The 72,089-nt window shown below is 46.4% G+C and overlaps 1 protein-coding gene and 1 long non-coding RNA gene across 2 annotated transcripts; both read right to left on the reverse strand.

Annotated features, from left to right (window-relative positions):
- Positions 1 to 18,529: 18,529 nt before the first annotated feature.
- Positions 18,530 to 56,443, reverse strand: LOC136620508 (saccharopine dehydrogenase-like oxidoreductase). The gene is made up of 12 exons (XM_066595319.1): positions 56,165 to 56,443; positions 53,774 to 53,883; positions 47,190 to 47,270; positions 44,787 to 44,916; positions 37,532 to 37,581; positions 34,845 to 34,975; positions 31,221 to 31,335; positions 30,011 to 30,130; positions 27,618 to 27,674; positions 26,850 to 26,961; positions 25,135 to 25,216; positions 18,530 to 18,822 (listed from the first exon to the last, which is right to left on the reverse strand). Exons 1-12 carry the CDS (start codon positions 56,361 to 56,363, stop codon positions 18,717 to 18,719), a joined length of 1,293 nt encoding a protein of 430 aa, XP_066451416.1. The 5' UTR covers positions 56,364 to 56,443; the 3' UTR covers positions 18,530 to 18,716.
- On the reverse strand, positions 40,521 to 43,252 carry LOC136619708 (uncharacterized). Its single transcript, XR_010791002.1, has 3 exons — positions 42,520 to 43,252; positions 42,283 to 42,416; positions 40,521 to 41,537 (listed from the first exon to the last, which is right to left on the reverse strand). It is a non-coding gene; the product is annotated as an uncharacterized lncRNA (long non-coding RNA).
- Positions 56,444 to 72,089: the final 15,646 nt, after the last annotated feature.

Consider the following 72,089-nt stretch of genomic DNA (forward strand, 5'->3'; position numbering starts at 1 on the left):
CAGAATACACCGCAGATAAGTGATATAATAACTGATCCCCCGCCATACTCACCGGAATACGTCGTAGATAAGTGATATAATAACTGATATCCCTCAATACTCACCAGAATACACTGCAGATAAGTGATATAATAACTGATCCCCTCCATACTCCCCAGAATGCACCGCAGATAACTGATATAATAACTAATTCTCTCCATACTCAGCGGAATACGTCACAGACAAGTGATAGAATAACTGATTCCCCTCCAAACTGACCAGAATACAGTGCAGATAAGTGATATAATAACTGATCCTGCTCCATACTGACCAGAATACACTGCAGATAAGTGATATAATAACTGATCCTGCTCCATACTGACCAGAATACACTGCAGATAAGTGTAATAACTGATCCTGCTCCATAATGACCAGAATACACTGCAGATAAGTGATATAATAACTGATCACCTCCATACTACACAGAATACACTACAGATAAGTGATACAATAACTTATCCCCTCCATACTACCCAGAATACACTACAGATAAGTGATACAATAAATCATCCCCTCCATACTACCCAGAATACACTGCAGATATGTGATATAATAACTGATACCCTCCATACTCCCCAGAATACACTGCAGATAAGTGATATAACTGATCTTCTCCATACTACTCAGAATACACTGCAGACAAGTGATATAACAATTGATCCCCCTCCATAGTATCCAGAATACACTGCAGATAAGTGATATAATAACTGATTCCCCTCCATACTACCCAGAATACACTGCAGATAAGTGATATAATAACTGATCCCCACCATACTACCCAGAATACACTGCAGATAAGTGATATAATAACTGTTCCCCTCCATACTCCCCAGAATACACTGCAGATAAGTGATATCAGAACTGATCCCCCTTCATACTCCCAGAATACACCACAGATAAGTGATATAATAACTGACCCCCTCCATACTCCCCAGAATACACTGCAGATAAGTGATATAATAGCTGATCCCCTCCATACTCACCAGAATACACTGCAGATAAGTTATATAATACCTGATCCCCTCCATACTCACCAGAAAACACTGCAGATAAGTGATATAACTGATCCTCCTCCATACTACCCAGAATACTCTACAGATAAGTGATATAATAACTAACCCTCCCCCATAGTCCCCAGAATACACTGCAGATATGTGATATAATAACTGATACCCTCCATACTTCCCAGAATACACTGCAGATATGTGATATAATAACTGACCCCCTCCATACTCCCCAGAATACACTGCAGATACGTGATATAATAACTGACCCCCTCCATACTCCCCAGAATACACTGCAGATACGTGATATAATAACTGACCCCCTCCATACTCCCCAGAATACACTGCAGATACGTGATATAATAACTGACCCCCACCATACTACCCAGAATACACCGCAGATAAGTGATATAATAACTGATCATCATTCCCCTTTATCATCGGGCAGATATCGCTAGTTGTCACTGGATGGAACAGCGGAGATCGCCGCGCCATTCTGTCCTCCAAAGAGCAATGAGAAGCCCCCCAGAATACACTGCAGATAAGTGATATGATAACTGATCCCCCCCATACTACCCAGAATACACTGCAGATAAGTGATATGATAACTGATCCCTCCCATACTCCCCAGAATACACTGCAGATAAGTGATATGATAACTGATCCCCCCATACTACCCAGAATACACCACAGATAAGTGATATAATAACTAATCCCCTCCATACTACCCAGAATACACTGCAGATAAGTGATATAATAACTGACCCCCTCCATACTACCCAGAATACACCACAGATAAGTGATATAATAACTGATATCCTCCATACTCCCCAGAATACACTGCTGATAACTGATAGAATAACTGATCCCCGTCCATACTCACCAAAACACACTGCAGATGAGTGATATGATAACTGATCCCCTCTATACTACCCAGAATACACTGCAGATAAGTGATATAATAACTGATCCCCTCCATACTACCCAGAATACACTGCAGATAAGTGATATAATAACTGATCCCCTCCATACTCCCCAGAATACACTGCAGATAAGTGATATAATAACTGATCCTCCTCCATACTACCCAGAATACACTGCAGATAAGTGATATAATAACTGATCCCCTCCATACTCACCAGAATACACTGCAGATAAGTGAAGGAGAAGCACAATGAGGGGGAACATCTTCATCATCCTGATACATTGGAGACCCCGAGTGACGAGAACATAAAGAACTTCTCCTACAAACAACTGGAGCCGTCAGTCAGTGACTCCGCAGACTGGAGGCGGAGCTCAGCTCTGATTGGAGGGAAGGTATCCTCTCCACCAATAGTAAAATAAATCTGCGGCTGGTCATCAGTTGCCGGGTAGAGTGAGGCCGGAGAGGTTAGACGGCGGAGAAAGTGAAAGTAAGATGTTGGGATTTTCCAGAAATAATGGAGATTTCTACAGAAGTGTGAGGAGCTGATAATGAGGAGTAAGCCGGGCAGGGAGGTCTGCTGGGGCTGTGGGGGCCGCTGTGATCACCATGGTGATGTGTAATAATAACGCCTCTGTCCACCATTGTGTCGCTCTCCTCATCAGCTTCTCATTGCTCTGTGGAGGACAGAATGGCGCGGCGAGCTCCGCGGTTCCATCCGGTGACAACAAGCGATATCTGACCGATGATAAAGGGGAATGATGATGAATGTGACGTATCTGTGAGGACAGAAGCCTGACAGCGGTGTGACCAGAGCCGGACGGACACCGCCGTCACCACGGAGATATATTCATCGCTGGAGACGCCATTTACTGTATAATCACCGCTTACATCTATGTAATGTCCTGTACAGAGAGCAGCGGTCGTAGGAGGAGATGTCACCGCACCGCAGTACCCAAGTACTGCAGCTAACTGCTGCTATAGAGACGGACATTATAGCAGAGCGTGTAAGAACTGCAGAATGGCGCCCTCCTCAGGGAGCGTCCATACAGGGCGGGATACACAGAATATCCCCCAGAAATCTGCAGCAGCGGGAAAACAAATCACTAAATCAGGCTTTCAGAACAGACATTTTGCTTGAAGGCGATTTAGGCCTGTAGCGCATGTTGCTAATATGAAAGGGACATACTAAAATATGAACAGCACCTGGCAATCTCACTCCGATCGGAGAATGTAACTGCCACTGCTGGAATTAGTGGTGGCATTTAAAGAGTTCTCAGCTTTGAGCAGCAGCAGTGTCGATCACAGCTGTTGTGGGCGGGTGTCAGCTGCACGAAACAGCAGGCATCTGCATTTTATGGAGCAAGATCCCCCCCAATCTCTCTCCATACAAACCCTAAACCTCTATGACATAACTATGTCATGAAGCGTTAAGGGGTTAAGTCATTCTTAAGTGGGACAGCAAATTTCCGATCTGAAATCCTTGGATGTCTCTATATATCGACATTAAAGGGGTTCTGTTATTAACCCCTTCCCTCTCCATGACGTACCGGTACATCATGGGAGCAGGGTACTTCCCGTAACATGACGTAGCGGTACGTCATGTCATTAAAGTGTCGCCGCAGTGACCATTGTGGTGACACAGCAGTGATGTCTGCTGACATTGTCAGCAGACAAGCGCTGCGTGTGGGCTGGGCACCAATCACAACGGTCCCTCCCCCACGATCGCTGTGGGGGAAAAACTCCCTGACCAATCACAGCGCAGCAGCAGAGTTCGCGCTGTTTACGGTAGGGGCTCTGTCTGCAAGCACCTCAGTATGTTTCCGGTGCTTTTAGACAGAGCACCTACTGTGTTGTATGTGAATATAAAGAGCGATTATAGTGTAGAAGAGGCAGGGAGTGAGTGATTAGTAGTGTAGTGATTAGTAGTGTAGTGTAGTGATTGGCAGCGTAGTGTAGTGTAGTGATTAGTAGTGTAGTGTAGTGATACACCACATAAGTGTGAATACACCACATAAGTTTCTTTTGTCTTCTGACCCCCGTCCCGCGGTCACCCCATCCCACACTGTACTATCCAATAAAACTTTTTCCCCGTGTGCCCAATTCTATATTACTAGAGCCCGCAGGAGGTTCACTGCAGAGGAAGCGTATGCAATCATTGCATCAGAATCAGACTCTGATAGTGGTGATGACCCCACTTTTTTGGCATTTTCCAACTCCTTATCATCATCATTATCAAGCGAGTCTGAGCTCCCTGCACCCCCGAGAAGGCGCCCAAGGACCGCCACTGACCCCAATGAATCTGATACTCACTGGAGTACCCCTGAAGATTTCAGACCCCGGATCCCTGACTTTATTGGGAACCCAGGGATTCAATTTGATACAGAAGGGCTCAGAGGGAAGGACTTCTTCAAGTTTTTTTTCAGAAGACTTTATTGCCCACATTGTCACCCAGACTAATTTGTACGCCCAGAATTTTATAGAAGAAAATCCCAATTCCAGCTACGCTAGACCTGATAGATGGACTCCAGTTGATGCACTAGAGATAAAAAAAAATTGGGGGGCTTATACTAACTATGGGGCTAGTAAAGAAACCAACAATCAGGGCATACTGGAGTACCGATATTTTGTACCATACCCCCAATGTTCCGCATGACAATGTCGAGGACGTGCTTTGAAAGTATTTTAAAATTCCTGCACTATAATGACAACCAGCAGTGCCCCCCAGCGATCACCCCAATTACGATCGGTTGTATAAAATCAGGCCCGTAATAGACCATTTTAACTCTAAGTTTGCCCAGGCATATACCCCAGAGATAAATATTGCAGTAGACGAGTCCCTGGTACACTTCAAGGGGAGGCTAAAATTCTGTCAGTACCTACCCAGTAAGCGGGCACGGTATGGCATGAAATTGTACAAGCTGTGCGAAAGTACATCAGGGTACACCCACAAGTTCTGCATTTATGAGGGGAAGGACACTAAAATTGAGCCCCCAGAATGCCCCCCTGTGCTGGGAGTAACAGGAAAAATAGTGTGGGAACTGGTGCACCCACTATTAGACCAGGGTTACCATCTGTACCTGGATAAATTTTATACCAGTGTCCCCCTGTGTCAGTGCCTCACTTCCAGAGGACCAGTGGCATGTGGCACTGTTCGAAAAAAAATCAGAAAAGCCTCCCTAAGATGCTGCTTGGGCAACTGCTCAGAAGGGGTGAGAGCCGGGCCCAATGCAGCGACAATGTATTGTGCGTCAAATATAAGGACAAGAGGGATGTCCTTATGTTGACGACAATACACGGCCACAGCAGTACCCCCTGCCCAGTATGAGGTACCAGTGCAGAGACCCCCAAACCAGACTGCATCCTCGACTATAATAAGTACATGGGAGGGGTAGATCTATCAGACCAGGTACTGGAGTCGTATAATGCCATGAGGAAAACACGGGTGTGGTACAAAAACTGGCCGTGCACCTTGTACAGATGGCACTGTAAGGAAGGACCCAAAAGAGGTGCAGAGTCAGCTATAAACAGGGGATAAGAAAAGACACCATATACCACTGTGAAACGTGCCCCACACAACCCGCCCTGTGTATAAATAATTGTTTTAAGATCTACCACACGTTCCTGAAATTTTAATTTTATTATTGCCCTGACGTTTTACCCCGATGTACTTTGCACAGCTTGTACATAAAGCCACATGCTAAGTCCTTCCCTTCTGAGCCCTGCGCCCTAACAACAGTTTACATCCATATATGGGGCATTTCCCTGTTGGGTAACGCATCATAGGGTACTTTATCTCCTTCTGCCCCGGGTAAAAAATATAAATCTGGGCCTAAAGCTAAATATTATTGGAAAAATTAAAATTTTTCGTTCTCAACTCAAATTGTAAAAACAAAATCCTCAAACACTTGTGGGTTCAAACCGCTCACTACACCCCTTAAAAAATTCCTTAAAGGGGTTGTCCCGCGGCAGCAAGTGGGTCTATACACTTCTGTATGGCCATATTAATGCACTTTGTAATGTACATTGTGCATTAATTATGAGCCATACAGAAGTTATAAAAAGTTTTTCACTTACCTGCTCCGTTGCTGGCGTCCTCGTCTCCATGGTTGCACGAGGTTGCCGTCTAATTTTCGCCGTCTAATGGCCAAATTAGACGCGCTTGCGCAGTCCGGGTCTTCTTCTCTTCTCAATGGGGCTCGGTGTAGCTCCGTGTAGCTCCGCCCCGTCACGTGCCGATTCCAGCCAATCAGGAGGCTGGAATCGGCAATGGACCGCACAGAAGAGCTGCGGTCCACGGAGGTAGAAGATCCCGGCGGCCATCTTCACCGGGTAAGTAAGAAGTCACCGGAGCGCGGGGATTAAGGTAAGCGCTCTCCGGTGTACTTTTTTAACCCCTGCATCGGTCTAGTTTCCAAAATGGGGTCAGTTGTTGGGGGTTTCAAATGTACTGGCACCTCAGGGACACTGCTATCACTACATGGGGTCTGAAAATTATTCCAGCAAAATTTGCATTTAAAAAAAAAGAAAAATCGCTCCTTTCCTTCTGAGTCCTGCCATGTGCCCATACAACAAGGTACGTCCACATATGGAGCATTTCCATGCTCAAGAGCAACTGGGTAAGACATCATGGGGTACATTTTTTCTTTCTGCCCCTGGTAAAAAATAAAAATCTGGGCCAAACTAAACATTATGTGAAAAATTTTGATTTTTCTGTATTGAACTCAAACTGTTAAAAAAATTCCTCAAACATCTGTAGGTTCAAACCGCTCACTACACCCCTTAGAAAATTCCCTGAGGGGTGTAGTTTCCAAAATGTTGTCAGTTGTTGGGGGCTTCAAATGTACTGGCACCTCAGGGGCACTGCAAACACTACATGGGCTCGGAAAATTATTCCAGCAAAATCTGCATTCAAAAAGCCAAGAAGCGCTCCTTTCCTTCTGAGTCCTGCCATGTGCCCATACAACAGGTTATGTCCACATATGGGGCATTTCTAAAAACTGCAGAATCTGGGTAATACATTCCAAATTTTGTTTCTTTGCTAACTCCTGCTGTTTTATAGAAAAAAAGGTGATTATACCTACCCGATAATTGGCGTTCCAGGAGTCTCCACGACAGCACCACCTGAGATAGCCTCCTCCTGATTGGACAGGAATACACCGAGAGGTTAAAAAGCTCCCCCCTTCCCCACCTTCCTCAGTGGGTTCTAATGAATTGCCAGGGTAGGAGCTTAACCCAAATCTTTTACCTAACTGGTATTTTAAACCTATATTTTTCTTAAGGGAATTGTATCCCGAAATTTTTTTTTTTTTAGGGGGGGAATGTACGGGTGCTGTCGTGGAGACTCCTGCAAACCTGATTATCGGGTAGATATAATCACCTTTTTCCCAGGTCGTCTCCACGACAGCACCATCTGAGACATGCCAACTAAAAGGTTATTTAGGGTGGGATTGCTGCCGAGAGGACCTTGCGGTCAAAGGTCATGTCCTCATCCAGCTGCACCTTTACCCTATAATGTTTAACAAAAGTGTGCGGCTTCTTCCAAACTGCGGCCTTGCATATTTGTTCAACGGACGCCACTGCCCATGTGGAGTGGGCTTTAAGAACCGAGGGGACTTCTTTCCCCAAGGCCCTATAAGATTCTGTAATGACCAAACGAGCTTTTAGCTACTTTGTTCCCTTTGTTTGGGCCCGAGAACTGGACGAACAAGTTGTCGTCCTGCCTCCAGTGACTTGTAGTGTCAATATAACTCAGGACCGCTCATTTGACGTCTAAGCAGTTTAGGGTTCTTTCTCTCTCGTCTTTGGGTTTATTGAAGAATGAGAGGATTATTACATTCTGAGCCCTATGGAATGGTGACACCACCTTTGGCATGAAGGCTGGGTCTGTTTTGAAGACCAACTTTGTGTCAGTAATTTTAAGGAACGGGTGGCGGATAGATAGGGCCTGTAGTTCACTAACCCGTCTTGCTGAGGTGATGGCTACCAGAAAAATTGTTTTAATTTTGAGCATTCTTATTGAGATCCCTTCGATTGGTTCGAAGCGTTCTGCTAACATAGCCCTCAGGACCCAATTTAGATTCCAGTCTGGACATATATTTGTGGGTCTAGGTCGTAGCCTATCCGCCACTGTCAGGAATCTACTGATCCACTTGTTCTCTGATAGCTTGGTGTCAAATAGAGTACTAAGGGCTGCAACTTGAACTCTTAGGGTGCTTGGGGAGAGGCCTATGTCCAGGCCTTCCTGTAAGAACTCCAAGATTAAGGGGATTTCTGTGCCGGAGCTCAAGGAATATTTCCCCTGTCTCCAAGAGATAAACCTCTTCCAGACCTTTTGATAGATAAGGTTGGTTGTTTTCTTTCTACTTGACATTAGTGTCCTGATTACTCCCTCAGAGAACCCCCTTCCTCTCAGTGTGGATTCTTCAAGATCCAGGCTGTTAAGTGGAGCCTGCCTATATTTGGGTAGCTCAGAGGCCCCTGTGTCAGTAGATCTGCTTGAACAGGGAGGATGATTGGGTCCTGGATGCTCAGGATTTTCAGAAGGCCGAACCAGCTTCTCCTTGGCCAGAAGGGAGCAACTAGGATCAGTGTGCATGTCTGTGACCTGAAGTGTTGGAACACTCTTGGGATTAACGGAATTGGAGGAAAGGCGTACACTAGTCTTCTTCCCCAATCCTGGCTCAGGGCTTCCACCGCTGTTGGCCGGTCCTCCGGTCTGAGGGAAAAGTTCTTCACCTTGGTGTTTTCTTCGGTTGCAAACTGGTATAGCTGTGGGAGTCCCCACCTGTCTGTCAGGATTCGGAATGCCTCTTGGGATAGAGACCATTCCCCTCGGTCTATACATTTCCGGCTGAGAAAGTCTGCCCTCTGGTTCAGGGATCCTTTCAGATGTGTTGCTGAGATTGAGAGGACGCGGCCCTCTGCCCAGCAGAATATCTGTGGCAAGATGCTCTGCAGGGTTGGCGAACTCGTGCCCCCTTGGCGCCAAATGGGGCCGACTGCCGTGGTGTTGACAGACAGGATTTTTATGTGCTGATCTTTTACTGAGTCCCCCAGGTGTTGGAGGGCCTTCCAAACCTCCTGGAGTTCTCTGTAGTTTGAGGATTGGCCCCTTATCTCCTGCGGCCAGGGATCCTGTAGGAGTTGGTCTCCCACGTGTGCCCCCACCCCCAGGCACTCGCGTCTGTCGTGACGTGTGTGGCTGGGTTCTGTATCCAGTGGACTCTCCTTCGCAGGTTCCCTGGGAATGTTCACCAGCGGAGAAATATCTTCACTGAATTTTTGATGCGCATCTTTGTTCTTAATGAGGACTGTTTTCTGTCCCAGGTAGAAAGGACTGCGAACTGCAGGGGTCTGGTATGCACTTGGGCCCATGCTACCCCCGAGATGCATGATGTCAGACTTCCTAGGAGGGACATGACTTCCCGGATTGTGCATGACTGTCTCTGCAGAAAGGATCTGACTAGCTGGCGGATCCTCTGAATTTTTACCTCGGGAAGGAAGGAGCATTGAGCCTCCAAGTCGAGCGTTATGCCCAGGAATATCTTTTCTCTGCTGGGATCTAAGCTGGACTTCTCCCAGTTTACTATCCATCTTAGGAATTGGAGCAGATTGAGCACTGTCGCCTGGTGTTCTACTAGGAGCTCTCTGGACCCCGCTATAATGAGAATGTCGTCCAGATAAGGAATTATCAGGATTGATCTTGCCTTAGGTAGGCTGCTACCTCTGCCATGATTTTTGTAAAAATTCGAGGTGCTGAGGAAATCCCGAAGGGAAGGCATTTGAATTGAAGATGACTCGTTCCTCCACCCATATCTAGTGCGAACCTCGGGTATTTCTGAGAATCCCTGTGGATCGGCACATGAAAGTATGTGTCTTTTAGATCTATAGACGACATATAGGCTCCCTTGGGTATTAGCCTTACTGTTGCAGAGATGGACTCCATCTTGAACTTCCGATATCTGATAAAGGCATTCAGGGGTTTTAAGTTTATTATCATGCGCGACTTCCCGCATGGTTTATTTATCAGGAAGAGTCTGGAGTAGTGACCCCGGGTCTCTTCGCTTTGAAGCACAAAGGATACTGCGTTTAAATGTAGTAGATCTTGAACACTTTGTTGGAGTAGGCGCCGTTGTTGCGCTGACCCCCCTGTTGTAGCGAATCTCCTCCCAGGAGGGACACCAGTTCTATCTCGTATCCCTGCTGTAGGATCTCTGGGATCCATGAGTTCTCGCAGATTGCAGCCCATCGATCCGCAAAGCTCCCCAGCCTTGTCCCTTCTGGGATGGCGTCAGGGTTTCTGTTTGGTTGGATCCCCCTGGTGGGGGTTGAAGAGGAAATTCCTCCCTCTACCCCCCTTGGGGTAACTCCAACTGCCTGTCTTGCCCTTGCCCCTATACGGCTCTGGCTGCTGCTCTGGGGGCCGAAAGAAGGTCTTCCCCTTCTGCTGTTTCTCCTCTGGGAATCCCTTCTTCCAGTCGGATACTTTCTCGAGAATTCTGTCGAGATCTGGGCCGAAGAGAAACTGGCTGTGGAATGGGAGCAAGCACAGTTTGTTTTTTGAGGCTTAATCGCCCGACCAGGACTTTAGCCATAGAACTCTTTTTTTTTTTTTTTTTTTTTTTTCAAACATCTTTTTTATTTTTAATTTTTGCAAATATTTTCCATTACCATTCAATAAAAAAGAAAGAATCTTAATAAAATAATACAGAAACAAATCATCTTGGAAAAATACAATGCTATATCAAACATATTGATCTCCTGTGCCTCTTTCCTGCCAAAGTTTATTCGATATTTTAAATCCTCCCATTATTTTGTATAAATCTGAGTTTCAAATTAAACAAAAATAGGACATAATAAAATGTAAAAGAAAAGGAAATAACCAGAAGGGGGTACTTTCAATATTTTTGTCCTCCTCTCCTCCTGCTGACCCCGTCCAGACCCTATACTATGCCTCATGTTCGGTTTCGGTCCGTCCCGTTATCCTGCCTTCTGCATCAGTCTTCCCAGAGACTCTCTAGCCTCCTCTATTAGGTACCAGGTTGTATACTGAAAGGGCGTCACTATCTTACTAATTTTTTGGTCGGTGTAGCGTGACTGGAGGAAGATCTGCCATTTTTTTGAAAAATGTTTTTGCTGCCTTCTCTGTGTGTCTCTCTGTCTCCACTCGTTCCATGCTTAATAAGAATTTAAGTTGGGCTACCAGCTCTGTTATTCCTGGGATTGTTTGCAGAAGCCAATGTTTGAGCAGAAGTCTTTTCGCTACTAGAAGAACTATGTGGATGAATCTAGGGAATTGTAGAGGAGTAGATCCGTCCATCCCTGTTCTTTTGTCATTGTGGAATATTATAGTTTGTATCTCCCTGGGTATTACTATTCTCCATTGATCCTGTATATATTTTGTAATTTCCTTCCAGAAATCCTGCACCTGAGCACAACTCCATATGCCATGAAGTAGATCTGTGGCTGGTGTTCCACATTTTGGGCACTGTGTGATGCGCTCTGGGAATGAAGGAGATGCTGGAATATCAAAGCCATATACGGCATGATGCATAATTTTGAAGAAGGTTTCCCTCCAGGTCTCACTGATCAAGCAGGCTCTGATTTTGGACCAAACTTTCAGGATCTTTTCTCCCATATCCATGTCTTGTGTTGCCATAGAACTCTTCTGGCGGAATTGGACAAAGCCGTCGCTTTTGCCGAGAGTTTCACCGTCTCCGCCGATGCGTCCGCCAGAAAATTTGTGGTCATCTTTAGGATAGGAAGGGAGTTTATGTTCTGCTCCCTCGGTGTTTTATTAGTTATATGGAGCTCCAGCTGCTCCAGCCACACTCCTAGGGTCCTGGTGACACACGTAGCTGTGACCCCCGGTCTGAGCGTACTAACTGCCGCTTTCCAGGATCTTCTTAGGAGGCCCTCCGCCTTCCGATCCATCTGGTCTCTTAGCTGCGTGGCGTCCTCAAAGGGCAGAGTGGTTCTTTTGGCCACCGGGACGTCCACTCTGGGTATTTCCTCCCAGCTTGCACACACCTCTACTTCGAACGGGTATCGCCTCTTAACCCCTCAAGAGGAGAAAGATCCTGCGTCGGGCTTCTTCCATTCTTTCTGAATCATCTTGGAGATGTTGCTATGGACTGGGAAGGTATGTTTGCGTCTCTCCCCTAATCCCCCGAAGACTTTGTCCTGTATAGTGTGTGGCTCTCTGGGTTCTTCCATCTTGAGCGTGGCCCTAACGGACTTAATGAGCTCTGCTAAGTCCTCCTGATGGCATAGGTATTTTTTATAATCCTCCTCCGAGGACTCTTCAGGTGCTGGATCTTCCGGCTCTGTCCCAATCGAGCTCCTTTCCCCCGCCGTAGCTGAAGATTCAGCGATATCTGGTGCTGGAGGACTCATCTGAAAACCAGTGCTGCAGATACCCTGGAGCAATGGAGCCAGCTTAAAGGGGTTGTCCCGCGGCAGCAAGTGGGTCTATACACTTCTGTATGGCCATATTAATGCACTTTGTAATGTACATTGTGCATTAATTATGAGCCATACAGAAGTTATCAAAAGTTATTCACTTACCTGTTCCGTTGCTAGCGTCCTCGTCTCCATGGTTGCCGTCTAATTTTCGCCGTCTAATGGCCAAATTAGACGCGCTTGCGCAGTCCGGGTCTTCTGCTTTTCTCAATGGGGCTCTGTGTAGCTCCGCCCCGTCACGTGCCGATTCCAGCCAATCAGGAGGCTGGAATCGGCAATGGACCGCACAGAAGCCCTGCGGTCCACCGAGGGAGCAGATGCCGGCGGCCATCTTCAGCAGGTAAGTAAGAAGTCCCCGGAGCGCTGGGATTCAGGTAAGCGCTGTGCGGTCTTCTTTTTTAACCCCTGCATCGGGGTTGTCTCGCGCCGAACGGGGGGGGGGGTTGAAAAAAAAAAAAAAACGTTTCGGCGCGGGACAACCCCTTTAATAGCAATAGCTTACCTGTAGTAGATCTTCTCTCAGGTTCCTTTCCTTTTTTTTTTTCCACAAGTAGTGCCTTCCACACCAAGGACCGCCCCCTCGCGCCGGTGACGCCCACTGTGATGTCATCGTGCCGGTCACCTGATGCAGCGTCCCGCCCCCTCCGACGCACGTCAAAGGGAATCTGGAAGCGCCCCGCCCGGTCCTAAGCCGGCGGAGGATGGCTGAAGCCCTGCTTTGCACCCCCCATGGGCCGCTGCGGGAGGAACCTGGCCCGGGGAAACCACTCCATGTGGCGTCCCGGGAGCCGCTCATTGGGAAGGGAGGACAGGCTGGCCCACTGCCCTTCGATCCTGCTGGTAAGATTCTTCAGGCTGGCGTCTCCACCAGCCCCTCTTGGTGATCCTGCCTCCTGGCAGGACTGGAAGTCACTGAGGAAGGTGGGAACTTTTTAACCTCTCGGTGTGTTCCTGTCCAAGCAGAAGGAGGCGATCTCAGATGGTGGTGTCGTGGAAACGACCTGGGAAAAAGGTTTTATATTGAAAATCTGTAGAAAAATTGAACTGTTCTAATTTTTGATGCACTTTCCTTTAATTCCTGTAAAACATCTAAAGGGTTAATAAACTTTCTAAATGCCATTTTAAATACTTTGAAGGGTGCAGATTTTAAAATGGGGCAATTCATGGGGGATTCTGATATACAGGCTCTTCAAAACCATGTCAGACCTGTATTGGTCCTTAAAAAATTCAGATTTTGAAATTTGCTAGTAAATGTGAAAAATTACTGCTAAATTTATATACTTTGTGGAGTCTGCAAAAAGTAAAATAACACTTAAAAAATTATTGCTGTGTAAAGTAGGCCTATGGGAAATGTTAATTAATAACTATGTTGTGGTGTTTGACTTTCTATCTTACAAAGAGAAAAATTCAAAGTTTGAAAATTGTGAATTTGTCCAAATTTTCAGTAAATTTGGATTTTTTTTCCTAATAAGGACAAAATTTATTAATGCAATTTTTACACTAACATAAAGTACAATATGTCACGAAAAAAACTATCTCAGAATCACATCGATAAGTAAAAGGATTTAAAAGTTATTACCACAAAGTGACAGATGTCAGATTTGAAAAATAAGGCTTGGTCCTTAAGCCCAAAATAGGCCATGTCATGAAGGGCTTAAAAAAGAAAAAAAAATGTTATACTTATCTATTCCCCAGACTTTTTACTGTATCTTCTCCTCACCGATCTTCTCCCGACTCCTGCAGTCCCCCAAGGTCACCTCCCCTCCAGCCGGCCGGATCCCCCTTCTCCCAGTGACGAAGCGTCCATTCTCAGCAGTCTCCTTCCTTCAGGTCACTAGTGACGCAGCATTCACTGCCTAGCAGAAAATGCAGAGCTATTGCTGAGACTGCGCATGTGTACTATCTCGCGAAAACACTTGCAGCGAGACAGAGCGCATACGCAGTCTCAGCAATATCTCAGCATTCCATGCTAGATGGTTAACGCCATGTCACTAGTGACATGGCCTAGACTGACCCGCCGGAAGAAGATTGACAAAAATGGACGCTCCAAAACAAGCGGAAGAGGATCCGTCCGGCTTGCGGTGAAGTGACCCTTTAAGAAGTAATGTCTTTCCGAAGTGAAATGAGGGATCCTTGAGACCTGAAAAACAAATATATAACCATATATAACACAACAATAATAACTTGGACATGTGGGCAGGAGTCCAATCAACTGTCCTTGTATAATCCATTGGACAACCCATCCAAGGACTGGAGAAGCCGCATGAAGCAAAACTGTCTACTTCCAAACTATAATCCACAGGTGAGCGTTTTGGGCTGTATCCAGGGATGAACATGCCGGGGGACCGAAAGTCCTGAGAGCCTTTTATAGCTTTACAGCAAGTTACTCTTCAGCAGGTAGGAATATGATGGCCTCAGATTTAGGTCTAATGAATGACTTGGAGTCGCCTTGCCCCGTGATTGTTACTCCCACTCCCCGCACCTTGCCGTTTCCTCCAGGGAGGATCTTTGCCATGTGTTCCTTTACACCTTTTGGTCCTTTATAAGAAGATCACCTACTTGCAAGTTTGCTTTGACATGCTGCCATTTTCTCCTGGAAGGGTAACTAGTTCCTCTTTCTTACATCTACTCCAGAAATGCAGCGGAGCTCTACAAGTATAATATGTGTTAAAAAGGTTTTTGCTCACCCACTGCCTAGGTGTCTCCTCCTTTGGAAAGATTATGCATCGGCTTGGGATCTCTTTCAGACAGCTTCAACCGCTCTGTCCAGTTGCGGCATACAGGTAAGTAGATGCGGAAAAATGCTGTGTTCACAGAGATAGTGTCCACAAGCCTTTATTAAATGAAGTGCTACATAAAAACAGTCAGACGTCTACACAGGACGCGTTTCCACTCCGTGAGGAGTCTTGATCACCTGATTATGGGGGTTACATCACTCCCTTAAATATTTGAATAATTAAAACCAATTAAAAACAATACAAAACAGCTGACTTATTTGATTCCATGTGAACTTAAACCCAGATTTTAATACGGCATGTTCTAAACTAATTCTACATATAGTATAAAATGATCTAGTATGATATAGCATAATCCATATAACGTAATAATCAATATATATTCATTAATACATATGCTATAACATTATTTCTTGATGTTAGTTGTGTTCAGATTATCAGTTTAACTCTTTCTTGTCCTCCTTCATTTCTTTTCTTTCCCGATTTAGAGGTTTCTATATTGGCAATAAACAAAACATTTTGTAGACAAGATATAAAATATCGAATCTCCCTAATGAAATTTAATGAGGAAATCTACCTGAGATAACATATGCAATATATTATAAAAAGCAATATACCATGTACATCCATTGATAACTAATGAAATATAAACCTAAATGACGAAATTTTATTTACACATATCATACAATTAACTAAATAATACAATAGCAAAAAAAAAAAAAAATTCTCAAAAAAAATTTTTTTTTCCTTCTTAAATAAATAGAAAAGGCACTCTTTATAGATCCACTATTTAATATATGCATAACGGGTCTGACCTGAAATTGAGACCATTGGGATGTCTCGTACCCAATTTCAGCATCCAAAATGCTTCTCTCTACAATAATGTATTGTGATCTACCTTTAATCTTTTGCCTCGCTTAACTATTTCAATGCTATAGCAAGTCAGTGTATCTATATTCTGATTATGAACCTCTATGAAGTGTCTCGCCGCACCTGAACTTTATCATTATTTTTAATATATCTCATATGTTCCTGAATGCGTACTTTAAATTTCCTTCCTTTACATCCTATATATTTTAAAGGGGTTGTCCCGCGGCAGCAAGTGGGTCTATACACTTCTGTATGGCCATATTAATGCACTTTGTAATGTACATTGTGCATTAATTATGAGCCATACAGAAGTTATAAGAAGTTTTTCACTTACCTGCTCCGTTGCTAGCGTCCTCGTTCCCATGGAGCCGACTAACTTTCGCCGTCTAATGGCCAAATTAGCCGCGCTTGCGCAGTCCCGGTCGTCTTCTTTTTTCAATGGGGCCGCTCGTGCTGGATGCCGGCTCCGTGTAGCTCCGCCCCGTCACGTGCCGATTCCAGCCAATCAGGAGGCTGGAATCGGCAATGGACCGCACAGAAGCCCTGCGGTCCACCGAGTGAGAAGATCCCGGCGGCCATCTTCACCAGGTAAGTAAGAAGTCACCGGAGCGCGGGGATTCAGGTAAGCGCTCTCCGGTGTTCTTTTTTAACCCCTGCTGCGGGGTTGTCTCGCGGTTGAAAAAAAAAAAAAAAACCCGTTTCGGCGCGGGACAACCCCTTTAAGTTGCAGCTGATACATTCAATAATATAGATAACATTTATGCTGTCACCGTTGATGTATTGTCCTATAGAAAAGCTAGAAGCCCCTGAGTAATCACAAAATCCCGTTTGTTTTTAGCTCTAATACACACACTACATTTATGTTTCCCACATCTAAAGAAACCTTTCTGTTCCAGCCATTGTGAATTCATTTTGGTTTCTGACCTAAATGTGTTAGGAGACAATATGCTCCAAGAAATCTAATCTCCTAAAGTACAACGTTGAAAAAAGATGCCAGGAAGCACAAAAACAATCACATTGCAGGTCAAGGTGACATTGTATGCAGCAAAATCTGAGCGAAAACACCCTTGCGTTTTGTGTTTTTTTTGGTCGGTTAGCATTTCTAAACACAAGCAATAGAGTGGAGGCATGTTGTGTAATATACTGGGAGAAAAACTATTACCAGCCACCCAGTCGAATGGCATTCAGGGAATTACATTGTTTGACTTTGATTATCCTGTCCGAATAAAATTATAGCTTCAGTGAAGACTGACACTAGAATATACAAAGACAAAAGGAAAAAACTAAAGAATGCAGATGAATTGACATCCTACTCTGAGCAATTAAATCCTTCTTTCTCACATAAAAACCAAGACTATTGGCAAATTGCGTGAAAAAGTTTGCTGGGTGACTGTAGGGAAATTATTCCATCTGTGGGATCCTTCCTGAACATCATCTATCTGAACATCCATTGGAGAAGCAGGCAGTGGAAAACAGAGCCCCTGGGAACACACCATGAGAGGGCGTCCCCTGCTCATGGGTCCCTGGCTTCTGCCCTCCATGCATCAACTCCAATCTTCCATACACTATAAACCAGCTTAGTCATCTACTATGTCCTAAGCTGCATCTATGCAAAGAACAAAGGTTTGTTTCCCTGAACCCATCACACATCTAATGTGGCCACATCTTGGAGTGTAATAAAGTCTGGTCAAACAAGACCCTACTTCAGACAATGATGATGTTAGCACTGGATACAGTGGTGTTGGACCTCCCGAGTGTAGCAAGATGGCCACCAGAGGAGGAATGTGCGGGGCTTAGGGCTACAGATCTTTCAGGTGAAGCAAGATGGCTGCTGGAGGAAGGGGTGGGGCTTGAGGCTGCAGAGCTTCTGAGTGAAGCAAGATGGCTGCTGGAGGAAGGGGTGGGGCTTAGTTCTGTCCCGGATGGGAGGGGCCGAAAGTGATGTCACACACCCTGGAAGTGAGCTGATGGGAGGAAGTGACTTCAGGATGAGGGCGGGGCTCCTCACATTTGCTGCAGAGTCACACCATGTAGGGTTTTGAACATTGCAAACGTGGCAAGTCCAGCAGAGGCAGCCACCATCATGGGGGATGGGGGCGCAGTGGACCTTGACACAAAGGCATTACATTGTTTATGATACAGGTAATACACATCCCCCACTACCGTCTCACCACCTCCTCCACCCAATCCTACTCGTGAATCCCTTTTGTTACTCTATACCACTCTTCAGCAGCCTGGAATGCACCTCCCTGTCTGCCAGGGCCCCCTTCTTATCTCTCAAAACTTTTCTGTGTTCTCCGTCTACAACTCCTCCCTCCATTATTCTCATTTCCATTTTGGACAGACAAAAATTGGGACCAGTACCGGCAGTTCGACAGCATTGAAGAACAGGTGAAGGTACGGTATAACCACCCCACTGTGACAGACGTTTTGGACCACAACTGGATTGGATGATAAAGCCTTAATGTGCTCTTATTTCAAAGCAAACTACTTAGACTGGTCAATATAAAAACTTTATTATATAAGTTGCTAATGAAAAGCTTGGTAAAAAAAAAAGTCTCATTTTACAGCATTTTTTATTAATGCAATTAATTTTCATTAAAAGAATACAGAATGTAATGCCTTATTTTCCTCAGTGCTGCACCAATTAGTCATGCAGGTAGTTGTAGTGCAGTGTACTAATCAAGCATCTGTCTTGCTAAGAACAGTAAATCGAACGCCCGATTTGTTGAGTCGGTCAATCAGCTTGGTTTTGGAAAACGCTGCTCCTGGTGTGTATACTCCCCCACTGCAAGACAAAATGAAAAGACTAAAGTTCAGCAGCGTTCCATACCTGCAGGTAACCAAGTAATCTATAGAAACACTAGAAAACTGTACATAACTAAAAACTGGTATATGGTTATAGAAGACTGCCATTAGGCCTTATCAATGTGGCATCAACATATTCAACAGAGCAGAACACACACAAAACACAGGATTATGCCAAAAATACAATAAAACTGAACTGCAAGTACAAAAGGGGCAATTTATATATTTTTGCATTAATCATTAGGGCAGGAGAGAGTATCCCTGGATCACTCACAGAGCGGTCAGCAGGGAGGCGAGGCGGGGCGGCTGGAGGACAGTTCCCTCCCCCCGCCCCTCTCCATTCACTGTAAGCAGAGGCCGTTCAGTGGTGAACTGCTGCTGTTTGCACTGAACGATCGTCGTTCAGGGTTTTAAGCTGCTTAAGACTGAATGACTGGATGATTCTCATCCCGTCATTCACTTTCCACATGCTTTTACGTGGGACGATTATCATTCAAGAACCGTAGGAGCGCGGGGTTTTGAACTACCAGAAGGATAATTCGTCCCATGTAAAAGGGCCTTTATTTAGTTAGTTTATCCATCTTGCACACGGTTATTCGTTCAATGACTGGTGGCTGCCATGGATATTTAGCATCTCAGTGGTTAGCCCAAGTATACAGGTAACAGCACCAAGTGCGTTCTACTCCAGTAAGAAGTTGTGAGGTCCACAAAGGAGGAAATCTGTAAAAATATTGCCCCTTTGTACATTTCCTTTGCATGATCAATGGGTTGAACAGCATGACATTAACCCTGGAATGACTAAGGTTTTTGACTCATGTGGACTCCAACACAAGTCCATTAAACTCTGTTAATTCTGAGCTCTGTATCACAGCAAGTGTGGTTTCCAAGGACCCCTTTCTTAACCATTTGTTACTGTTATTTCACAATGAAGTAGTTGAGAATCTCACTAAGGCCGGGCGCTCACATGACCACATGAGCCGGAATGTCATGCGCGAATCTCACTCACGGGCATGCAGCAGGTATACAATTAGAGGCGTACTTGCTGATGCTGCCCATGCACTATTTCGCCGTGTATGCGTACATAATACATGGCAAGATAGCGGATGCTCTGATTTTTTCGCACAAGTAATACACTGTGTGATAAGTACATTGGTATTGTGTCACTCAGCTTTCCGTGTCAACTTGCCATCGTTCTGGACTAGAGGAAAGCTTGGTTGAACGCCTCAATATTTATTCCCCCCTCCCTCATATCTGCAGGGATCTTTGATGCACATTTTTTTCTTAGGAAGTCTGATGGTAATGAAGTCATTCAGTGACAAGGAGATGTTAATTACTCCCCACCAGGCATTTGTCGCAGCTTATATTTTCGAGAGAATCGGTTCAGCACGGTGACTTGCTGGTGTCCTTATCAAAGGAGGATTTTATAATGGGGATTATGGGTCACCCAGAGGCTCCAGCTCAACACCCGCTACATTTTCAGTGCTGTGAGGACACTGCGGACCTGGGGCACTTATGTTTTTTTTTCACGCGTGAAATCTGCAAATCAAATTAAAATCACATCCGCGGGAGTTAGATTTAATTTAATTGACTGCGGACGGCCAATGATTCCCTATGGGCAAATTTGACTGCAGATCTCACATACGGAAAAACGCATGGATTTGCTAATCCTATTTTTCTAGCGGACATGAGGCCTAAGGGTGAATGCCCACTGATGGATTTCCACCGTGTTTCCCTCGGTGGAATATTGCTCATGAATTCCACAGCGATTAGGTTCTGTTGAACTTAATAGCTTTCGGCCTCGCAATGCTCACATGCGGAATTCTACCGAGGATTTCTGCAGCGGGAAATAAATCGCGGCATGTTTTATTTGTCGCGGATTTACGCCCACGGCAGGTCTCCACGAATATAGCATTAATGGAGACCGTGGAAATTCTGCGATCACGCTCAGGCACTTTTGTGTAAATCCGCGGGCGTATCCCGCGACGCTCGTGGGCATGAGCGCTTAATCCACAAAAGTACAATTTATTTATTTTTTTTATAACATAAAATCTGTCATTTTGAAGTGAACTCTTGTTCTGCCGGTAGTTAACCTGAACAATACAGAATCTATACCAGCGCTACGACACAATTACATTCCGGGATCTATACCAGCGCTACGACACAATTACATTCCGGGATCTATACCAGCGCTACGACACAATTACATTCCGGGATCTATACCAGGGCTACGACACAATTACATTCCGGGATCTATACCAGCGCTACGACCCAATTACATTCCGAGATCTATACCAGCGCTACGACACAATTACATTCCGGGATCTATACCAGCGCTACGACACAATTACATTCCGGGATCTATACCAGCGCTGCGACACAATTACATTACGAGATCTATACCAGAGCTACGACACAATTATATTCCGGGATCTATACCAGCACTACGACACAATTACATTCCGGGATCTATACCAGCGCTACGACACAATTACATTCCGGGATCTATACCAGCGCTACGACCCAATTACATTCCGGGATCTATACCAGCGCTACGACCCAATTACATTCCGGGATCTATACCAGCGCTACGACCCAATTACATTCCGGGATCTATACCAGCGCTACGACCCAATTACATTCCGGGATCTATACCAGCTCTACGACCCAATTACATTCCGGGATCTATACCAGCGCTACGACACAATTACATTACAGGATCTATACCAGCGCTACGACACATTTACATTCCGGGATCTATACCAGCGCTACGACCCAATTACATTCCGGGATCTATACCAGCGCTACGACCCAATTACATTCCGGGATCTATACCAGCGCTACGACACAATTACATTCCGGGATCTATACCAGCGCTACGACCCAATTACATTCCGGGATCTATACCAGCGCTACGACCCAATTACATTCCGGGATCTATACCAGCGCTACGACCCAATTACATTCCGGGATCTATACCAGCGCTACGACCCAATTACATTCCGGGATCTATACCAGCGCTACGACACAATTACATTCCGGGATCTATACCAGCGCTACGACACAATTACATTCCGGGATCTATACCAGCGCTACGACACAATTACATTCCGGGATCTATACCAGCGCTACGACACAATTACATTCCGGGATCTATACCAGGGCTACGACACAATTACATTCCGGGATCTATACCAGCGCTGCGACACAATTACATTACGAGATCTATACCAGAGCTACGACACAATTATATTCCGGGATCTATACCAGCACTACGACACAATTACATTCCGGGATCTATACCAGCGCTACGACACAATTACATTCCGGGATCTATACCAGCGCTACGACCCAATTACATTCCGGGATCTATACCAGCGCTACGACCCAATTACATTCCGGGATCTATACCAGCGCTACGACCCAATTACATTCCGGGATCTATACCAGCGCTACGACCCAATTACATTCCGGGATCTATACCAGCTCTACGACCCAATTACATTCCGGGATCTATACCAGCGCTACGACACAATTACATTACAGGATCTATACCAGCGCTACGACACATTTACATTCCGGGATCTATACCAGCGCTACGACCCAATTACATTCCGGGATCTATACCAGCGCTACGACCCAATTACATTCCGGGATCTATACCAGCGCTACGACACAATTACATTCCGGGATCTATACCAGCGCTACGACCCAATTACATTCCGGGATCTATACCAGCGCTACGACCCAATTACATTCCGGGATCTATACCAGCGCTACGACCCAATTACATTCCGGGATCTATACCAGCGCTACGACCCAATTACATTCCGGGATCTATACCAGCGCTACGACCCAATTACATTCCGGGATCTATACCAGCTCTACGACCCAATTACATTCCGGGATCTATACCAGCGCTACGACACAATTACATTACAGGATCTATACCAGCGCTACGACACATTTACATTCCGGGATCTATACCAGCGCTACGACACAATTACATTCTGGGATCTATACCAGCGCTACGACACAATTACATTCCGGGATCTATACCAGCTCTACGACCCAATTACATTCCGGGATCTATACCAGCTCTACGACACAATTACATTCCGGGATCTATACCAGCGCTACGACACAATTACATTCCGGGATCTATACCAGCGCTACGACACAATTACATTCCGGGATCTATACCAGCGCTACGACCCAATTACATTCCGGGATCTATACCAGCGCTACGACCCAATTACATTCCGGGATCTATACCAGCGCTACGACACAATTACATTCCGGGATCTATACCAGCGCTGCGACACAATTACATTCCGGGATCTATACCAGCGCTGCGACACAATTACATTCCGGGATCTATACCAGCGCTGCGACACAATTACATTCCGGGATCTATACCAGCGCTACGACACAATTACATTCCGGGATCTATACCAGCGCTACGACACAATTACATTCCGGGATCTATACCAGCGCTACGACCCAATTACATTCCGGGATCTATACCAGCGCTACGACCCAATTACATTCCGGGATCTATACCAGCGCTACGACACAATTACATTCCGGGATCTATACCAGCGCTGCGACACAATTACATTCCGGGATCTATACCAGCGCTACAACACAATTACATTCCGGGATCTATACCAGCGCTACGACACAATTACATTCCGGGATCTATACCAGCGCTACGACACAATTACATTCCAGGATCTATACCAGCGCTACGACACAATTACATTCCGGGATTTATACCAGCGCTACGACACAATTACATTCCGGGATCTATACCAGCGCTGCGACACAATTACATTCCGGGATCTATACCAGCGCTGCGACACAATTACATTCCGAGATCTATACCAGCGCTACGACACAATTACATTCCGGGATCTATACCAGCGCTACGACACAATTACATTCCGGGATCTATACCAGCGCTACGACACAATTACATTCCGGGATCTATACCAGCGCTACGACACAATTACATTCCGGGATCTATACCAGCGCTACGACACAATTACATTCCGGGATCTATACCAGCGCTACGACACAATTACATTCCGGGATCTATACCAGCGCTACGACACAATTACATTCCGGGATCTATACCAGCGCTACGACACAATTACATTCCGGGATCTATACCAGCGCTGCGACACAATTACATTCCGGGATCTATACCAGCGCTACGACACAATTACATTCCGGGATCTATACCAGCGCTACGACACAATTACATTCCGGGATCTATACCAGCGCTACGACACAATTACATTCCGGGATCTATACCAGCGCTACGACACAATTACATTCCGGGATCTATACCAGCGCTGCGACACAATTACATTCCGGGATCTATACCAGCACTGCGACACAATTACATTCCGGGATCTATACCAGCGCTATGACACAATTACATTCCGGGATCTATACCAGCGCTACGACACAATTACATTCCGGGATCTATACCAGCGCTGCGACACAATTACATTCCGGGATCTATACCAGCGCTACGACACAAATACATTACGGGATCTATACCAGCGCTGGGACACAATTACATTACGAGATCTATACCAGCGCTACGACACAATTACATTCCGGGATCTATACCAGCGCTACGACACAATTACATTCCGGGATCTATACCAGCGCTACGACACAATTACATTCCGGGATCTATACCAGCGCTACGACACAATTACATTACGGGATCTATACCAGCGCTACGACACAATTACATTCCGGGATCTATACCAGCGCTACGACCCAATTACATTCCGGGATCTATACCAGCGCTACAACACAATTACATTCCGGGATCTATACCAGCGCTACGACCCAATTACATTACGGGATCTATACCAGCGCTACGACACAATTACATTCCGGGATCTATACCAGCGCTACGACCCAATTACATTCCGGGATCTATACCAGCGCTACAACACAATTACATTCCGGGATCTATACCAGCGCTACGACACAATTACATTCCGGGATCTATACCAGCGCTACGACACAATTACATTACGGGAGTTTGCCAAAAGTTTAACAGACTTTACTTTGAGTCACGTGTCTTTACTCTATACGCCAGATTAACGAAAACAAACAATCCTTGTCTAACGGACATCAAAGGGGGTTCAGTTTCACTGATGAAGGTAAAAGGTTCCATTTGGGGTTCATTGGGGAACCTTGAAAGAGAATCCCAAAGTCAAGAAGGCTGTGGGAATGCGGCAATTGACTCCTGCAGTTTGGCACATACTTTTTTGGGAGAGATTCTGGCTCCTTTAGAATGGTAATTCCAGCTTGAACCATGAGAATTGATGTAGCGTTATATCCGGGTTCTGTAAAAGCAGAAAAAATGCCATTAAACATATTGATATTTAATAAAACTTAAAACACACTGACTGGGCAGTGAACTTACAAGTTCAGAATGGAAGGGGGAGGAGTTTTTCTTTATGTAAAATCCTGTTTAACCCTTTCCAATCCACTGTCCGACGTCTTCCTATGTTCCGATTGAAGCTTGTACAGCTCCAATGTCAGAAGACGTCCGACAGGGTATTCTTACCATCTATTGCCAGCGACTCCTCTGTTGGAGCCCAGGGGCGTAACTAAAGGCTCAGGGGCCCTGATGCAAAAGGTGAGCAGCCCCCCCCCCCTCTATCTGTATCTGTACCCATACCTAAACCATGCTGCACAGAGGCATAACTTGAAGCTTCTGGGCCCCAATGCAAAACTTGGAACAGGGCCCCCAACTATAATGCTTTATTCATAGTACTCGGCTCCCTATATGGAGAAGAGAGGCCTTATGGGCCCCCTAAGGCTCCTGGACCCGGGTGCAACCGCATCCCCTGCACCCTCTATAGTTACGCCCCTGTCGGAGCCTCTCTGGTGCAGACACACTGGCAAAAGGTTTGTATAAGAAATAGCCTATATACAAGTACATCTAGAGCTAAACAAAAGAGCCATATCTACGGTATGTACATGAACCTACTGACAGTTCTACTCTAAAATTCTACAAACCTTTTTTCAGTCCGGTATACATCAAGATGAGTCATAAAGTCCTACGATAGGAAACCAGATACAATCAAGGACTACGTATTTATTCAGTTGACTTATGGACTGATATCTGCACCGCGGTACTCTGGAGCGAGATGAACCCATCAGCACTATTGTTCTGATAAAATAGCTCTTGCTGACAGAGGAGTCATCTGGGCCTTCCATTTCTTGCCCTAGATGACTCCTGATTGATGGTATACCCTGATTCCAATTCCAATTATAATTGGAGGATATTGGACTAGATATAACACGGTGCATATCAGAATATTTTTTATGCATTTACATGTTTCCTTATGAGGCTTTCCTTATTATTATTTTAGATAAAAGTTACGTTTTAGTTATAAAGCGTTCAGTCTGTGAAGGCACTATTTATACCACTGACCCCCCTGCGACTGTGATACTGGAAAGGGTTAATTAGAACTTAGGTTTAAGCCTCTTCCGCATGGGCGACAGAAAATCGCATCGCTGTCGTTGTCATGCGCTTAAGATTTTCTCGCAAAAATTCTAGCATCCCATCACATGTGGTCCCGATTTTCTGGTGCGATTTTATAGCCTGAGAGAATTAACTATCAGGCAGGTGTGAAGTGAATGATCTTTGCCCCCTTTTTTTTTTTTTTCCTACATAGCTCCCCATAGCAGGCAAAGCTTTCTCGCATAGCATAGCATGCGTGTCGCTAGTGGCTGCTATGCGATGCTAGAAAATTGCAGGCTCCATAGGGAAACATGGGCTACAAAGAATTGCAAATTGAGTCAGTATAGAGCACACTGCGATTTTGTAACCTCGCTATTTCGCACGCTACAAATCATCACATGTGTGGAAGAACCCATAGGAAAGCATGGGCTCTACAAACATGCGATTTCTCGCAATGTGAGGAAATCACCCGTACGGAAGAGGCCTGTTACAAAAGAAACCCTTACCTGGTCCTGAAACTTGTGTGCAGATCTTGACATTAGGTTTTCCCTGCTGTGTGTCGAGGCCCTGACTGTAACCCTCCCCAAAGAAGGTCATTGAAAATGAAGTTTCAGCCATCTGTCAATACAACATTAAGTCATTAATATTCATCGCTCGTCACATCACATGTGGCCACAAGGCCAAAGTGCATAACCACAAAACTGTGGACAAGGTTTTCAAATAGTGCCTTAATTGGCAGCATGGACGTAAAAACGTGGGCAAAGGAGGCTAGATTGTGGGGTTCTGTGTTGCCTGCGAATGGGCAGCTTTGGCGCACCACATCCAAGTAAAGGAGCGGTAAACTGATATTTGATAATAGCCCCGCAAATACAGGAGGCAAATGACTTGTCCAAAAAACAGCAAATGTCACTGGGAGGAAGCTGTAAGCCTACTGAGATACTGAAGAACATCCTAAAATCTTCAACTCCTTCTCAGATACTTTACAGCCTTATTACCACAAAGTGGGATATTAACCATAAAGTCTAAGATCTACAAGAGTAAGGAAAGGTCCGAAGCAAAAGTCACTAAAGATGGTCAACTCCTAGCTGCAGCCTCATCAATTGGTCATTAAACTGCTGGTCGTCGTTCCCCGGGTCGTCTACAGCCGGATCACATTAACAGCCGGATCACATTAACAGCCGCATCACATTAACAGCCGCATCACATTAACAGCCGGCAAACATTATGAATTTGTAATGCATTTTCTTACAGGATAAAAATGGATGGGTGTTTACCTGCCTCTGTGTTGGTCCTTCTTTGGAGAAAAACCCAAAAGAAAAGAATTTGGGGTGCTGTTCAGAAAGATAGAAATCAAAGAGCATGAGAAATCAGAGTCTGTACTAAAAGCTAAATAATCAGCATAAACCTCAAAGTACAAGGAGAACAAAACAAAAAGAGACAAAGTAAACAAGCCTAACAATGGTCCAACGATAATCCTTTTACGGGTCTGAGCGGGGCATGCAGAAGACAGCGGGAGCGTTGTATTCTACATACAGCCGCTGTGTTCTCTGAGCTATCAGCTGGTATCCAGCTGAGAGCTCCAACTGGGATACCAGCTGAAACAATAGAATCAGCTGCATCCTGCTGAGAAATCAGTGTGCGGCACTGATGAGGCTTATAGCTGATTTTTAGCTTGCTAAAAGTTAGCAACGAGCGGATAGTGCACGATTATTGTCATAAGATGGCTTTTGAGCGAATTTTGAGCGATAATCATTGTGTCTAAATGTGCCTTAAGATAGACATAGTGAAAGTGCCAGCTACACAATTAAGAGTTTTGCACAAGTTTCATTCGCAAACTTTTAGAACCAGACAAGATAACACGTTACCCCAAAATTAAGACCTACTCATGTTTTAGGGGGGACTTGAAATATAAACCATCCCCTAAAAAATAAGCCCTAGCAACAAAAAAAAAACACAACATCAATACTCACTTGGCCGGCGGTGTCCAAGTCCCTTGCGATGGCGCCCGGTGCTGCGACAGGCTGCTGTTTCCTCTGAGCTGAGTAATCCTCTTCTTTCTAGTGATGGGGCTTTGAATTCCCCGCCTCCAGCAAAGCTAGCGCTATGATTGGATCGAGCTCCAGTCGATCAGAGCCGGTGCTCGATCATTCACAGCCATTCAGTGAATGACAACACTGAATGGCTGTGATTGACTCATCGAGCGCCAGCTGTGATTGGCTGGCGCTCGATCCAATCACAGAAGTAAAAGCTAGGTTTGAAGTTGGGACTCCGCTCAGTGTACTTCGGGTACATGGATTCCCTGCAGCTGCTTTAGGACACATTCACCTGCATTTCCAACTGTGTGAAGGATGGTGGGAGGCATTGCCCAGCATCCCAAAGGAAAACTGGACTTTGAGGCCTCATGCCCACGGCCATGTCGGACTCTGCCAGCGGAATACTGCAGCAAAGTCCGTCACGGCGCCCCCCCAAAGAACCCATGCTTTACTCTCCGGATCCACTGTGCTGTCCTGTCTGGCAAGCCAGTGCACATTCGCAGTACAGCGCATGATGCACTGGCAGTGAGCAATAATGCAGCTGGTAGTGACGCGTAATCACGCGATACTTCCGCTGTGCTCACAGCGGGAGTATCTTGTGACAGATGACTTCCATTGACTACAATGGAAGCCAGCTGCGCTTTTTCCAGTGGCAATTAAAGCATGCCACGGTTTCTTTCACGCTGCGTAATTCCGCTGTAGAATTCCGCAGGGTCAACATTGAGCTATTAGGTTCAATAGAACCAAATAGCTGCGGGATAACGCTGCGGATTTCCGCCGCAGAAATCAGTCCATGGGGATTAGCCCTTTGTCAGACATGTAAAATGACATGCAGGAACAGCTGCTGCGTTTCAAACAACGAATCTTCTAAAAAAAGAACACTTGTTGCTCGAGACACATCAGAAATTCTTCCATGCGTTTAAGGGTTTGACTGAATAAACCTTCATTTTTATTTGGATCCTGTGCTGTGCCCAATTTTTCTTCCATTCTCCCTGTGTGGCGCCATAATACAGCAGTAAGCTTATCATACAAGATAGCGCACATCACCGGGGCAAGAAGGTTACGGGCGCGCTGCGACGCACTGTGTGTGGACACTGTGCTCATTAAACATGTACTTAATTCCTTCTCACGCCATGAAAACTAACAGGCTAGTAACACAGTCCTTAAGGAGTGTTAGTACCACCCTGTCCATTGTTTGTTTGTTGGGGGGGGGGGGTCACCTCACCTCCTGCTAGCCGATTCCTCTGCTTCCTGTGAGGTTACATACAATCACTGGTAGTCTTCTTCCTGCCAGCCAATGTACGTTAAACGCCACAGCTCACAGGCCAGCAGGGGGAGTGCCGATCTACTGCAGAGACTGCTCATACGAGATCAGCATTCCTTCCCAGCCAGTGAATGCTACAGCAAAGGGACGTGACCTTCACTGACCCGGCCTGAACAAGAATGCGAGGAATGCAGCCTTCATAACAAGCCGCTCAGCGTGCGGTGAGGTGACACGGAGCACTGGAGAAGATGTGGTAAAGAGACTGATGGAAAAAATGCAGTATAGAATTTTTTTTTCTTTATGACAAACCCCTTTAACATTAACAGACAATTTACAGGGGACATTCTAAAAAAAGAAGATCCATACTCACTTTTATTAGAAGTTTCCGACCCCATCTGCATTTGGTTAAGAGCAGAAAAAAGAGTCCTGCAATCATAAACTTGAAAATAGTTTTGATACCGCCCACTATTCCATACGCAGCATATTGCACCTTGTAGAAAAACAGACATCAGAGGTTAATTACTGCAAACTTATACAAATCATACGTACAAATAAACTGATTAGTACTATATATACAATTAACAGGGGAGGAGGGAGCAGCTGCAGAGAAAGAGGCATAGGAACTGTCAGTCATGTGTAAAAATATTGTGGTCAGGATGGGTATCGTTTCCTCCTTAGTAAGAGCAGCTAGGTGTAAGGAGATGTAGGAGGTTGTCCATGCTCCTCTGGGAAATATGCAAATGGAAGATGGAACAATGTCTCTACAGCGCCATCTACTGGAAGGCAGCACTCCTGAAAGTCAATGTCAGACCTTTTAACAGGCCTTGTAGCAATGACTGAGAGTTATGAGTCAAAGTCAGAATTTTCTTCAGAGGGAAAACATAGCATGTGCAGACAGCTGTTTCGGGCGATTCACCCTCATCAGTGTGCCATAGGTTTCTGGTTTTGCTAGTGAGAGGACATGGGTACGGTAAGGAATCGTTTTTCCTTAGGTGGTGTGCAGAATCCCCCTTTAAGCCTTATGCACACGGCTGTGACGGACTCCGCAAGGGGAATACTGCAGCGGAGTCCGTCACGGCGCCCCCCCAAAGACCCCATACTCACCTCCAGATTCACTGCGCGAAGTCCCGCATGACGCTCCTGCGCAGTACAGCGCATGACGCGCCGGCAGTGTCATATGACGCGGCCAGCGGTGGGCGGAGTGCACATTCACGCTATACTTCCGCTGTGCTACAGCGGAAATATAGTGTGACGGGCGGCTTTAACTGACTACAACGGAAGCCGTCCGCACGTATACCCGCAGCAAATAGGACATGCCGTGGGTAATTTCATGTTGCAGAATTCCGCAGCGTGTACATTCAGCTATTCGGTTCAATAGAACCTAATAGCTGCAGTGCAAGGCCGTGGATTTCCCCCGCGTTTTACGCAGCGGAAATCCGGCCGTGTGCATTAGACCTTGAAGAGGTTGAAAATGATACTAGTGATGCATTCGCCTCACTAACTGATACATGTTTAGAACATTAACTGGATGGATACATTTGTATGAAGACAGACAAACAACCTGCAGCCTGTAAACTCACAGGAGTCTCCTGCAGATCCTCATAGAGGTAACGTTGGGTCCTCTTAACGACAGCAGCATCCGACCCGAAAGGAAAGGCGTACTTCTGTACTTTATCACTATAAAATACTGTGTTCCTGCAAAAGGGAAAACAAATAAAAAGACACATTTGTAGGTAATACTTAGGGCTAATGCCCAGGAACGGATTATTGCTGCGAAATTCACGACCAGATGCCCGCCTCAAATTCCGCAGCAATAACTTTCCACAGACATGCTATGGTAAACGATTCTCCCCCGGCCAGAAGCCGAAATCAACAGTGATTTTCCGCTCGCAGGGAAAATCGCTTGCAGTCAATGACGCCATCTATTACGTGAGAATTTGTGTCACATCCCAGCGCGTCACGCTCGTGAGCATAGGGTCTCTGGGGTGAGTATAAGGAGAGTAAAAGGTGAGTATAGGGTCTCTGGGGTACGTATAGGGTGAGTAAAAGGTGAGTATAGGGTCTCTGGGGTGAGTAAAAGGTGAGTATAGGGTCTCTGGGGTGAGTATAGGGAGAGTAAAAGGTGAGTATAGGGTCTCTGGGGTGAGTATAGGGTCTCTGGGGTGAGTATAGGGAGAGTAAAAGGTGAGTATAGGGTCTCTGGGGTGAGTATAGGGTCTCTGGGGGGCGCCGGGTCTAATTCTGCTGCGATATTTCGCAGTCTGAATCCGACCCGGCCGTGGGCATGAGGCCTTAGAGTGGTAATTAATGGGTAAATGTCAATACAAAAAATATTGCGCCAGTGCACTAACTACAAAGTTGTTCTGTCTCAGCAGCATGAAGACTCGGCACCCGGTTTTGTAAGCGCCAAACTGATGAAGAGTTTCTATCTTTGCAGGAATCTGCTGATCTAATACTTTGTATGCCATTTACTGTGTGGACAGTTCTACAGAACCTTATGGAACGCCAACCGTGCCAAACCCCATCTGTGAACAGCGCCAGCGGGACGATTGCAGATGGAATGAATAGATTATTGTTCTACATAAATGGATTATGCGAAAAAAGAAAAAGAAGAGACTGTAGAATTTCTTGTCATTAATATTCAGCTAGCCGGGTACAGAACACGACAATACAAAACGGGGCAGTTTAAGTAAGATTAGTTTGTTCCGGCGGCTTGTCGAGTGCATCCATTATAGAGTCGGGCGTTAGTTTGCTCCGGCGCTGCGGCTACTCGAGCGGCTGCTATTTGAAGTGCGGCTGTTCTCCTTCACTGCTCGGCATCTTATATCTAAAACACAAAATCTGTTTGTTTGTGTCTTATACAAATCCCCAGTTTTGGTCTGATTTGAGTAATTCTTGGCATTTTTGTTGCCAATAGCAACCAATCATACCTCAGCTTTCATTGGTTATTCTGCTGATGTAAAATGAAAGCTGCTCTGTGATTGGTTGCTATGGGCACCAAAAACTGTTATTTACTGTTAGACCGTTTTGATAAATGAGGGCCGGGGCTCATGAATTTCCTCCATGTATTCCAGTCTGGGGATGGATCATTATCCACACGGACATCCAAGGCAGAATTAGGTAGGACAAAATGGACAAATGATTGGTGGCCTCAACCAGTTACATAGTTTGTTAGGCCGAATGAAGACAATATCCATGGAGTTCAGCATGTTTGGTCTGACATGATCGACCCTTCATGAACCCATGCTGATGAGGAGTTATACCATTGTTTTCCTTGAGATATTCCAGGATGGCATCTCTCAGAAACCCTTTGAATACTTTTCCTATTATTGAAGTGAGACTTACTGGCCTGTAGTTACCAGGCTCTCTTTTAGACCCCTTCTTATATATTGGAATCCCATTGGTAATGCGCCAATCCAGTGGTACAACCCAGGTCTCCGATGTGTCCATAAATATTTTAGAAATAGCGGTCTAGCTATCACATGACTTAGTTCCCTTAGAACCCTTGGGTGTATTCCATTTGGGCCCGGCGATTTATCAATTTTGATCCTCTTTAAGCGACTCTGCACTTCCTCCTGTGTTAGGCATGCAATATTTAGCTAGGAGTTCATTTTATTGAAGAATAGTTTAGTGTTGGACTAGACCAGGGTTAGACTGGGGGTAAAAAGCAGTCCTAAAACAAAAATTTTCAACGCTAAGTGTGACTCTTCTAGTGGAAATTACTTGTTAGAAATAACCGAGTACGTAGAATCCATTGGTGAAAGCGAATTTGGAGGTTGCTGTATTAAAATTCAATTAAATGTAAAAAAAACGCAAATAAAGTTGCCAAGACAACAAAATTTCAGATTTTAATTTTAGCCTATAAGCTTCTCCGGGTCGAGGTTATACTGTGTGCAAAGCCTCATGTCAATCGGTCATACAGTTTGTGCGTGACGCTCCAACAGACAGACATTGACAAATAAAGGGAAGCTCTACTTTACACAATCCCTTTTCCATTCAGTAGTCGGGGCACGTGGAGCTCAAACTGGACAACCATTTTCTCTTTTTATAAATCGGGATCTCGTGGTTGGAAAGACTGTGGGGGTCTCAATCAGTAGAAGAATGGGTGTAAATATAAGTTAGCTCCGAAAAATAATTTGCGGTATTAATTATAGATGAGCGAGTATACTCGCTAAAGGCAATTGCTCGAGCGAGCATTGCCTTTAGCGAGTATCTCCCCGCTCGAGACGGAAGGTTCGGGTGCCGGCAGCGGGCACGGAGCTGTGGGGGAGAGCGGGGCGGAATGGAGTGGAGATCTCTCTCTTCCTCTCTCCCCCCCGCTCCCTCCTGCTGACAGCCGCTACTCACCGCTCCCCCGCGCCGGCACCCGAACCTTCTGTCTCGAGCGGGGAGATACTCGCTAAAGGCAATGCTCGCTCGAGCAATTGCATTTAGCTAGTATACTCGCTCATCTCTAGTATTAATATATGCAGAACTTCACTTATGTAGAAGCCAAAAAAGAGCCAGAACTTTAGATCAGGCCATATTAGCACATCCAAGAACGAGCTGCGCCCGAGATTCTCACATCGCCCTTGTGTGGTGCAACGTGCGGAAGCCCTATCCTCACACAAACACACAACATACCCCAATGTTTTATCTTGCCCTTTTGATGTGAGCAAAGATCTCTCATGCACGTTACCCAGGAGAAATAATGGGTTAAACAACATGTTGGTTCTGTGCATCTTAAGGACTAATGCCCAAAGACGGATTCTGACGCATTTCACGTGGCGGAGACCCGCAGCTATTAGGTTATATTGAACCTAATAGCTCAGTGTTCACGCTGCGGAATTCCAACTCGGAATTCAGCAGCGTGAAAGAAAGTGCGGCATACTCTAATTGCCGCGGGAAAACACGTGGCTGGCTTTCATTGTAGTCAATGTAAGCCGTCCATCACGCGATACTTTCGCTATGAGCACAGTGGAAGTATCGCCTGATTACACGTCATAGCCCACTGTACTGCGCATGCGCGCCGGCTCATCAGACAGGACTCGTGCGGTGGATCCGGAGAGAAGAGTATGGTGTCTTTAGGGGGCGCCGTGTCGGACTCTGCTGCTATATTTTGCTGGCGGAGTCAGACATGGCCGTGGGCATGAGGCCTTGCAATCACAGAGAACTCGGGCACAATGCTCAGCTGTGTAAATACAGCCCAAGTTAGTAAATCTTACCGTCTGTTTAACTTTTTACCAACAACTGGCAGTGGCTTGAGGGCCATTTTCTTCCTAAGGTTCTTCAGATTTCCATGATCTCCAAATACCTGAATAGCCGACTGCCAGGTCCCTTCATGAAGACCAAAACCCTAAAGAACAAAAATCCGTGTTGTGAGGGAAAAGAGTTACTGTAGTGCTATAGGATAATTACGCTAGGGCTCTAGGAAAGCTTAGTTTGCAACCTCCAGGTTTCCCGAAGGTGCTTAAAGTAGTTCAGACGCAGCTTGGCTTTCACTCCTTCAACTGAAGAGGTGACATTCCTGGGGTTGAGGGGTGGGGGGGGGGGGGGTGCACCATTTGGTACAGATCTCGGTACAAATTTGCTGCTAAATCCAGGGCACATCCAAATTATGTGACCAACGCCCTTATCCAACTTTCCCCGTGGATATACTGCAGATTTTTCCTGCGGGGGGAATGTTCTATCTAGAGCAACTTTGAGGTTCATATAACGTAACCGTGTAAGGACCCTAAAAAACTCCACTGTTGTTTTCTGGGTTTTGCTTTTAGGACTTTCATCGTACAGTAAAAAGATGACTACATTCTCAGAATCGGCAGTATTACGGCGCTAGCAGGTTTTTTTACTACAATATTACTTTTGCGTGCTAAAAGCACGTTAAACCTGCAGCCGCGTTACAAGACCAATAATGGTTTTTATTTTCTAGAGTTTGCGAAACTGAATTGCTAAATGCAGAAACCGCGTGAAGTGCGGCGCCATTTCATCTTGTAAAAGGTCACACATTAGGACAGAAACCAAAAACAAACCCATTCTAGCCCACGGGGTCTGTTGAGTCATAAGACAGTTATGTTTGACGGTAGATTCCGTTTTCCTGCTTCCATAAAAGTAGAAAACCAGAAACCACAATGCCAATGAGATGAAGCCCTAACTGTGCATCAATATGGAAGGTATTGTCCTCAGTGGAACATCTGCCACGGCAATTCCACAACAAAGGGTTCGCGCCTAAATTTGTATGTGCAAGGCTACATCCGCACCTCGTTTGAGCACCCACCAGTGTTCTGTCCAAGGATTCAATCTGGCATACTAAAAGCAACATTCAGACGCAAGCCTGGACACAGCTAGGGTGCAACATCCATCCGAACAGTTTCTGGTAGAACAGACTGAACCCTATGGACGAGGTGCAAATGGAGGCTTGGGTGCAGATTTGCCTACTAAATAAGCTTGCTTCTGTTACCGTATTTATACAATAATCTTGGTTCTGTTACCGTATATACCGTGTTTCTCTCAGTCGAGGAGGGAGTCAGGAGTGATAATAGTTGAGCCAACAAACATTTGCTGGACAGGTATCTAACGTCTATATAATCTGACTTGCCAAAAAGGGGGTTGCGAGCGCTAAAAGTGCCCAGAGCAGCATGAGCTGTAAATACGGCTCTGGAAAAAGTTAGTGCATTATTTAACCTGCACAGAGGACGTTAGGGAGAAAAAAAAAATAGCTAAATTTTGAGCCTCTCACCTTAAAAAAGCAGGATAGGTAGTGATCAAAACGTCGTCAACAAAACAGTAATAGTAAAAAAGTACAAGTCATCTTGGAAAAAACAAAGGAAAAAAAACGCAATTGACAAAAGAAAAACTGCTACGGATCTTTCAATGCCGCAATAAACAAAAAATATATATATGTATGGGTTTTTTTTAAAGTGTGAAAAAGTTGTGGAAGATAAAAAGCCTATATAAATGGTATTTGTGTCATGGCACCGGCCAGCAGAACTAATTTACATGTCATGTATACTGCATGGGGAACATCGTTAAAAATCAAAAAACGTGCCGGAATTGCAGATTTTAATGTTTCCTCTAGAAAAATAAAATGGATCATCATAAAAGCAAATCAACATGTTATATGTTCCCAAAAGTTAGATAAATGAAGACTAAAGTTCATCCTTCGTATGGCTCAGGCAATGGAAAAATAAAAATGAAACGGCTCCTGAAATGCCGCGACACAAAGGCAAATTTTTAAGAAGAAAATAAAAAAAAGGGAAAAAAAACAAACACTTTGTAAACTTGATGTCGCTAGAATTGTGCTGAACCAGAGAGAAAAACAGTGACAATTCCCCCCCCCCCCTAATGACCCTAAACAAAAAAATATTTTAAAAAGTTAATCAGTACATTCTTTGTACCCAAGATAACGCCATTAGAAATTATAACGCATCTCGCCCTAAACAAACCCTCGTATGTAGTCAGGAAAATTAAAAGGTTGCGGCTCCTGGAATGTGATGATGAAAAAAAACTAACTGAAAAATTAGTTGGTCATTAAGGTGCAAAACAGTCTTCATCACTAAGGAGTTTACATACTGAGAGCCGGAGCATCTTTATTAGCCTGTTAAACGGAGTTGTGGAAGGTCTTGTTTTCTGTGGCATGAACTGCGCCCCATTTTGGGGTTCAAGTCCCTTTTTGGATTTTTTTATTGAGTTTTCTGAGAAGTATATGAAATATAGCAATTCATGTTTTTTTTTCATTTTGTTCACATCTTTCACCATGCAAGATAATTACCATAATATGTCACTGTTTGGGTTTTGTCAGGGTAAAATGTGTTTTGTTTTATTTGCACGCTAGATATTTTAAAAAACTTTTTAACCTGCAACGCCATAATAGTGGTGTGTTTTTTATAGTAGGCAAAACATAAAATAAACTCACCTCTGGTCCAGACTTAAGGGACAAATAACTTTCTACAGCAGTCATGGTTCCTGAGAATTAAAAAAAAAAAATTCCAATTTATAAAGTAGTTTGTTCCTTACTGCATGATCTAGCCACCAATGCATTCTGCCCTCAAATATGGTATCCTGATCTTAGGGATCAATATTACCTGGGCCCAGGAGAAATACAAGGTCCTATATTTTGGCAAGAAAAATGAAGAACAGCACATAGAGCATGGGAGGAATTGGGCTAAGCATCACTACATGTGAAAAAGATTTGGGTATACTCATAGATCACAAACTGAACATGAGTCAACAATGTGATGCTGAAGCAAAAAAGCAAATCCAATACTGGGATGTATTAAGAGAAGTATAGAGTCTAGAGCAGTGTTTCTCAACTCCAGTCCTCAGGAACCTCAACAGGTCATGTTTTCCAGATATCCTCTAGTATGAGCAGCTGTGGCAATGTCTGAGAGACCAACAATAATTGTATCACCTGTGCAATACTGAGGAAATCCTGAAAACAGGACCTGTTGGGGTCCCTGAAGACTGGAGTTGAGAAACACTGGTCTAGATCATGTGAGCTTATTCCCCCTCTACTCTTCCTTAGAGTAAATGCACACGAGTGTTGCGGATTTTCACCTGCGGGAGAACTGCGATTGGAAACAGAAAGGGTTTGCGAGTTAGCGAGAAATGTCAAGCATGGCTGTAAAAAAAAACAAAAAAAAAAAAAACACAAAACACCCATAAAGTATGACCCAACCCCTAGAAAACTGCCCATCCCTTTGAAAAACTCCATATAAAAAGTAGGAAAACGCCCTGTCTTCATTGCCTTTGTCCCTCCTGCTTGTGAGAGCAGCGCATGTTCGTCATGGAAACAGGCGTTGAGGACATGGCGTTGTGGGCCTGGTTGATCCATGTTACATTTTTCACCCATTCTGCGCAAATGGCACTGCAGGGGGAAGAGCCCCCAAGGAAAGAGATGAGATTCTGGGTTCACCAGTTAGTGTCTCAGGGGCACTTCAGATCCCTATATGCAGATCTTCCATTTACCTGCAGGTCTGTGGAAGCATTTGATAAAATTGTTGGAGGAGTTGTGGCCTGGACTGACCTACGCATACACTAATATGAGAAAGTACTTCACTCGAGGAGCGTCTGCTGGTCACCCTGCAGTAGGTTCTAGTAGTTTTCCATGCTGTGTTAGGCCTCATGCCCATGGATGTGTCGGACTCTGCCAGCGAAATATTGCAGCGGAGTCAGACACGGTGCCCCCCAAAGACCCCATACTCACCTCTCTGGATCCGCCGCGCAAGTCCCATCTGGGTGGTGATGCGTAATCACGCGATACGCCCGCTGTGCTCACAGCATTAGTATTGTTTGACAGACGGCTTCCTTTGACTACAATGGAAGCTGGACGTGCATTTTCCCGCGGCAGTTAGAGCATGTGGCGCTTTCTTTCACGCTGCAGGATTCTGCGGTAGAATTTCACAGCGTGAACATTGAGCTATTAGGTTCAATACAACCTAATAGTTGCAGGATAATGCCACGGATTTCCGCTGCGTGAAGCGCGGCAGCAATCCGTCCATGGGCATAAGCCTTTATCGTATTTAACCCCATTTCCCTAGAATGTTGTACATTTTTTGTTGGTACCTTGATCCTCTTTTCTGTGCCTTGCTTTTCCTTTTGTTCTTTCGGAATGTGTAGTACGTGGAGCCGGGTGTTCCAAGATTCACTTTTCCCTAAAATAGTTTTCGCTGTTTGTCTGCCTTTTTCTTGCTATTTTTTCCCTAAGATGCTTTTCCCTTTGATCAGTTTGAATGCCACAATACCCGTTTCAGATTTCTTGCCACCAGGACCTCATTTGCACCATTGTATTTTGAGTTCCTGTTGGGACACAGCACCATCACTGGAATCGGCAGGAGGACCTGCAATCTCATTTGGGTGCGGCTGAGGCGGTCCATCATGTCTCCTCCTTCCATACAAGAATGTCTATACAGAGCTGCTGGTTTTTAAGTAGTGTCGCAGTTCCCAAACTGCAACGGGGCCTGGATGGTGAGCACAGCAGTGTAAAGAAGCCGCCGCACTCAGGGTCCCGATATTTTAAACTACAAGCAGTATTGTTCTGTAGTCCTGTGGGCAGTTACCGACGGGGACTACAGATTTATACTGGTGATATCGGGGCCTATGGAAGTACTGCGGATGCTCACACCTTCAGGACTTCCAGAATGAGCCAGCGGCTTCTCTTCAACCAGCTGGCCCTGCCAAAGAGCCACAGCTACTGGTTTTTCAGGTCCATAATCGTTGCAGATGAGGCCTTTGGCCTGTCAACCCATGTTCTGCGCCCATTTCCCCACAGAGGTTTGGACACCAAACGAAGAGTCTTTAACAACCGACTCATGCGGACTTGGCATTTTGTCCAATGTGCCTTCGGAATCCTCACCAGTAAATGGGGAGTTTTCCAGGGCACTATTTAGATGGAACCCGAAAGCGCGTGCTCTCTAGTCAAAGCCGACATGGTTCTGCAAACCTTTTTCTGGATCAATGATGCGGGTTGGGCCCTTGCAGATGATCCACTGCCCACAACCCTACCAGTTGCAGGCGTGAATCAGAATCAAGCAAATAGGCAGACATCCTTGGGTCTCCAGGTTAGAGACCGCTTCGCAGACTACTTCCTGATACCACAGGCCTCTATCCATGAAGCCTGAGGCTCCTGACTTTCTAAACCGTGTTTTGATTTTTATTTCCCCCAGCTGCCAATTTTTTTTTTAAGGTAGTGACTCACTAAATTTGCCCATATTATAAACCAATATCTCATTACCTTTTTTTTTCCTCTCCCAACAAAGTGAAAATATACTGATTTGATTGGTGCCAAAATAGTGTTGCATTTTTTTTTAACGTGTATTTGGAAACGCGGCTCTTTTTTTATCACGCCATAACTGTATTTTGTTGTAATTTGTGACTTTTTAATTCACAATTTTTTACGCTAAGGTCACCCAGAGTCTGCCTCTGCATCCATGTATACCCCAACAATGTACAGCCATAGTTGTATTGCAATTATTTCAGGGCCGCCCTCAGAGTATAAAATTGCAAAGTGCACAATCATTATACTTTTGACAAGCATTAATCAACAATCGATGCCTGCAGTCAATATCCACAATTGTTAAAACACTGTATTCCAGTTTTCTTCTGGCCTTCCATCAAGGACACGTGAATGCGGTGTTGTAACAGTATGGACAGTGTGTACCCATTGTGGATCCTGGCTGCGTGGAGTGCAGAAGTAAAGACGAAGACAAGAAAAAGCCAAACAATATTGACCTTTATTAATTGTAAACTTGTAAAACGTTTTGGAAAATGTACAAAAGTTATATATTTTTCAAAATGGCCGTGGAAACATTTTGAGCCCAACTACAAATTCTGATACCTTCGTACTGCTTCATCCCTTTGCGTGCCAAACGGTATTCTGTCTTGGTCCTGCTCAGTCCCATGCTCAAGGCGGCCCACTAGTGGGGGGAAACTCTGTGCAGCCTGTTGCCGCTGGTGAAGGATATGGCTGACCCACAGTTCCATAGGCTGTATATAGTGCCTCTAAATAAGGACCGCTGAAGTGGAAGGTTCTTGGAGACTGGAAATGCGGTCCTGTTGTTGTTGTTGGTGGTGGTGGTAGCGGCAGCTGCTGGATGCTTGACAGTTCCCCTTGGATCTGGCGGTATCGGTACCTATCAATTAAGGCCTCCAGCTCAGTCGGGCAGTTCGGCTGTGTGGCCATTTCGAAAATGTACAGATTCGAATTCTGCGTTGTAAGCTGGCAACTTTCCGGCAGCCAGCGATGCCACGTGCTGGGCAGAGCCTTTGCAAGGATCTTTGGCTGCCTGCTGACGCTGGAGGACACCGAGTACTTCTCGCTTCTAGATGCTGCCTCCATTAACATGTTAAGGAAAGAAGGCTCAGTTTCTGATTGGTTACCTTCCTCCGCTTATGTGGCTATGGTTTCAACAATGTCACTAGATCTGTAGAAAGAGAAAAAAAATCTTTAGTGTAGCTAAAATTGGTTTCTCTTGCTGGGAAACAATCACATTACGGTGCATTTAGACTCAAAGATGATTGCTCAAATAACTCTCAAACTACAGCTTTGAGCGATCATCTTTACATAACTTTTAAGTAGCTGATTAGCTACTTAAAGTTAAGCAGGCGCAGCGGGACACCGCTGTTAGTGCTGCGAAGAAAATAGCTGTTTTGTATATGCAAACAGCTGCTTTGTTCTTGCAGTTACCAGCGGTGTCCCACTGAGCTGCTAGCTCTGAGAAACAGCAGGGGAGCTGACAGCTTTTTTTGTTCTTGGAGCTGTCAGCTGGTATCCCTCTGGAAAGTCCCAGCGGAATACCAGCTGAAGGAATGCAATCAGTGCCGCCCGCTGAGAAAATTAACGTGTGGCGCTGAAAAGGCTCATCCCTAATTTCTAGCTTGCTAGAAATTAACGATGAACGAATAGCGCACGGACAGTGTGCGATGGCCGCGCATTTAGATACAACCATTAATGCTCAAAAGATGGCTTGGTTGTAATAGAGCACAGGGCAAATAAACTAGTCTCATTCATTACAAGTGTATCTCAACCATTCCAAACATACACAGCTCAACCATACCACACTCACTATAGCTATAAACTATAGCACAGCAAACACTGTTAGGGTCCTAAGCTGATCGGTCACTAATAGTATTTCCCTGTAAGAAACGCAGTATATTGCAAGAGCATACCTACGGCCGTGTTCCCGTCATTGGGCCGATGTATAGCAGTTGCTGATGCCACAGATACTGCAGCTTTCTACTGCGGTGTACTCCTTCCGGGCACTCCTCTCGGGCGCTCCTCCAGCGACGCTTTATTTCTTCCACTGAGAGAAAAAAAAAAAAGGAAAGAAGCACATTTGTAAATGTTCTGTAAAATGCAGAAATCTCAGGTTACGCAATTGAGAAAAATATCGCACCAATACTCACACAGCTACTTTCTGGCTTCCTTGGCCGATGACCAATCTTCCCCGTACACCTGGGCTGACAAATCCAACCAGGATTCTTGTGCTTGTCTTGATATTCTGCAGTAAGTATCCCAAATAGCTGGAAAGTCATGCATGATGGCAGCGAGCGTCCCCATGTCCACCATGGCTGCAGTAGGTCTTCTTCCTGGCTGTGAAAGGATATGCTCTGCCTCCTCCACTCCTACTGCCTACTTGTGATCGCCACCTTGAAAGTAGCCACCTACAAAATCACAGTACATCCGCAGTGGCATCGCCATTTATTTCTGACGCGTGAAAATCCGCGATAGAAATCCGACCATCTGAATTGACCTGCAGAAAGCAATTCTCTTCTATGGAAGTGTGCAACTGCAGAAAATCAGCAACGACAATACACCCGTGTGCATTCACCCTTAGGCCCCCTGCGGGCGGAAATGTCACGCCCCAGCCGCTGGCTCCACTCTGCACATGCACCGGTTGGCCGGCACATCAAGGAGCCAGAGCCGCAGGAGAGGTGAGTGCCACACTTGTCCCTGCAGGGGCGCGGGTCGGGTTCCGCTGCGAGAATACTCGCAGCGGGATCCGACCCCGGCCGTCTGCAGGCAGCCTTAGTCAGACCTCCTCTGGAATAATGTGTCCGGTTCTGGGCACCCGAATTTAAAGAAGACATAGACAAACTGGAGCAAGTTCAGAGAAGAGTTACCAAGATGGTGAGCGGTCTGCAAATCATGTCCTATGAGGAACGGTTAAAGGATCTGGGAATGTTTAGCTTGCAGAAGAGAAGCCTGAGAGGAGACTTAATAGCGTTCTACAAATATCTGAAGGGCTGTCACAGTGCAGAGGGATCAGCCCTATTCTCATCTGCACAAGGAAAGACTAGAAGCAATGGGATGAAACTGAAAGGGAGGAGACACAGATTAGATATTAGACAGTGAGGGGGATCAATGAGTGCAACAGGTTGCCATGGGAGGTGGGGTGTTCTCCTTCAATGGAAGTATTCAACAGGAGCTGGGCAGACGTAGGTTTTAGTGAATCCTGCACTAAGCAGGGGGTTGGACCCGATGATCCTGGAGGTCCCTTCCATCACTACCATTCTGTGATTATATGGCCTTTAATAGGTTAGAGATATATAAATGTTCCCACTCTCCATTATGGTAAAACCACAAGTCCCTCCACTTATATAATCACCCTGCGGTAAATTTCTGAGTTGACAGGGGCCTGAAATACCTGAAGCAAATCTTTAAGGACTCAGCATTTATCCCTCTTTTGTGTCTTTGCACATTAGAGTCCTTCTCAGTTTCTGCCTCTACAGCATGCGCTTCATTCATCACTTTGCTTTCTCCCTCCAGATTGGAAGATCTTCTTAGATCTGCAGAGCCGCTCAACTTGTGACTCTTCTATATATAAAGCTTAGAGAGAGCCTATTGTAAGTACACTGTACTGGGCCGAAATCTAAGTGGAAAGAGGATCTACTAGAACTTAGCGAAGATCTCTGGGAGGAAGTAACCCCCTCTTCCATCCCAATAAATGTCATAAAAACTATTTCTACATTTATTTTAACCCTGTCAGATCAAAGGCCACGTGACGCCTGTGACTCGGCTGCCCGCCTGCACTGTACCGTCTCCACAGGATCATTCATACAAGCGGTTGGATTTTTCTCCACCGCATATAATGATATTTTCTCTACTGTTGTGCTTTTTATGCACTTCCCCATATACTATCGCACTCTCAGGCGGTCGGGTCGCTGACGAAGCTTTCTCTCTTCTGGTTTTCTATACATGTATTTGTGTAATGAGATCATGTAACTGGCTGGTGGAACCATCAGAGGACTTGGCAGCTTTTCTGCACTTGATAAACCTTTTAGAAAAGGGAACTGCAACAATGCAAATAATTTATCATTAGGGATGAGCGAGTATACTCACTAAAGCACTACTCGCTCGAGTAATGTGCCTTAGCCGAGTATCTCCCTGCTCGTCCCTAAAGATTCGGAGGCCGCCGCAGCTGACAGGTGAGTTGCGGCGGGGAGCAGGGGAGAGCGGGCGGGAGAGAAAGATCTCCCCTCCGTTCCTCCCCGCTCTCCCCCGCAGCTCCCTGCCGGCCCCCGAATCTTCAGGGACGAGCAGGGAGATACTCGGCTAAAGCACATTACTCGAGCGAGTAGTGCTTTAGCGAGTATACCCGCTCATCTCTATTTGTCATCTTAATACAATCAGAACTTGTAAAGTAATTACTAGTAAAATGCCCGCTGATCACCTTGCATGCTGTTCCTAGTGAACAAAATCCCTAGATCAGCAGGGATGGAGTCAAAGCCGCAGCTGCCAACGATATACACCCCATTGTCCGCGGCCTGGTCGTTGTACTTCAGGTGCATGGATTCCAGGTACTGCGGAGTTCAGGGTAAAGATTAAACAGCAAGTCCAACTGCAGCACATAACCACAATATCACATGAAGAAAGCGACCGTCGCGGTGAAGTGCATCCTCTACCCTCTTGTGGCCATGAGTGTTTTGACATTTTGCACTTCTGGTAGTCAGTTGGCCTTGTGAAAGTGTCCCGCACAATGGTCTATCGGCCACTTTACCGTATCGCAGTGTGTATACCTGCTGTGCATTAACCCTTTCCAATCCACTGCCGGACATCATCTGACATTCTGAGTGAAGCCTCTAATGGCATCCAGCAGGGTATTCTTACTATATATTGCCAACAGCTCCGATGTTGGAGCCTCTCTGGCGCGTCCCATGCTGCAGTACTGGCTGCGGCCAGCAGATGGCGCTGATGTGTAATAGCAGAAGGAGAAAAACCTCTAGGAAACCCTGAAACAAAAATTGGATTGAAAAGGGTTAACAGGTGTATGTGCTAAAAAAGAGCCAAAACTACAGGAATGTGGGCAGGAATTATTTGCATGCAAATTAACCACTTCACAACTTCCTATCACGCTGTAATGAAAGGTGTATAGAGTGGGCTCAAGAGTAGAGTCTGCTCCATACTTGGCAGCTGTCAGCTGTTTGTCAGCGACCACTAACAGCCGTGATGAGAGTTAGCACTGATCATGGCAGTTAACTGTATAGATGCCACGGTCGAGGCTGACTGCACAACAGTCAGCGGGACGAGAGGCCTACATGGCATTCTGACAAGCTGAAGTCCTCTGTGTGGACTACAGTTTAAAAAAAAACAAATTTAACAGTAAAAATAAATATTACAAAAATAAAAAAAAAACCTTTCCCATAAGAAAAATAAATAAATAAAAAAAAAAAAAAATGATCACATTTGGTATTGCCGTAAATGTAAAAGTCCAAACTATTAAGAAAAAAAAAAATCATTATTCCACATGGTAAAGGCTGGAAACAAAAAGGACAGGGGGCCAGAATTGCGGTTTGTTTGTATCCCGGCTCCCAAAAAGTTTTCTCTTGTTAAATAAAAAGGATGCATATTTTCTAAAATTGTAATATTAAAAACTACAGCTCACCCAGCTAAGAACAAGCCCCCATATGGCTAATAGACAAAATAAATAAAGACGCCACGGGTATCAAAAAATGGGGACAAAGCAATTTTTCTTTAAGGAAAAAAAATTAAAAAGGTGTTTTTTAGGGAGAATACTACTGATGACCGATCCGCACGATAGCTCATCAATAGTTGATTGGTCGGGGTCCCGAGCGACAGACACCAGCCAATCAGCTGAGCGGGAGCATGCTGTCAGCGCTGCAAATACACAAAGGTCGGAGCGGAAATCTCTGCGCCGACCTTTGTAAAATGGCCAGGGCTTGCAACTGCAGGCACGGCTCTCATTTAAATCGCGCCTCACTGTCAGGGCGCATTCAGATGACCGTATATCGGCCGGGTATTCACGCCGGCCGATATACGGTGTGTCTCTTTGCAGGGGGAGGAGGCTGGAAGAGCCGGGAGCAGTGCTCTGAGCTCCCGCCCCCTCTCTACCTCCTCTCCACCCCTATGCGCTATTTGCAATGAGAGGAGGCGGGGCGAGGCCAAGTTTTGGGAATTAGCTCCACCCCCATCCCGCCTCTCCTCATTGAAAATAGTGCAGGGGGGTGGAGAGGAGGCAGAGAGGGGGCGGGAGCTCAGAGCACTGCTCCCGGCTCTTCCAGCCTCCTCCCCCTGCAGAGAGGGACGCTGTATATCAGCTGGGTGTGAAAACCCGGCCGCTATACGGTTGTCTGAATGCAGCCTCATCGCAATGACTGGATGGTGTCATGGTTATTACTAAAGAAGAGGTCAGTGCAAAATGTATCATTTGTTATTGAGGTCTGTGCGGTGAAGTGGTTTGCGGAACCTTTTTGATGCTGCGATCTAAATACTGGTAAACGTCTGACGGTATCATTTCACAGGGTGATCACCGGAATTATAATTAGAGAACTATAACAGTTGTCTCATGTACAGGTGGTTACCGACAGGGCACGGAGCGAGACATTGCTCATTTGTCAGAGTCGCTTGATTTTTAGCACAACAAACCTGCAACTGTTACGCCTTATAAACGGGAGCCGCTTAATGTTTGAGTGACTCCTGTCTACTGTTAATGGAGGTGGGGGGCCGGAATGATCGCCAGCCGCTTCACCTCCATTTACTTGAAAGGCTACACGGAAATTTGAATAATGTGCTAACTCCAAGCACACAAGCCATTCTGAGCGCCTGGAACACTTACCTGGGCTTCTCCACTGATATCAACAAAGTGCGTTTTATTTTCAACGCAGGCTCGGACCACAGCTTCACCGTAAAATCTGTACTAAAAATATAAAGTGCACATTCAGAAAATTAAAAAAAATAAAAAATAAAAAAAATCATCAATATATCTTTGGAACATAATATACCAAGCGTATAATAGCAGGCGCGGATTTCGGTCGCGTATGTTCGATTTTTTTACGCGCTGTAAATTTGCCCATGTGAACAAATGCACTAAAAACCAATGCCTCAGATAGTCGCGTGTATCGGGCCGGCATGAAAATGTGGCTACATACGTATATACACATTGAATAAAGCCTAATGCTGAGACAGCAGATATTTATTACTGGTCATTAGTTTTAGAACACCTCCATTTTTTCTGTTATTTTTGACATTAACAGTCCAACAAATAGGATGAAAAGGTTTAAAAGAAAGTTAAAAACCATCAAGAGGTTACGACATTTTAACCTGAAAACACAACAATCTGAATTTATGATTTTTACCAAAGGGCTTTTTCAGGGAACACATCAAGGACAACTGCTCTGCAGCAAGGAAGCAAATTATGGTTTAAGATTGGATGCAAACTATTCCAGCAGGGGTCTGTCGCTTACTTTCAGACCCTCCAATTCTATATAAGCATTGTTGGAACAGATTCCATCACAACACCCTCTAAGGCAGGACGTGGACAGTTTTGCTCCCCAGTACAGAGCACATAGCTATCACAATGGCAAGAAAAAGGCAGTTAACCAAAGAAGACATACAAACTTAACTCTTTGAAGTGCAAGTCTGAACTACAGAGAAATTACTAAGAAAGCCAAGGTGGCAGTCAGTACAGTTTTCTACACCACAAGGGGATCTCCTGACTTTGAGAGTTTGATATACAGTATATCTTTAAGCGTAGGTCCCAGCAAACCCTAGCATGAAGTAGTGTGTGAGAATAGGCCCTCACTGCCTCCGAGTCTCCAATCCTTCAGGAACCCAAGACATGGAACAGACGCACCACAGACTCTTGAAATGAGATGCACAGAAAAATAGTTTTATTCCATTTGGCATAAAAAGGTCCCACATACAGAAGAAGGCAGATTCAGACACAGTGCCATGGGAATCTCAGTAGTACCCGACAGACTGTGGGTTCCTGTTAATCTCAGGTTACATGCTACGTAGGAGTTTTAAGGGCCTTCCTCAATTAGAAATTGTAGCCTTTTGTAACCATTTCTAATCAGCTTAGATATGGCTCCGCAAAACGAAATTCTTTGCTTATCTGATGCGCACTGTGCAAAAGGTCATTCTTTATGACTAACTAGCTGATATACCTGGCCTTGCGCAAGTTAATTTGATACAGGTGTTTACGTGTTGTTTGCACGGAAATTATGATGTCATGGTTGCTTTAGGAGGACCAGAAGAATAAAATATGTATACAGAGAGAAGCGTTAGATTCTCCTCAGGCTGCATGTACGGATGTCCCTCTGCAGAATGTGTCACCCCTCCCACTCTCCTCATTTAGGACCTAAAGAATGCTTGCGCCAAATTTCACGCTTGTACAACACCGAGAAGTTACATTACATAGGGGTGCATTTACTTTTGCAATTAGCATTGAATAATAGAGTTGTGACCCGTTTACTTTTCCAATTTAGGACCTAAAGAATGCTCCTGCCAAATTTCATATTTGTACGACATCGGGAAGTTAGAGAATTTGTGGTCTTCAGTTAGTGAGGGCTTTCACCCTTATATAGGTAGATTAAAGGGGTACTTACCTCCTCTCCAGACGCTGGGATCTAGTGCTGCAACCTACTGCGGTTCTGGAGACTGGTGACAGATAAGGTCACAGGAAGTCAGCTGACCACTGCAGCATCACCGCCCCCTTCTCTAGGCACCGACGCTCACATAGTCAGCGACTTGATGCCTAGAGTTCAAGAACGTGACGCTGCAGACTCATTGTGAAATCACCTGTCACAACAAACCCTGTGACTGCAGTGGGCTGCAGCGCTGGATCCCAGTGTCCATAGGTGGTAAGTATTTTTTACCTCAGGGAGTCCTATTGAATGGTGTTGTCCAGTAACCGTACAACCGTTAAAGAAAAACCTCTTGCAAAGTGTGCATCAGATGAGCAGAAAAGTTTTTTTTTTTGCAGAACCTTACCTTTTCTGACAGCGGAATTTAAATGTCCTGAAAGCTTCCTATAGTGCTGCTCCCTGATTGGCCCTCCTGCACCACCTGAGAGGCGACCCCCGTATCCACAGCAAGCCAGCAGAAGTGGAAGGGGTAGGAATAGTGGAGGTGATGACTGAGGTACTGTGTATTAGACAACACTGCACCATTGTTGGCCTTGTGTAATACTGAGGTCTCCGGCCGTCTACAGTAGATCTTCCTCTGAATAGGAAGCAGCGGGTATCCCCATTTATTTATAAAACTTAGCCCTACTAAAGTTTAGCATTTTCGTAACTCCCCGATAAAACTCCCTACTGAAAGACCAGTTGAAAATCATATTATGGTCACCATTTCCCAGGTGCCTCCCAACTTGCACCCCTGTTATTCTGTCAGGTCTGTTGGTTAACCCCTTAGTGACAGCTCCATAGTGTTTTTACGTTTTAAAAAGTGGGCTTTAATCCTAGAGGAAAAAATAAAATGCATCCTTTTTGGATTAAAGCCACGTGGGCCGAGGACGTGACCGCTCCATGCTGTCGGTTCCCGGAGGTAACCAACAACATGGAGCTGTCATGGAGGGCTGCGGGGAGCCCCCTCCCTTTACCCATGCGATCGGCACTGTCCAATGGATAGCGACGATCGCATTAAAGTACATAAAAAGATAGAAGCTGGAGTTTCAGCTCCCCTCACGATTCGCATCCATGAGGGGCGCTGAAACTAATCACCTCCCTCCTCCATGATGTCCCGTGATGATCTGGTCCGGAACGGACCCTCCACCGTCTAGTGCGCATGCGCATCAAAGGAGGTTTGGCAGCACATGCGCAGAAGAGGAGATCGGCGCGGGGCATTTGAAATCAGTCACGTGAACGCTGCTATCCAATAGACAACGGCGATCACGTAGAAGTAAAAAGAAGTTAAAATTTCACCTCCTGTCACAGATCCAATCCATGAGGGGAGGCGAAATTACTTGCCTAAGGCCTCCTGCACACGTGCGTATTTGCATGGCGGAGTCGGCGGCGGGCGTCCGCCTTCAGACTCTGTAGCAAATACAGCCCATAGTATTAAATGGCAAAGTGCCACTTCATCTCCACGAGTGGAAATAGATTACGATTTTCTGCTCGCGGAGAATAAACCGCAGCATGCTGCGATTTTGTGCGGGTTACGCATGGCCGGCTTCCATTGAAGTATTGTGGGATACGTGTTACACGTGACTGTGGATGTGCTGGCCGGCACTCCGTCGTGTGCAGTAGTGTGTGCAGAAGCCGCCGGACAGGTATTCTGGGTGCACCAGGTCCGACCTGTCCCCTGTGCAGGAGGCCTAAGGCCTCCAGTGATGTCCCCGGACAGGATCTTTATCTGTTGACTTCAGCGCATGCACGTCGTCAAAGTGGCGGACGCAAGCACAGAAGCTGGGGAGTGTCCGAGAAATGTAAAATCTCCTTTCTCCTGGCTACTAAAGGTAGCCGAGAGCCTGGAGCAGTGACCGAGCGCCGCGGTGAGCGGTCTCAGGTCACGTGATCGCCGTTATCCAATGGATAATGGCGATCACGAAAAACAGTTATACGTCAATGCTCCTTTCAGTTTGGGCCCCGTTGTGCAGCCAGACATAAGATTAGGGCCACAATGGGTATATTTCTGAACACGGGACAAACAGGGGGATCCATTTTGGGGTGAAGGTCTTCATACTCATGTGTGCTGTACAAAAAAAAAACGCAACAGATTTTTAAAATGACACGATTGCCAAAAAAATGAAAACCGTAATTTTTCCCTTCTGCTTTGCTCAGATTTATTGAAATATTGTAAGATCAAAATATACCCCTAGATGAATTCATTAAGGGGTCTAGTTTTTAAAATGGGGTCTTTTGTGGGGGTTTTCGATCGTTTTGGGCGCTCAAGGGCTCTACAAGTGGGCAATGGGCCTAAACCACCTTCAAGCAAAATGTCTGATCTGAAATCCACCGGCTGCTCCTTTCAGTTTGGGCCCCGTTGTGCATACAGACATGAGATTAGGGCCACAATGGGTATGTCCCTGAACACGGGATAAACAGGGGGATCCATTTTGGGGTGTAAATTCTCATTTGTCTTTAAAATGACATTTGCAAAAATATCAAATTTTATTTTTCCCCCCTCTAAATTGCATTCCTTCCTGAAAAAAAACGTAGGGTCAAAATACTCCTGACCCCCTCAGTGGATACATTACGGGGTCTAGTTTTTAAAGTGGGGTCATCCATCATTCTGACACTCATGAGCCTTTGCAATCTTGGGTTGGTAGGAAAACAAAGTGTTCCTCAAAATGCTGAAAGTAATGTTAAATTTGTACGTCTTCTAAATGGTTAAAAAAAAGGGCAAAGTTTTTCAAGTGTTCATCCAGAATAAAGTAAACAGATGGAAATATACATCTTAGCAAAAACTTGTACAGTATGTTTGCACATATTTGAGATATTACAGTTGAAAATGTGAAAAAAAAAATTATTTTGTCAATTTTAATAAATATTCACAAACTCTATTGGTCTATTTTTACCACCGCCAACATGTGATGTGAAAACAAGGTCAGAATCACTGGGATATGCAAAACCTTTACGGAGTTATTCTATGTTAAAGAGACACGTCAGATTTCCACAATTTGGCTCCGTCACTAAGGCGTAAACAGGCTTCATCACTAAGGGGTTAATATTAGGTCCAATATGGCCGTCCCTCTAGTAGAGTCCTGTACACGTTGGGTGAGGTAATTATCTTTAGTAATTGACAGAAAGTTGTTGCCAGTTTTTTTTGGGCTGCTAGAAGATGAGCGATAATGATAGTCGCTCATCGTGCAGTTTAAACAGCCGCTGTTCCATAGCGAACGGCACCTGAGTTATGTGAATGGAGAGGGGCGGGGGAGCGAGAGGAGAGAAATCTCCTGCGCTGCCTCCTGCTGGCCGCTCTGTGTGCGCGCCAGCTGTGCGGGGATACAGGGACCAGTGTTGGGTATCGTTTGCCAGACACTTGTCCAATGTGAATGGGCCTTAAGAAATAGCACACTGACATATGTCTGCTTTATACAGCACTTATCTGTAACCCTCCTGCTCCTCCTCTGATTGGCCAAGACACAACATTCCACAGATGCAATTTATCACACACCCTAATTGGGTAACCCTGTCCTTAATCACCTGTGCAAAGGTATCCGCCCTCTTGTATCCATAAAGCCCCCTGTCGACGACCGTGAATTCGCTGGTGGTAAATCGCCGGCGAATCATGCAGGCTGAAGGTTTCCATAGAATTGCTATGAAAAGCGCCGGCCCCCGTCCATGAGTGGAGAATCATTGCGAATAATTTGCAGCATGCTGTGAATTGCCCCGATTCTCCGCGGTCGGCCTGTCAGATAGGCTAACCTGCGGAGAACTGTGTGCCAGCTCCTGCTCCCGGGCGGCGGCTCCCGCGGCAGAGATCCGCCGTGAGATACTGCAATGCCTGTGGACAGGGGGCCTTAGTATCTGGCCGTTCTCTGTGATTGTTATGTGAAAATGCAAGTCATTGTTTACTATTCCTTCACTCTTCGTTTGTCGCTCCCTTTCAACCAACATAAAAATCATCTCTGGATTGCCGACTTCTTGCTGCACGTAAACGTTCCCCGTTCAGCGAGAATCTCCCCGCCTAAACACTCTGCAGGAGCGCCAACAACTAGCGGGGACATCAGCGCTGCTGCGGTCGTCCCGGGTCAGTGAGACGCACAAGTAGACTAGATGGGCTCTTAAATGTAACAATATAACCCTCCGATATATTATACCTCGATACAATGTATTCAACCTCTAGGGGAAAAAAAAGAATATAGCTACAATGTATCAGCTAGAAGAGAACTAGGACTTGATATAAAATCGGGAACGATGCACTCAGCAATTCCACTAACCTCAAGTCACAGACTTAACCATCTCCACTTCAATGTCGGACCTGTTCCGACATCGGCGCTATAGAGGAAGCTCATGATACCGGAACAGGCCCGCCACTGCAGTGCATCTGCACCCGCTCGTCAGACACATCGGGTGCAGATGCACTCCTGCACTGGTTCTCATCGAGGACCCCTGAGGAGAAGGCGGAAAGGGTTTTTAACCCCCTCTGCCTTCTCCTGTACACATTACATAGCGCTCAATTAGCACTATATAATGCAGAGAGAACGCAAAAGTAACACTTCCACATTCCGCCTGGCGATCATGTGATCGCCGGGAGCCTCCTGATCTCAGCTGTCACAGCCGAGATCAGGAGGGTGAAAAGAGAATTACTTTCATATTCCCCGGCGATCATGTGACCGCCAGCACCCTCCTGTCGGAGATCAGGAGGGTGAAGGGAGAATGGAGCTGGGGAGAATAGAGGGGGGGGGGGGGGGGGAAATGGATTGGAAAGGGTTAAGAAACAGCCCAAACAGTTGTGCCCCCTTCTGATACTTACTGGTCCCACGCAGTCCAGAACAACAGAGGCCTTCTTGCACATATCAGCCAGCGAGTCGTCATCATTAATGTCGCAGATTACAATATCAATGGACTTCAGATGTGGTTTCCCTGGAAACACAATGGATAGAAGCCGTGATGGGTACTGGGATGTAGACTTTACCCCTCGTTTACTGCTCACGTGATTACAGCTACGGGAAGGAATAGCCATCACAGTACCCGCCTGCGGCAGAGCCACGTTGGTAAGGTTGCCTGTGATATGACATGGCAGTGCGGGTGAAGCAGCCGCACACATGGAGCCATAGGCAGTCATAGTGCCTGGAGCCTCTACCTCCAGAGCCCGCAGGCAAGTGTGCTCCGTCCAAGTGCAGCTGCCATACTGGTGCCCACCATAACAGTCAGCCAGAGGACCTGGAACAGGGCGGCTGCGTTGGACCCGGAGGCCACTTAACCCCTTAGTCTCCATAGAGGAGAGCGCGGCCGCGTCGAAAATAAACAAACAAAAAAAAAAGTAAATAGACATGCTGCATCTTCTGAAACCGCAGCTGCGACGGCCGCAACCGTGGTTTCAGCCGGATTTACCGCAGCGGATTAGCCGTCCCGTGTGGACGAGGTTTCTGAGAAATCTCGTCCACATGGCTGGCTAATCCTGAGATTAGGGGCCACAGGCGGATTTGCCGCGGCAAAACCGCCCTGTGTGAACCCAGCCTTATAGTTACTAGAGAGGAGCGAGCGTACTCGCTGAGGCAAACTACTCGAGTGGTGCCTTATGAGAGTACCTGCCCGCTCGTCTCTCAAGATTCGGGTGTCGGCGGGGGGCGTCGGGGAGGAACGGGGGGAGATCACTGTCTCCCTGCTCACTCCCGCAACTCACCGCTCTCCCCAGCCGGCACCCGAATCTTTTCTTCCGAGAGGGCAGGTACTCGCTAAGGGCAATGCTCGCTCATCTCTAATGTTTACCTATCGCCGTCGCTGCTTGCTGTTTTGTTGTGGGGAGAAATGGGGAAAAAAAACGACAATCCGCCATCTTTCAGTGCGTCTTGTTTCTACGGCGTACACACTGCAACAAAAATGACCCGATCCCTTAATTCTGCGGGTCGGTACGATCGCTGCGATACCAAACTTGTAGGTTTTTTGCTGTACTAATATAATTTTTTTAAAGAGATTTAATTTTTTTTAAAATTATTTTCTGCCGCCATCTTCTGCGCACAATGCCGTATTTGTCCGCCGACACGGTTGTGCGGGGCTCGTTTTGTGCCGAACGTCCTGTAGTTTCAGTTGGCACCATTTTTGAATACATGGGACGCTTTTTATTAGATTTTTTTTTTCTTGGCAACATGGTGAACAAAAAAAAATAAATAAATAAAAATAAAGCGCATTTCTGGCGTTCTCTTTTCTTTTATTTCCCCGGACAATGTTCACTGTGCGCTCTAAAAATGCATCACTTTGATAGATTGGACTGTTAAGGCCGCAGCGATACCAAATATCTTTTCTTGTTTTATTATTTAGATTTTTTTATTGTAAATATGGCAAAAGGAGGTTTTTTTTACTAACTTTTTTTTTATTTTTTATAAATAGTTAATAAATAATAAAAAATAAAACTTTATTCTTATGTTTACATTTTCTTTTAGCCCCCTTGGGGACCACAACATGCGATGCTTTGATCGCTCCTGTAGTATGATGTGATGTACAGCTTTACATCATACTGCATCCTGACAGGCAGCCCATCCCCCATCCCCCATCCCCCCCCCCCCTCCCCCATTAAAAGTAGTACAGCAAAAAAGAAAAACGACCCCTATACATTAAGTCCTGTGGTAGCCGGTCCGACCCCCAGAGTGAAGTTATCGGGTCATTTATACTGCAGTGTCTGGGCGCCATCAGTGTGCCCTTCATCCGGCATCCTCTGCCTAGTAGCGCCCCCTAGAGACTGCCAGCGGTGAGGGCGGCATAAAGACGCAGCGGATACGTGGGCGCGCGCAGCGACGAGGGCGGCATAAAGACGCAGCGGATACGTGGGCGCGCGCAGCGACGAGGGCGGCATAAAGACGCAGCGCATACGTAGGCGCACGCAGCGACGAGGGCGGCATAAAGACGCAGCGCATACGTAGGCGCACGCAGCGACGAGGGCGGCATAAAGACGCAGCGCATACGTAGGCGCACGCAGTGACGAGCCCTCCCGCAGCAGCAATCACATAGACCCGCAGAAGTGGCAGAAATACCCAGGCGGCGGCCATCTGTGGGTGTATAAACAGTCAGCAGCGGCAGGAAGCAGCCCGAGGGCGCCCTGCGGGTGACGGGACAGAAGGCTGCTGCGCCTGATTGGAGGCGGCGAGAGAGCAGCTACAGACTGCAGGGACACCACTAGGGGGCGCTCTACTAACGTCGCACTTACCGAGCTTCTCAGCCGCCGAGCTCAGCACCTGCTCCAGCTTCTTCTGGCTCCTGCCCGCAATCGCCCAGCGGAGCGGCTGGCCCCTGTAATCCTCCCCGTCCGCCACCCGGGCCAGCTCCTCCACAACGTACTGCCCGGTGAAGCCGGTAGCCCCGAATATCACTATCTGGTAGGGACGGTTTGACGCTCTGGTCGCCATAGTGACTGTGAGTGTGACTGACGGTGAGTAGCGGAACACCGACGGAAGAGCGCGACAGGCAGCGGGCGGAGCTACTGACAGATGGGCGGAGTTGCTGACAGTTGGGCGGGGCCTCAAGTGAGGAACGCCGCTCCGCCTATGACAGTTGTAGAGTGTATTCCCACGTGTGATGGGCGGAGCTGCACCCGGTGGGGCGGGTTGTATTCTCGCATGCAGGCGGTTGGGAGGTGGCAGCAGATTGGTCCATTATCTTTGCCCATTCTTCCTATGGAGTAGTATGGTAATTAAATTCCTAATTAGGGCCGCTTGTCTTCTGTCCCTCCGCTGTCCGCAGCGTCGCTCCCTCTTTTTTTCAGCTTCCATAGACTTCTATGACAGTATTCTGCGTAAAACGGACAAAGGTATAACAAGCCCTTTCATTTAGCGGACTATGATTTTGCGCAGTAAAGCCCCGTTGGTCTGCAGGCGTCCATTGACATGGAAGGTGTCGCTGCGCTGAGTTGTACCTGCCAGATCTTCATATCCAGAAATGCCTCCACAAATATGTCCGTCGACCCTCAGAGTGCGATATCAGTGAATACACCCTAAGGGCTCCTGCCCACGGCCGTGTCGGACTCTGTCAGCGGAATATCGCAGCGGGGTCTGGCACGGCGCCCCCAAAGATCCCATACTCACGTGTCCGGATCCTCCGCACGAGTCCCGTCTGGCAAGGCATCACGCATGCGCAGCATTACGCATGACACGCCGACAGTTGGTGGTGACGCGTAATCACGCAATACTTCCACTGTGCTTACAGCAAAAGTATCGCGGGACGGACGGCTTCCATTGACTACAATGGAAGCCGGACACGCATTTTCCCGCAGCAATTAGAGCATACAGCAATTTCTTCCACGCTGCGGAATTCACAGCGCGAACGTTGACATGCAGAAAGCTATTAGATTCAATAGAACCTAATACCGTGTTTGCCCCAAAAAGGGCACAGTGTCTTATTTTCAGGGGGTGGGGGTTGGGGTGCTTATACTCACCTGGTCCGCGGCGGCGCTGCGGTAAACTTTGCCCTCCTCGTCTCACAGCTGAGCTTCTGCTGGTGACGGGACTTTGAATACCCCGCCTCCAGCAAAGCCATTCGCTGAATGGCTGTGACTGGATCATCAAGCGCCGGCTGTGATTGGCTGCTGGCGCTCGATTAGCCAATCACAACACTTGCTTTACTGGAGGCGGGGTATTCAAACCCCGTCACCAGCAGAAGCTCAGCTGTGAGACGAGGAGGATGAAGTTTACCGCAGCGCCGCCGGAGACCATCGGGACGCCGCGGACCAGGTGAGTATTGATTTTTTTTGGGGGGGGGGGGGGGAGGGATGGTGAGGGCAGTTTAGCTAGGTCCTATTTTCATGGGAGGCCTTTCATTTCAAGCCTCCCCGAAAAGCCGATAGGTTTTACTATCAGGGTAGGACCTATTTTCGGGGAAACACGGTAGCTGCTCCAGCTGGGGGACCCCGACCCCCGAGTATCTCTCTCAGGGTTTTAAGGCCATCACCCACAGTCATATCTCTTACCCTGGGGATGTACTCTCCCTGATCCTTTCCTAGCATGTTATCAAAAGGCGAGCCCTTAAGAAATGCAGAAATGTCTATGTTTCCTACTAGCAGCGTCAAAGGTCCCGGTCTCTTGATCAGTTCTGACCTGGTGGCCAGCCCTATCCAGGCTGTTATGACTCCTTCTATGAATGGAGATAGTCCCAAATTTTTTTATGTTTCCCATTACCTGGGATCCATATAAGGCCCGCACCCCTATATGGGACCGAGTCTTGCTCCATAACCACCCACCTTTTCTGAGACCCACTGCGTGTCAGCTCCAATATTCATTGAGACAACGTTGCTCTATAATATAAAGAGATATTCAGGACGCCCATTCCGCCGCCCTCCCTGGGCCCGATGAGAGCTTTCCAATTTTGTCTTGGCCTTCTGTCCCCCCAGATAAACTGCATCACTACTCTCCTGATTCTGTTCAGGAAGGCTCCTGGTAGTCGTATGGGTACAGTTTGTAGGACATACAGGAATCTTGGTAAGACATTCATTTTGACAGAGCTAATCCTGCCGAACCAGGAGAGCGGTACAGCCCGCCACCTATCCAGGTCCTCCCCAAGCTTCACCAGGAGTGGTTGGTAATTTTTTTGGAAGAGATCCTCTGAGTCTGGGGTGATAGTTACACCTAAATATGTAATCCCTTCTCTCCTCCATTTAAACGGGAAGTCAGCTTTCAGAGCCCTCTCTTCATTGGCTACTTGGACCCCTCTGATGTTAGTGTTAGTTTGGAGAGCGTTCTCCAGGGTCTCCATCACTAAGATGTATAAGAAAGGGGACAGGGGCAACCTTGCCTCGTGCCATTCCCAATCTGTACCTGCTGAGATAATCTACCATTCACCCATATCGTAGCTGAAGGATTATTATATAGTGCCATGATCCACCCCAAGAACCTGGGGCCCAGCCCTATCTGTTTTAGCGCTGCCTCCAGAAACCCCCAGTCAACCCTGTCGAACTCTTTTTCAGCGTCGATCGATAAGGGACAAAGGGGGCTCCCTGACCGCCAGCCCTCCATACCAATGCTATAGTTCTAATAGTGTTGTCCCCCGCTTCCCTCCCCGGCACAAAGCCCGCCTGGTCCCCATGTACCAGAGTTGGAACGTGGGATTGTAGACAACCTACCAACATTTTCGAGAATAGTATCGATGTTTAAAAGCGAAATCGGTCTATAGCTCCCACAGCAAGATGGGTCCTTTCCAGGTTTTGGGTGAACCGTGATAACTGCCTGTAGTGCCTGTGCCTGGAAGGGACATGTCCTAGAGACCACAATAAATGCTTCCAACACTCTTGATCTGGTCTTCCTCCGGCTCTGCTTCCAACTTCACTAACTCCCCTCTCCCGCTCTTGGATCACAACCTCCTCTCTTTCTCTGTCATGCTCCCTAACATCTCTCCAGACCCACCTACCTACAGTACCTACAGGAACCTTAAGGCCATTCACACCCAGGACTTTGCTGAATCCCTACAGTCCTCTCTGTCCCCTATCTCTCTCCTCTCCTGCCCCAACTTGGCTGCCGCTCACTACAACACCGCTCTCAAACATGCCCTGGATGAAGCGGCGCCCCCCCCATCACCCGAGCCATCCGATGTAGAACGCGGCAACCCTGGCTCACGCCTCAAACACGCTTCATCCGGTGGTGCTCTAGAAGTGCTGAAGGGCTGTGGAGGAAGTCGCAAACATTCACAGACTTCCTCCGCTACAAATTCATGCTCAGAACCTACAACCTCGCCTTCCACCATGCCTTGGCACTTGAGGCACCGAATACTGTGAAACCAATACTCATGGCTTGTGGGAGCCGGCACCATCTGGGACCTGGCGGTGGTTTCCCCTTCGCCGCCGAGAAACCTCTCCAGGGTGACTCCTCTGCTAACCGGAATGCACACTTGAGATCGCGGAGGCCTCTTCTTCCCCATACGGAGTCAGGTGCCAAAAGTCTGCTTCTCGCTGGTGCCTCAGAGCTGCAGTTTAGGAACTCGCCTGGAGTGCGACTTATCCTACCATCCGCTGACCACGCCCCCCTAAATAGGCCTTTAGACTATAATGAAGTAATCAGTGAGACATGATCTACAATGAAGAGCCCTCTGTGGTAAAGTCAAACATAAAAACGTTTATTCGACAGAGAAGCAGGAAGCAACACGTTTCGGAGCGCCAAATGCTCCTTTCTCAAGCATCATCAGCAATAATTACAATAAAATATTTGTGAAAATTGCATAGAGGATGAAAGATTCTGCACAAAACGCTAAAGAGATAAATACAAAATAGATAATAATATTCTTTATTTGTATAGCGCCAACATATTCCGCAGCGCTTACATAGACGGGGAAAACAGAAAGACAAAAATACAAAAATTACAGAACCATGGTTACAAAGTAACCAGTTGATGGAAACAATAGGGGTGAGGGTCCTGCTCCAACGAGCTTACATACTACAAGTAATGGGGGGATACAGAAGGTAAAGGGGCTGGAGATGTGCACAGTATGGCGAGGTGGAGAGTGAGCGATGTTATACACATAGACAATGGTCAGACATTTAGCCGTGTGACGGCAGAATCGGTATGACTGCCGAGGCGGTTTATGATGGCTAGCAGGGATTGCAGTCAGTAGGTCAGGGAGCATGTTATCAGGCGGCATACAGAAGGGTATGCAGTATACCTTCCTGAAGAGGTGCATTTTTAGAGCACGCCCGAAGTTCTGCGAGTCCTGGATTGCCCGTGTAGCCATTGGTAGTGCGTTCCAGAGGACCGGTGCTGCTCTGGAGAAGTCTTGGAGGCGGGAATGACAAGTTCGAATTAAAGGGGCGCTCAATCTGATTTCGTTAGCAGAGCAGAGAGCCCTGGCTGGGTGATGGATTGAGATGAGGGAAGCAATATAGGGTGGCACTGCACTGTGGAGGGCTTTGTGGATGAAGGTAGCGAGTTTAAATTGAGTTCTGTGTTTTACGGGCAGCCAGTGCAGTGACCGGCACAGGGCAGAGGCATCCAAGTAGCGGCTGGACAGGAAGATGGGCCTGGCTGCCGCATTCAGGATGGATTGGAGAGGGTAGAGTCTGGCGCGGGGAGGCCGATCAGCAACGAGTTGCAATAATCGAGCCGAGAGTGGATGAGGGCAACAGCAAGCGTTTTTGGCGTGTCTACAGTGAGAAAAGACCGGATTCTTGTAATGTTCTTGAGGTGCAGCTGACATGTTCGGGCGAGAGATTGGATGTAGGGGGTAAATGATAGATCAGAGTCGAATATGACCCCAAGGCAACGGGCATGTTGTCTAGGAGTTATGATGGCGCCACACAATGAGATGGAGATGTCAGGATGAGGTCGGTTAGTGGAGGGTGGAAATACCAGTAAGTCAGTTTTAGAGAGGTTTAGTTTTAGGTAGAGAAAGGACATGGTGTTAGAGACAGCGGACAGACAGTCGTTGATGTTTTGGAGGAAAGGTGCAGAGATGTCAGGGGAAGAGGTGTATAGCTGGGTGTCGTCACCATACCGGTGGTATTGGAGGCCAAATCTCCTGATGGTTTGTCCAATAGGGGCTGTGTAGATAGAGAAAAGGAGGGGTCTGAGGACCGAGCCCTGGGGACCCCAACAGCAAGGGGGAGAGGAGGGGAGGTAGAGCCAGCAAACGAGACACTGAAAGAGCGGTCAGATAGGTAGGAGGAGAACCAGGAGAGAGCAGTGTCCTTTAGGCCGATTGAGTGAAGCATACTGAGTAGGAGTTTGTGGTCAACAGTGTCAAATGCTGCGGAGAGGTCAAGGAGGATCAGTAGGGAGTAATCGCCCCATGATTTGGCTGTCAGTAGGTCATTGGATACCATTGTAAGGGCAGTTTCTGTGGATTATTGAGGTCGGAAGCCAGACTGTAGGGGGTCTAGGAGAGAGTGCTCAGATACTTTACAAGGCAGGAGCAAATTAGGCATTCTAGTAGTTTGGAGATGAAGGGGAGATTAGAGATGGGTCGGTAGTTGGCAGTATCAGTCGCATCAAGAGTCAGCTTCTTTAGTAGTGGGGATATGATGGCGTGTTTGAAAGAAGAGGAAAAGATGCCACAGGTCAGAGAGAGGTTGAATATAGTGGTGAGACAGGAGATGACCACTGGGGAGAGGGATCGGAGGAGTTGTGAGGGGAGAGGGTCGCTAGCGCAGGTGGTGGGGCGAGCAGAGAAGAACAATTTGGAGACTTCTTCCTCTGTCGTTGGTCTGAGTACAGACAGTGAGCAGTAGCTAGATGCAGTGCTGACAAGACTAGGGTCAGGGCTAGTCTGGGATTGGGAGGTAATTTCCTGACGGATGTCATCAATTTTCTTTTTGAAGTAAGCAGCCAGCTCTTCAGCTGAGATCAGTCACAGGGGGCTGCGGTTTAGGGCTGAGAAGAAAGTGAAAAGTATCAAAGAGCCATTTAGGGTTGTACGATAGTGAGGAGACTAGAGAGGTGAAGTAGACTTGTTTGGAGGAGGGCGAGGTTGTAGGTTCTGAGCATGAATTTGTAGTGGAGGAAGTCTGTGGATGTTTACGACTTCCTCCACAGCCCTTCAGCACTTCTAGAGCACCACCGGATGAAGCGTGTTTGAGGCGTGAGCCAGGGTTGCCGCGTTCTACATCGGATGGCTCAAGTCATGGGGGGAGGCGCCGCTTCATCCAGGGCATGTTTGAGAGCGGTGTTGTAGTGAGCGGCAGCCAAGTTGGGGCAGGAGAGGAGAGAGATAGGGGACAGAGAGGACTGTAGGGATTCAGCAAAGTCCTGGGTGTGAATGGCCTTAAGGTTCCTGTAGGTAGGTGGGTCTGGAGAGATGTTAGGGAGCATGACAGAGAAAGAGAGGAGGTTGTGATCCAAGAGCGGGAGAGGGGAGTTAGTGAAGTTGGAAGCAGAGCAGAGCCGGAGGAAGATCAGATCAAGAGTGTTTCCATCCCTGTGAGTGGGAGAGGCTGTGAGTTGAGAAAGACCAAAGGAGGAGGTGAGCGAAAGAAGCTGAGAGGCAGATGGGGAGTTGGGGTCATTAGTGGGGATGTTAAAATCACTGAAGATGAGGGTTGGAATTTCGGAGAATAGGAAGTGAGGGAGCCTGGCAGCAAAGTGGTCCAAAAACAGGCGAAGAGGACCTGGGGGGACGGTAGATAACTGCTACTTGCATGGACAGCGGACGGAAAAGCCATAGCATATATACCTCAAGTGATCAAAAAGTGAGTGAGGGTACAGGGGGGATGACCTGGTAGGTACATTTCGGGGAGAAGAGCACCTACTCTTCCGCCACACCTGTCATCTGGTCTTGGGGTATGGGACAACTGCAGGCCATTGTAAGACAGTGCAGCAGGGGAGGCTGTGTCAGACTGCTGTATCCATGTTTCTGTGAGAGTGAGCAGATTTAAAGATTGAGCAGTAAAAAAGCTGTGGATGGTGGGGAGTTTATTATATACTGACTGGCAATTCAAGAGAGCACATTTAAAGGAGTCAGGGGAGGGTATGCATGGGCTAGCAGTTGGGCCTGGGGATTTTATGAGTGTATCAGGTAGGAGCAGTGGAGGGTTGGCCAGGATTGGGAGAGATATCCCCAGCAGCTAGCAGCAGCAGGATAGAGAGGGTTAGCAGATGGTTAGGAGATTTATGAGGACGACTGTTATGTTTGTTAGATAATATATAAGTAAAACAAGAAATGAAAGGTCCCTCAAAAGAAGACTCCTTAAAGATTGATATTGAATAGGATGAAGGTATATGAGTATATTAGTCACAGAGTGCAGCATAGTCTTACAGGGCAGACACATCATTGCCTTCTAGCTTAGGGAAAGAGATTTAGAAAACAATGTCTCTCTAGCTTTAGGAAGCATGCTATATCAGCGGTGTCCTGATACGATGGGCTCTCTTCTGACCACATAGAGACGACTATATATATCGGATATCTTCTAAGCGATCCGTGAATTAACTGGCTATATTGGCTCTTTGGTTTTACTCATAGGAATTTCCTGAACAATAGTCATACACAGATACTCAGGTCCATCAAGACCCCAGTAGTAATCCTGATCATTTAGGATATTACTGACAGGGTTACTGATTATTACAGTTTCCCCTGAGCATTAATAACTTAGGCCTCATGTCCACAGGGAAATTCGGGCCCGCACGGATTCCCCTTCCAGAATCCCGCAGCAGGTCCCTCCTGTACCGCAGACATGAGGCCAAGAAATAGATCATACTTACCTGTCCGGATGCTGCGGGTCTCCCCTTTGTCACGGCTGGATCTTCTTTCTTTGGCCCGGCGTATGTGCTTGACATGCCGGCAGCGTGCCGCGCGCCTGCGCCGTGCCACTTTTTTTTTCTTTTACTCCTGCTTTCCAGCGGCAGAGCTGCGGGTGTGCCGCGGGACCGGATGCCTTCCATAGGCTTTAATGGGAGCCGTCCGTGTGGGAAAACCACATGAAAAGGAGCATGCTGCGGGTGCTTTCCTGCACGAGCGATCTGCGCGCCAGGGTAAAATGACATCCGCAGGTATTTAATTACCTGCAGGTGTCCAATGATTCCCTATAGGCGCGGATCACGCGTGCGAAAGACGTTTTATTAATTCCATTTTGCCCGTGGACATTGGGGCTTAGTCAGATATACACCCTCTGGAACCAGCAACTTCACCCAGTGTCTATACAGCATCGATTGGTCACACGTTTGGCCTTATCAATTTATTGAGTCATAAACCTGAAGTTTTGATTCACAATGAATTAGCAGAAAATTGTTCTCCGGCAGAGACTTTGTACCTGCGGACATCTGCCCATACTAATCACTCAACACATTCGCCACGAGATCCTGCATGCATTGTTGTTCACAAGTCAACAATTCCTGCAGGACCGTTGGCGACTGCTACGCCTCACTCAGCCTTTATATTACCTGGTTTTTTTAGGCTTACTCATCACTCTGTAGCTCTTTAACCTTCTGAAGATCTGCAAAATTAGCAGTGAAACGCGTCGAGTGAGTTAGTAACCTTCGAGTGTGTTTAGATTAAATTGTCTGAGTCGCCATATAAAACCTAGACCCTGCGTCTACCTACAATTTGGGGAAAGATAGTATCTTTAAGGGTCTAGGCATTAGAGGAACCAGTACCTATCGTAAATCAGTCGGGTCTACAAAGACTCGTCTCTTATTAAAATTACTAAAATATAACACCGAATCCCGTTAAGGAAACCATCAGAGTGTAGACAACGTACTGCTCCTCTACTCGGTTTTATGCTCATGTGAGTGTGGACCAAGTTTGTCGTTGTCTACCGGCCCGGTTGATGCGCCCCCTGGTCCTCTCCCTCTTGGAGGCGCTCCTAGGGTCTGTCTGTGCCCTTATGTATGTGTGTTCTTTTAATCATATTTAATAAAGCAGTCATTTTAGTAATAGTCTAATCTGTGAAAGGAATATAAGGGCATATCAATGAATAGTAAAAATACACAAATATCATGTTATGATTAAATAAATTGATGAGAAAAGGACCAACTGATTGCTAGGTAATGGAAACCTGTGGTCCGTAATAATTAATTGCATAAAAAAGTTACTTGCATAAGAAGTATTCTACACAAAGTTCTGCACCCAGTCATCCTAAAAATAAATAGAACTAGATAAACCCATGCATAGAAAACATACTACGGTAGGTCATGGTGAGATTACGGTGTGACATATATATCAGACATTGATATGTTAAATAGTATAGGGTTGTTTGGTACTCCTTTGAAAACATTAAAGTATATATATATATATATATACACACACACACATACATACATACACACACACACACACTAGCTGATATACCCGGCTTCGCCCGAGTTAATTTGGTACTGGTGTTTATCTGGTGTTCACACGGAAAATCTTATGAAGTCGTGGTTACTTTAGAGATACCGGAAAAACATATGTCACCATTTTGCATAGTTCTCTGCGTTACCCAGGTAACACCACGTGGAGGCAACCATGCGACGTTTGCTTTATATAAAATGACATCAGGAAGAGAGAGAATTAGATTCCATACGTAAAATTTGGACACTAATTCTTTTGCACTTAGAATTGAATAATCGAGATGGGACCATTTAACTTTTCCTATTTATGACATAATCAATGCCCGTGCCAAATTTCAAGTTTCTATGACATTGGGAAGTGAGAGAATTAGATTTAGTACATAAAATGTGGACACTAATTCTTTTGCGCTTAGAATTGAACAATCGAGGTGGGACCCATTAACTTTTCCTATTTATGACATAATCAATTTCCAAATTTCATGTTTCTATGACACCAAGAAGTGAGAGAATTTGATTCCGTACGTAAAATTTGGACGCTAGTTCTTTTGCGCTAGAATTGAATAATCGAGTTAGGACCCATTAACTTTTCCTATTTATGACATATTCAATGCTTATGGCAAATTTCATGTTTCTATGACATTGGAAAGTGAAAGATTTAGATTATGTATGTAAAATGTGGACGCTAATTTTTTTGCGCTAGAATTAAACAATCGAGTTGGGACCTATTAACTTTTCCTATTTATGACATAATCAATGCCCGTGCCAAATTTCACGTTTCTATGACACCGGAAAGTGAGAAAATTACATTCCGTACATAAAATTTGGACGCTAATTCTTTTGCGCATAGAATTGAATAATCCAGTTGGGACCCATTAGCTTTTCCTATTTATGACATAATCAATGCTCGTGCCAAATTTCACGTTTCTATGACACCGGAAAGTGAGAAAATTACATTCCGTACGTAAAATTTGGACGCTAATTCTTTTGCACATAGAATTGAATAATGGAGTTGGGACCCATTAGCTTTTCCTATTTATGACATAATCAATGCTCGTGCCAAATTTCACGTTTCTATGACACCGGAAAGTGAGAGAATTAGATTCCATACGTAAAATTTGGACACTAATTCTTTTGCGCATAGAATTGAATAATCAAGTTGGGACCCATTAACTTTTCCTATTTATGACATATTCAATGCGCATGCCGAATTTTAGGTTTCTATGACATTGGGAAGTGAGAGATTTAGATTATGTACGTTAAATTTCGACGCTAATTCTTTTGCGCTAGAATTGAATAATCGAGTTGGGACCCAATTACTTTTCCTATTCTGGAGATAATCTATGCTCGCGCCAAAATTCATGTTTCTACGACATCGGGAAGTTGGAGAACTTTTGGCGAGTCAGTGAGTGAGTCAGTGAGTGAGTGAGTCAGTGAGTGAGTGAGTGAGTCAGTCAGTCAGTGAGTGAGTCAGTCAGTCAGTGAGTCAGTCAGTCAGTGAGTCAGTCAGTGAGTCAGTCAGTGAGTCAGTCAGTCAGTGAGTGAGTCAGTGAGTGAGTCAGTGAGTGAGTCAGTCAGTGAGTCAGTCAGTGAGTCAGTCAGTGAGTCAGTCAGTGAGTCAGTGAGTCAGTCAGTGAGTCAGTCAGTGAGTCAGTCAGTGAGTCAGTGAGTCAGTAAGTGAGTCAGTAAGTGAGTGAGTCAGTGAGTGAGTGAGTCAGTAAGTGAGTGAGTCGGTGAGTCAGTCAGTGAGTCAGTCAGTGAGTGAGTCAGTGAGTGAGTCAGTGAGTGAGTGAGTGAGTCAGTGAGTGAGTCAGTGAGTGAGTGAGTCAGTGAGTGAGTGAGTCAGTCAGTGAGTGAGTCAGTGAGTGAGTCAGTCAGTGAGTGAGTGAGTCAGTGAGTGAGTGAGTCAGTGAGTCAGTAAGTTAGTGAGTCAGTGAGTGAGTGAGTCAGTCATTGAGTCAGTAGGTCAGTGAGTCAGTCAGTCAGTCAGTCAGTGAGTCAGTCAGTGAGTCAGTCAGTGAGTCAGTCAGTGAGTCAGTGAGTGAGTCAGTCAGTGAGTCAGTCAGTCAGTGAGTGAGTGAGTCAGTCAGTGAGTCAGTCAGTCAGTGAGTGAGTCAGTCAGTGAGTGAGTCAGTCAGTCAGTCAGTCAGTGAGTCAGTGAGTGAGTCAGTCAGTCAGTCAGTGAGTCAGTCAGTGAGTGAGTCAGTCAGTCAGTGAGTGAGTCAGTCAGTGAGTGAGTCAGTCAGTGAGTGAGTCAGTGAGTGAGTCAGTCAGTGAGTGAGTGAGTGAGTCAGTGAGTCAGTCAGTGAGTGAGTCAGTGAGTCAGTGAGTGAGTCAGTCAGTCAGTGAGTCAGTCAGTGAGTGAGTCAGTCAGTCAGTGAGTCAGTCAGTGAGTGAGTCAGTCAGTCAGTGAGTCAGTCAGTCAGTGAGTCAGTCAGTGAGTGAGTCAGTCAGTCAGTGAGTCAGTCAGTCAGTCAGTGAGTCAGTCAGTGAGTGAGTCAGTCAGTCAGTGAGTGAGTCAGTGAGTCAGTCAGAGAGTGAGTCAGTCAGTGAGTGAGTCAGTGAGTCAGTGAGTGAGTCAGTCAGTGAGTCAGTGAGTGAGTGAGTCAGTGAGTCAGTCAGTGAGTCAGTCAGTGAGTCAGTCAGTGAGTCAGTCAGTGAGTCAGTGAGTCAGTCAGTGAGTCAGTCAGTGAGTCAGTCAGTGAGTGAGTGAGTCAGTAAGTGAGTCAGTAAGTGAGTGAGTCAGTGAGTGAGTGAGTGAGTGAGTCAGTAAGTGAGTGAGTCGGTGAGTCAGTCAGTGAGTGAGTCAGTGAGTGAGTCAGTGAGTGAGTGAGTGAGTCAGTGAGTGAGTCAGTGAGTGAGTGAGTCAGTGAGTGAGTGAGTCAGTCAGTGAGTCAGTCAGTGAGTGAGTCAGTCAGTGAGTGAGTGAGTCAGTGAGTGAGTGAGTCAGTGAGTCAGTAAGTTAGTGAGTCAGTGAGTGAGTGAGTCAGTCATTGAGTCAGTAGGTCAGTGAGTCAGTGAGTCAGTCAGTGAGTCAGTCAGTGAGTCAGTCAGTGAGTCAGTGAGTGAGTCAGTCAGTGAGTCAGTCAGTCAGTGAGTGAGTCAGTCAGTCAGTCAGTGAGTGAGTCAGTCAGTGAGTCAGTCAGTCAGTGAGTGAGTCAGTCAGTCAGTGAGTGAGTCAGTCAGTGAGTGAGTCAGTGAGTGAGTCAGTCAGTGAGTGAGTGAGTGAGTCAGTGAGTCAGTCAGTGAGTGAGTCAGTGAGTCAGTGAGTGAGTCAGTCAGTCAGTGAGTCAGTCAGTGAGTGAGTCAGTCAGTCAGTGAGTGAGTCAGTCAGTGAGTGAGTCAGTCAGTGAGTGAGTCAGTCAGTCAGTGAGTCAGTCAGTCAGTGAGTCAGTCAGTGAGTGAGTCAGTCAGTCAGTGAGTCAGTCAGTCAGTCAGTGAGTCAGTCAGTGAGTGAGTCAGTCAGTGAGTCAGTCAGTGAGTGAGTCAGTCAGTGAGTGAGTCAGTGAGTCAGTGAGTGAGTCAGTCAGTGAGTGAGTCAGTCAGTGAGTGAGTCAGTCAGTCAGTGAGTGAGTCAGTCAGTGAGTGAGTCAGTCAGTGAGTGAATCAGTCAGTGAGTGAGTCAGTCAGTCAGTCAGTGAGTGAGTCAGTGAGTCAGTCAGTCAGTGAGTCAGTCAGTGAGTGAGTCAGTCAGTCAGTGAGTGAGTCAGTCAGTCAGTCAGTGAGTGAGTCAGTCAGTGAGTGAGTCAGTCAGTGAGTGAGTCAGTCAGTCAGTCAGTGAGTGAGTCAGTCAGTGAGTGAGTCAGTCAGTGAGTGAGTCAGTCAGTGAGTGAGTCAGTCAGTCAGTGAGTGAGTCAGTCAGTCAGTCAGTGAGTCAGTCAGTGAGTGAGTCAGTCAGTCAGTGAGTGAGTCAGTCAGTCAGTGAGTGAGTCAGTCAGTGAGTGAGTCAGTCAGTGAGTGAGTCAGTCAGTCAGTGAGTGAGTCAGTCAGTGAGTGAGTCAGTCAGTCAGTGAGTCAGTCAGTGAGTGAGTCAGTCAGTCAGTGAGTGAGTCAGTCAGTCAGTGAGTGAGTCAGTCAGTGAGTGAGTCAGTCAGTCAGTGAGTGAGTCAGTCAGTGAGTGAGTCAGTCAGTCAGTGAGTCAGTCAGTCAGTGAGTGAGTCAGTCAGTGAGTGAATCAGTCAGTGAGTGAGTCAGTCAGTCAGTCAGTGAGTGAGTCAGTGAGTCAGTCAGTCAGTGAGTCAGTCAGTGAGTGAGTCAGTCAGTGAGTGAGTCAGTCAGTCAGTCAGTCAGTCAGTGAGTGAGTCAGTCAGTGAGTGAGTCAGTCAGTCAGTCAGTGAGTGAGTCAGTCAGTGAGTGAGTCAGTCAGTGAGTGAGTCAGTCAGTCAGTCAGTCAGTCAGTGAGTCAGTCAGTGAGTGAGTCAGTCAGTGAGTGAGTCAGTCAGTCAGTGAGTGAGTCAGTCAGTGAGTGAGTCAGTCAGTCAGTGAGTGAGTCAGTCAGTCAGTGAGTGAGTCAGTCAGTGAGTGAGTCAGTCAGTCAGTGAGTGAGTCAGTCAGTCAGTGAGTGAGTCAGTCAGTGAGTGAGTCAGTCAGTGAGTGAGTCAGTCAGTCAGTGAGTGAGTCAGTCAGTGAGTGAGTCAGTCAGTGAGTGAGTGAGTCAGTCAGTCAGTGAGTGAGTCAGTCAGTGAGTCAGTCAGTCAGTCAGTCAGTCAGTGAGTCAGTCAGTGAGTGAGTCAGTCAGTGAGTGAGTCAGTGAGTCAGTCAGTGAGTGAGTCAGTGAGTCAGTCAGTGAGTGAGTCAGTCAGTGAGTGAGTCAGTCAGTGAGTGAGTCAGTCAGTGAGTGAGTCAGTCAGTCAGTGAGTGAGTCAGTCAGTGAGTGAGTCAGTCAGTGAGTGAGTCAGTCAGTGAGTGAGTCAGTGAGTGAGTGAGTCAGTCAGTGAGTGAGTCAGTCAGTCAGTCAGTGAGTCAGTGAGTCAGTCAGTCAGTGAGTGAGTCAGTCAGTCAGTGAGTGAGTCAGTGAGTCAGTCAGTGAGTGAGTCAGTGAGTCAGTCAGTGAGTGAGTCAGTCAGTGAGTGAGTCAGTCAGTGAGTGAGTCAGTCAGTCAGTGAGTGAGTCAGTCAGTGAGTGAGTCAGTCAGTCAGTGAGTGAGTCAGTCAGTGAGTGAGTCAGTGAGTCAGTGAGTGAGTGAGTCAGTGAGTCAGTCAGTGAGTGAGTCAGTCAGTGAGTGAGTGAGTCAGTGAGTCAGTCAGTGAGTGAGTCAGTCAGTCAGTGAGTGAGTCAGTCAGTGAGTGAGTCAGTCAGTGAGTGAGTCAGTCAGTGAGTGAGTCAGTCAGTCAGTGAGTCAGTGAGTGAGTGAGTGAGTGAGTCAGTCAGTGAGTGAGTCAGTGAGTCAGTGAGTGAGTCAGTCAGTGAGTGAGTGAGTCAGTGAGTGAGTGAGTCAGTGAGTGAGTGAGTCAGTGAGTCAGTGAGTGAGTGAGTCAGTGAGTGAGTGAGTCAGTGAGTGAGTGAGTGAGTCAGTGAGTCAGTCAGTGAGTGAGTCAGTCAGTGAGTGAGTCAGTCAGTCAGTGAGTGAGTCAGTCAGTCAGTGAGTGAGTCAGTCAGTCAGTCAGTGAGTCAGTCAGTCAGTGAGTGAGTCAGTCAGTCAGTGAGTGAGTCAGTCAGTCAGTGAGTGAGTGAGTCAGTGAGTCAGTCAGTGAGTGAGTCAGTGAGTGAGTGAGTCAGTGAGTGAGTCAGTGAGTGAGTGAGTCAGTGAGTCAGTCAGTCAGTCAGTGAGTGAGTCAGTCAGTCAGTGAGTCAGTCAGTGAGTGAGTCAGTCAGTGAGTGAGTCAGTCAGTCAGTGAGTGAGTCAGTGAGTCAGTCAGTGAGTGAGTCATTGAGTCAGTCAGTGAGTGAGTCAGTCAGTGAGTGAGTCAGTCAGTGAGTGAGTCAGTCAGTGAGTGAGTCAGTCAGTCAGTGAGTGAGTGAGTCAGTCAGTGAGTGAGTCAGTCAGTGAGTGAGTCAGTCAGTCAGTGAGTGAGTCAGTCAGTGAGTGAGTCAGTCAGTGAGTGAGTCAGTCAGTCAGTGAGTGAGTCAGTCAGTGAGTGAGTCAGTCAGTGAGTGAGTGAGTCAGTCAGTGAGTCAGTCAGTGAGTGAGTCAGTCAGTCAGTGAGTGAGTCAGTCAGTGAGTGAGTCAGTCAGTCAGTGAGTGAGTCAGTCAGTCAGTGAGTGAGTCAGTCAGTGAGTGAGTCAGTCAGTCAGTCAGTGAGTCAGTCAGTGAGTGAGTCAGTCAGTCAGTGAGTGAGTCAGTCAGTCAGTGAGTGAGTCAGTGAGTGAGTGAGTGAGTCAGTGAGTCAGTCAGTCAGTCAGTGAGTGAGTCAGTCAGTCAGTGAGTCAGTCAGTGAGTGAGTCAGTCAGTCAGTGAGTGAG

Source organism: Eleutherodactylus coqui, chromosome 3 (assembly GCF_035609145.1).
Source record: "Eleutherodactylus coqui strain aEleCoq1 chromosome 3, aEleCoq1.hap1, whole genome shotgun sequence".
NCBI classification, from domain to species: domain Eukaryota; kingdom Metazoa; phylum Chordata; class Amphibia; order Anura; family Eleutherodactylidae; genus Eleutherodactylus; species Eleutherodactylus coqui.

Coding starts and splice junctions, on each gene's coding strand:
- LOC136620508 (XM_066595319.1), bottom strand. CDS start 56,363: ATGGCGACCAGAGCGTCAAACCGTCCCTACCAGATAGTGATATTCGGG. Junction 47,271..53,773: donor TTCTGGACTGCGTGGGACCA/GTAAGTATCAGA, acceptor TTATATTTTTAG/TACAGATTTTACGGTGAAGC. Junction 44,917..47,189: donor ATATCAGTGGAGAAGCCCAG/GTAAGTGTTCCA, acceptor TGAACTCCGCAG/TACCTGGAATCCATGCACCT.